This window comes from Thamnophis sirtalis, unplaced genomic scaffold, assembly GCF_051295495.1.
Source record: "Thamnophis sirtalis isolate CommonGarterSnake01/CBP01778 unplaced genomic scaffold, rThaSir2_p1.2 scaffold_1, whole genome shotgun sequence".
Taxonomy (NCBI): Eukaryota; Metazoa; Chordata; class Lepidosauria; order Squamata; family Natricidae; genus Thamnophis; species Thamnophis sirtalis.
The window spans coordinates 6262056-6334144 of NW_028261381.1; the positions used below are offsets into that span (position 1 = coordinate 6262056).

The 72089-nt window shown below is 41.1% G+C and overlaps 1 protein-coding gene across 16 annotated transcripts; it reads right to left on the reverse strand.

The window, feature by feature from the left end:
• Nucleotides 1-3196: 3196 nt before the first annotated feature.
• ABI2 (abl interactor 2) lies at nucleotides 3197-46744 on the reverse strand. 16 transcript variants are annotated; one of them, XM_087706923.1, is made up of 12 exons: nucleotides 46571-46744; nucleotides 24877-25044; nucleotides 23760-23936; nucleotides 20470-20487; nucleotides 16515-16612; nucleotides 15629-15775; nucleotides 14538-14659; nucleotides 11200-11388; nucleotides 8160-8318; nucleotides 6760-6846; nucleotides 5597-5770; nucleotides 3197-3523 (listed from the first exon to the last, which is right to left on the reverse strand). In XM_087706923.1, the coding sequence occupies exons 1-12, from the start codon at nucleotides 46685-46687 to the stop codon at nucleotides 3348-3350; spliced, it is 1632 nt and encodes a 543-aa protein (XP_087563049.1). In that variant the 5' UTR covers nucleotides 46688-46744; the 3' UTR covers nucleotides 3197-3347. The 16 variants fall into 16 exon arrangements, with proteins under 16 accessions (XP_087563049.1, XP_087563061.1, XP_087563041.1 ...); XM_087706935.1 differs by having other exon boundaries at nucleotides 5597-5740; nucleotides 14538-14662; XM_087706915.1 differs by having other exon boundaries at nucleotides 14538-14662.
• Nucleotides 46745-72089: the final 25345 nt, after the last annotated feature.

The following is a 72089-nucleotide window of genomic DNA, read 5'->3' on the forward strand; positions in this document are numbered from 1 at the left end:
CAGCTTCTGTTTCTACTAGGAATAAAATTTGATGGCCTTGGGTCTCGCAAAGGGACAAGAGTTAAGAATTCACATTACTGACTTTTCAACATCAGAGCCCCAGGCCATTTGACAGCAATCTTTTCTACAATCAAAAACAAGTGTCACATTTCCAAGAACAGCAGAGAAGACACCACGTGTGAAGGATTGTTAAGGCAACCCGTTTCTGAAAAAGGAAAATAAGATTGGGGGGGGGGGCTGGGGGGGGGGAGAACGACACACTCTTCAGAAGTTGATGAAATCATAAAAAGCACGGTACCAGACTGCATCAGTATTGATGCAGTGACTGCATCAATAATGGCAAAAAAAAAACCAGAATATGAAAAACTGGGAGGAAATTTCAATAAGTTGTGTTTTTATGCTTCTTTCCTAATCAGCAGTGGTTCAGGTTTTCCATTCTAAAGAAATTGTTTGCAACACAGCTCATAGCCTGCAGGCACAACACTCAATATGTTTAAACAGGCAAATGGGTTTTTCATAACTGAGCCCACGCCAAGTCCACAAAATTTGTCCGGAATAATTTGCTGTAACCCCTGATCTCTTTGGTTCATCCTCTTGGCAGGCTCTGCCAAACCTAGGAGAAAAGCAGGGTGCCACTGATGATCTTTGAAGCAGAATCCTACTCCAAAGCTCCAAACAAGCATTGCAAGTTGCATTTTCAACTTCTCAGAGCAGAGTCTTCTCTTAGCTGGGTCCCCATGGAGCAGTGACAGCCACTTGTAACAAGCATTATTGATGGAGGCTGCATTCCCATCTTCATATGGTAGGTTGTGTCTCAAGACAGTACACCATAATACCACACATAAGGTATTAGACAGTAAAACCTATATGCATACCCATCATGCTTGGTCCTTTGTAGAAATCTACCCTTTGTCCTAACAGACCAGGCTCTCATAACTCATTCTCAATTGGAGGTCCAGTGTTGATGCAAGAAGCTGTCTCCAGTATTCCAACTCTACAGATACATCCAGCTTTCAGAGATACCCATCCCTCTTGGATAAATCAAATCTGGATGTCTTCAAACAAGCCAGTCCTCGGTGATCTTCACACTATAAACACTGGCATCTATTTTTGGGGGGGGGGGGGGGGGGGCAGTAAAGGCAAACTGGTGGTCACAGAATGCAACTGAACTCCCACTCCTCTGTACTTCTGCAATATCGACACCATTAAAAAGGGGAGGCAGCTTTGATGATCATCTTGGGGTTTTGAAGGGGATGCCAGTGACAAAAATTAGCACAGTAGGTCTCATGCTTTGAAACAATAATCTTTGAAGGGATCTGATTAGCAGTCCTACTAATGGGAGCTACAATTATCGATGTTAAGTTAATGACTTTTGGTAGCACCTGAGGTTTATTAATGGCACAAACAAGCAACAGAGGAAGCCACAGAAGTTATACCAACATAATCTGCATAACTCAGAAAGTGGTTAGTAAATTTATGGCTAGCTTACGTGAGAAAGGAAGGCTGACCACTACAATCGGTGTTCAAGCACATGATTACTGGACATTATTTTGAGCAATGTACCCAGCAAATCAACTAAGAGTATGAAATGTTTACATTGCCTTAAAAAGAAATGTCTTATTCTGTGTATTTGGGAAAACTTTTTATTATGTTAATCAGCAGTGAAGAATTGGACTGGGATTGTGGCATATAGATAAACTTTAACTTCTCACAATACACCACAGAGCTAATACAAAACCATTCAGGTCTTTCTCCCCAATTCAGCTGCTGTCAGCATAAAACCAGCAGCTAAGCAAAAGCAAGTTTCATAAAGACTATGGTCTACAATATAGAAAAGAGTTCACACCTCCCCCCTCACTTCATGCCTGAATCTGATCGCTCCATGATTGCTGGATAACAAAAAAAAAAAAAACACATTCTGTATATCCTCCAGCTTGCTGCTAAAGTGTCTATGGACATTATAGATAATTTTCATTCCCGTGTTGGAAAATCACCCACATATTTTACTGGTGGGAGAAAAAGAAGTTAACACTTTTGCCAGTTTCTAAATTAGCGTTCAAAGAAAACCAACAGCCCTTAGAAATCTTTGGGCAATATTTGTCTGCTTTCACAGGTCCTTCATAGTACGTTATCGAAAATTTGAAATAGCACAAATGGCCAATCTCTTTAGTACCCACTTATTCTGAGTTGGACAGGCTATATCAGTGTTTCTCAACCTTGGCAACTTGAAGATGTCTGGACTTCAAGTCCCAGAATTCCCCAGCCAGCATTCGCTGGCTGGGGAATTCTGGGACTTGAAGTCCAGACATCTTCAAGTGGCCAAGGTTGAGAAACACTGGGCTATATAGTCAAACTGAAGCAGGCTAATCAATTCAGACAAAAGCCTTCCTCTATAAAATACTTATGTCCCCTTGCTAATTCCCAAATTGTGAAACATGAGGTAATTTTAGAAGACTGCTGTCAGCCTTTGTAACAACATTCACGGCTGAAGCCTGACTGAAAGCAGTTTTTGAACACTATCGGGAGGGCAGTTTTAAACCATTTTACAAATATTTTGCATACTGAGGGCTGAATAAGGCTGCTATATATATAATTATATGAAGGACAGAGGCCCTTAAAAACATCGAGCTTTTATCGTCCTTCAAGATCTTTAATCCAACTTCTTAAAAATAATTGAATGATACAAAAGAGGCCCAGTTTATGACTTGGAAGTCTCAAGATATATATTGGGAGATTATATCTGACATGATGTTCCTCCTGTAAGAAGAAATGAGAGAGCTCCTTACAAGCCTAGATCAAGCTATATGTGTGAAACAATTGCAGAATTGCTGTATTAGAGATGCAAGGAACCAAGCTGAGACCCAGTTGGTGTGTAATCTCACAATGTTTGCCAGTAGAATAACACATATCCAACAGTAATAGGTGCTGAATAAGGAGGGGGAAAGAGGTGGCAGATAGCCTAACAAAGCCTTTAGCGCTAACATCCAAGATGCCCCAATACCAGGCATGGTATTCCTGAGAAAGAAAAAGAAAAAATCCCATATTTTGATTGAATGGGTCTCAATTTGAGTAAATGGATCCCTTTACTGGCAAGTTGATTACATCTCCGTATCTACACGTTGATCGGTCAGCTCATTAATATTGGTCATTCAGCTTGGTCGCTGCTGGCAAATGGAAGAGCCATTCTTCAAAACAATTCAAATCACCACTTTATAAAAAGGAAGAAAGGGGAGTGGTTTTGTTACAATGATCCTTTCCTTCAGGCGCCCAGGTTCCCCCCACAAGCTGCCAATGGGACCTGGGGCAGCTCAACAATCTCTTGGTTCTGTCTCTCGCCGTAGTGGTCTTCACTCTGAGTAGTGCATGATGGACTCCACGTAGTTTCCGGGGAAGAGTCCAGTTACTCCATTCATCACACCTTCATACCACCCATCATCATTTTTCTTAATGACGTAGATGATGGCACCTTCCTGAAAGGAAAGTTCATCTTCCTTGTCTTTAGTGTAATCATAAATTGCCACAACTAGGAACAAGAAGAAAAACAGAATTAGCATTTCGAATAAGCAGCTGGACCTAAGAAAACCTTACAGGTTTTTTTTTATCAATTTCATATATACATTCACAATTATATGATCTCATAACTGTTATTAATAATATGTATTTATAACAATTTTTCCCTACTGTTAACAATATACTTGAAGATTGCTTTTTTAACATCCCATAGATCCATCTTATCTTACAACGGTCCTACTTCTACTTCCCTCCCTCCCTCTTTCCTTCCCTCGTTTCTTCTCTCCTACTCCCCTTCCTTCCCTCCCTCCTTCCCCTTCCCTCCTTCCTTTCCTCCTTCCTTCCTTCCCTCCTTTCTTTTCTCCTTCTCTCCTTCCTTTCCCCCTTCCTTTCCTCCTTCCTTTACAGTTTTCACTTAAGTGGTCTCTTGTATCAAAAAGTAAGCATTTTCTTTATTGGCTATTCATGCAAGAGTTCCTTCCCATTTACAGAAACAGTTGCTATCACAAAATTGTAAAACATGTAGACATCATTCTAAAATGATGGAATACGAAATTAGAAAAATAACACACTGTATTACAAAACGACTAATTCCTCAAAACTGTCCATTGATGGGGCAACAAGCTTTCTTTGATAATAGAAGTGGGAGTTCAATTCATACATCTTTCTTTTAACAGTGATTTTCCAGGATATGTGGTACAGGACTATTAACAATGCTTTGATGACTTAATGAAATTCTATTTATTTCTCATATGGCTGAAAATGCAATGAAAAGCACAAAAACGATTTAGTGGAGAACTTTTGAAAAAACCTCTTTGCCTTGTGCTCAAACACCAAACTTCTAGTCCCATCTTGGGCACAATTTGAGTTGGATAACCTTGGGCCAATCACTCACTCTCAGATCTAAGAATGAGGCAATGGCACATCACTCCTGAAATCTTGCCAAGAAAAATAAACGGGGTTGTCCAGTCAGTAACCAGGAGTCAACCCTGAGTCAAAGCAACACCCCCCCCCAAAAAAACCCAAGATACTATGGAGGTAGTCCTTGAACTATGACCATTCATTCAGCGACTGTTCAAAGTTATGACAGTGCTGAATGACGGTGGTTATGACCCGTCGTCAGTGTTCTGGCTAAACCAACACTCACACAATCAGTCAATCCCATAACCAGTTGCCAAGTACCCTGTGATCATATGATCGTCATCTGTGATCTCCCCTGCTAGCTTTCCCAGAAAGTCAGTGGGGAAGCCAGCAGGGAATGACACAAGTCACTGGGCTAAGTCCCCTTCCCCTATGCACCAGCCCCCTGCAGTCATGCTGTGCCAGCCACTTGCACCTCCCTGCACACCCTCTTGGATCTGCATGTCATGTTGCCCTTGTGCAACATTCTCACACCTCATTCCCAGGCAACCTCCTGCATCTGATTCACTCCAGCTCTCACTCCACCACATCCTCAATGATCTTCACAAAGCCTCTCATGCACTCTTCACACTTTCCCTGTCCAGCACCTCTTGCAGACCTCCTCCCTACATCCCCACACACCTCCTTGCTCTCTGCTCCCACCCTCTCCCAACAGTAGTAGCAACTTACCTGCCTAGCCCTTCCTGTCAACTTCTCCGCTAAGTTTAGCGTAAGAAACCAGCAAGAAGTTGCTTAACCTAACAACTGTGGATTTTAATTAACAAAGGCAACCAGGATTATACGGACTGCATCATTAAAAGAGCCAGCCATACTTTATCACTGCATTGCTTGATGATGGAAAGCCTGGTCCTAATTGCTGATGTAGGTCAAAGACTGCACATGGCACACAGATGAAATGGAATACAATCACAGTTATTAGTATCTGACATGGGGAAACATTTAAAAAAAAGCTGAATGCATATAATTAAATTTCTGAATTACATTCGTATCTGGATGTTCTTGGGGAAAGGAGCCGGTGACATTTTGTTTAAAAGGAGTTGGAGATGGCTAATAGCAACTTTATTTCACGATCGCATTGTTAAGACACAGTTTGGGAAATCACTGAATTCAGACCCAATGAGGGAGAGAAACTTCCAGCCCCTCCTACAACTCCAAAGCAACTAACCTTTCTCCAAATAGGTCCTTGGTGCCCATGGTGGATCCTCTTCAGCATAAGGATCGCTGTATTCCACCACAGCTGCTTCTTCTTCTTCATAATCCTCTGGAGGAGGGGGTGGCGGTGGAGATTCATCAAAAACAGCTTCGTCTACTGGGGGTGGAGGGGGAGGTGTGTCTGAAACTAAAAAAAAATAAAAATAAAAATTCAAGCTTCCTCACTTAGATGTTTATATAAATAGCAATGTAATAAATTTTACAGATGAAACCCAAAGTGGAAACATAGACAAGTCTTGTAAATAATGTTAGAGGTTATGCTTCAAATGTTCCTTCATTTGGAGTTAAAAGAGAGATGATTTAGGATCTCTACGTAGCTACAAGCGAACCAAGTCCAACCTCACCACCACCTCCAATTCGGTTGACTCTTATCCAACTCCAAGCATGTGCTAATTGTTGGATGAGAAGATTCCTGTGCACATACAGGCATCTTAGCAATAAATCAATTTAACTGGACCTTTGGGTGTGGACCTGGTCTTTCGCACCTGATAAGCAATATCTGAAAGGTAGAAGGTGGCTTTCTGTAACACAGGCTAGGGGAGAAAGACAATTACCCTATTTTCAGAGGTAAAAAAGACTATGTCTTAGCTGCTACCTGAAATTGGGACAGAATTTACCAGATAAATCTGATCAACATATCTAAACATGGAATCTCTAACAGATCATAAGTGAATAGTGATATGGCTGCACAAAATTGCCTATTACCCAGAGACAGGTAAATTAAGGTAAGAAACAAAACTGAAAGACAATACAATACAATACAATATAATACAATAGCAGAGTTGGAAGGGACCTTGGAGGTCTTCTAGTCCAACCCCCTGCCTAGGCAGGAAACCCTATACTGTTTCAGACAAATGGCTATCCAGCATCTTCTTAAGGACTTCCAATGTTGGGGCATCTACAACTTCTGGAGGCAACTTCTGTTCCACTGATTAATTGTTCTAACAGTCAGGAAATTTCTCCTCAGTTCTAAGTTGCTTCTCTCCTTGATTAGTTTCCGCCCATTGCTTCTTGTTCTACCCTCAGGTGCCTTGGAGAATAGTTTGACTCCCTCTTCTTTGTGGCAACCCCTGAGATCTTTTCTTAAGTCACAGATCAACAAAAAGGCAAACTTACTGTTTTCTTGAACTCTGGCCACAAATCCCATTAATGGTAACTGAGGAGTTACTTGTAGGATGGAGGGAGGAGGTGGTGCAAGAGACACTGCAGTGAAGAAGTACAAAGAAATAGAACTCCAATCAGAAATATAGTATAGAGACATGAAATAACTGGATAGACAATGTGGCATCCTACTAAATGCAATGGAGTGACTGGATAATTAAAAACTAGATAATATTAGTTATGCAGAACTTTGAAAATGGATAACCAGCTTTTTTAAGATTTTAAGGTTCTGGGAAACATTTACAATATCAAAAGAATAATATTCCTGAAACAGCCTCATTCAAATCATACTTATTTTATTATAGCTAATAAAAAATCATACAATATTATTGTGGCAAATAGAAATATTGCTACACTATTAATGCTGCTAAGAGAAAATTTATTCTTCCATATTTATCAATTTGATATAAATATCGATTGTTTCTGCTTAATCAAAATTAATTTAGGGCTGAGGATTTAACTGCATTTAAAGAGTGCGACTATGTGGCTAAGTCCTGAATTGCATTTATTAAAATACTTAGATTTGTGCATGTTTACAATCAATGGAAGCCAACAACTTTAAATAATTTTTTTAATCCAATTAGATAAATTGCATTGGGATTACATGACTATTATTATACATTATTGGGTACCTTCCATATCTCAACAAAGGAATAACAAATTTTATCTTCCAACAGTTTATTTTACAAAGTATTCTATCAAATATATTGAATAGTAAGAAAATAAAGAGTTTTTGCAGAAGAAAAAGTGTCCAAACCTAAGCAATTTACTTCACATTTTTAAAAAGTACATGCAAGTTTTGGGGAAGGGGGAAATATATGTATCTGAACATAACATGTAGGTACTTGTGCCTATATATCAATAGCACTTAAGACATATACTGCTTCACAGTGCTTTACAGCCCTCTCTAAGTGTCAGCATATTGCCCCCAACAATCTGGGTCCTCATTTTACTGACCTCAGAAGGATCAAAGGCAGAATCAACTGTGAGGATTAAACTGCTAGCAGTCAGCAGGATTAGCCTGCAATGCTGCATTCCAGCCACTAGTGGCATCACAGCTGTAATGTATGGTACCTTTCTATCCACAGGCGTTATAGAGGCATTATGAAAATGCCATTATGGACTGTGTCAAAAGACACTTAAAAGCGAGTAAACTGGGTGTTCTTGGATTTGATTTTTCCATTACCAATTCCTTAGTGTAAACAAACATACTAAAAAATTTAAAGTCAGGACTTAAGTTATGTGCTATGATATATAGAAGGTTCTTGCTAAACATATTCAGCTACTACTTCTGGTTAGTATTCTTCTCTTCTATAATGGATCAGAACTGGGGTTTATGCAGGGGCCTCTCTTACCTGGATTCTGGCTATAAAACGGTCCTCCGTTGACCTGGTTTTGAAGGCTGTTCTGTGACGTGATGGATGGAGGGCGCCTATATGGCAAAGAGCCTCCTATTGTTGGAGGTGTGTGCCGAGTAGCAGGTCGGTTCATGCTATAGAACTGAACAGGATGACCTATTTTGGACAGGTTAGGAAAAAAATACAAAACCTTGAGCAATGCGTTTTTAGATGAAGTAATTCAACGTAGGCATGGCAATTCAAATTAAGTGTTTAAAAACACGTATGTTTCCATCAAGTTCTCTAATGGAAAAAAAAATCCTATGTGGACGAGAGTATATTAAACAAATTTAAGAAGAAAACATTCTTAAGAGATGATTCTCTCCATCTGACAAAAAAACCTGGCCAAATATAGAAATAGATAACTTGATGGATAATCTGGAAGTCAGCATTTCAATATAATACATGGTTCCACCACAAAACCGCGTTCGACTAAAGCGCGCTCGACGAAACCGCGTAGCTGACGTCATCACAGCGCGACGAAAAAAGCATGCTGCGAGCGCTAAAGCTAAAATTAACCCCTAAACCTAAACCTAACCCCCCTAAACCTAATCCTAACCCTTAACCTAACCCTAAACCTAACCCTAAACCTAACCCTTAACCTAACCCTTAACCTAACGCTAAACCTAACGCTAACCCTTAACCTAACCCTAACCCTAACCCTTACCTTAACGTGAATCGGCTTGCTTTCAAAGCGCTATTTAAAGCGCCCTTTTTTCTCCGGGGTCGCTGTTGTCGCCCTGCTGATGACGTCAGTGACGCGGTTTAATCGGGCGTGCTTTAGTGGAGCGCGGTTTTGTCGTGCCACGATAATACATACATAACATGCAAGTTAGTCAATAACCAGCAGGTGTGAATGAGTTAATATGAACTGAATATCTACATCCTCAGCCACAGTGCTTCTCAGTGAAAATATAAAGAGTCAGAACGCAGAAGAATCTCAGGTCAGATATTGCACTGTCAATCAGTTGGGTACTGCTCAAGTACTATATGAATGGGTTTCGCTAATTACAGAACGTTGAATTTCTCATGCCTGGACTTTCCTCACTGTTTTTGCATGCATTTGCATGCACAGCTCTTTTGCAGAAGTACAGAACAGTCTGTTGCCAACATGCTTTGCCTAAATGTTCCATTGAATAGTTCCCACAATCTTATTATTGACCAGCTTGAGGTCACCAAGGCAGGACACCAAGGCGAAATCAAGGGCAACGGACTGGAACTGGAGGTCTCGGGATCACTGGTGGCTCCTGGGGATTGTAAATATTCTCCTGATTGATTGCCAAAAAAACATTTTTTAAAAAAAATGGCAAAATATCGCCAACTGAAACTACTGGTGTTCGTTCATTCAGCATTACCATCTTGTGAGATGTTTTATCTCAATTATTTTCGGCTTTTTAAATATAAATATAAAGGTGTTGCTATTTTAAACCGGTTTTTTTTTTCGTTATGTGTTCGTTATGTGTCTTTTTTTTTTCTCTTTTTTGTAAGCCGCCCGCAGTCCTTCGGGACTGGGCGGCATATAAATTTTATAAATAAATAAATAAATAAATAAATAAATAAATAAATAAATATGTGAGGGAAGGAAGGAGAGAAGGAGAGAAAAAAGGAGGGAAGGAAGGAGGGAATGTAGGAGAGAAGGAAGGGGGGAAGGAAGGAGGAAAGGAAGGGTGAAAGGAAGGAGAGAAGGAGAAAAGAAAGGAGGGAAGGAAGGAAGGAAGGAGGGTAGGAAGGAGGGAAGGGGAAGGAGGGAGGGAAGGAAGGAGGGAAGGAAGGGGAGTAGGAGAGAAGAAACGAGGGAAGGAAAGAGGGAGGGAGGGAAGAAGAAGTAGGACCGTTGTAAGATAAGATGGATCTATGGGATGTTAAGAAAGCAATCTTCAAGTATATTGTCAACTGTAGAGAAAAATTGTTATAAATACATATTATTAATAACAGTTATGAGATCATATAATTGTGAATGTATATATGAAATTGAAAAAAAAATTAAATTAAAAAAAAAATAAACTGTCCACAGTGGACCTCCAAAAAATAAATAAATAAATAAATAAATATGTGATCATAATTAATGAGCAATTGTTAGAACAGTCAACAGAACAAATATAAAAGTACTGTAATGCAGAATGAGAGCCAGTTTTGTGTAGTGCACTGGGCCAGAAACCCAGGAGACCCTGGATTCTAATCCCGCATTAGACAACGTCAGCTGGGTATCCCTGGGCTGATCAACCTAGGAAGGATGGAAATCACTTCTGAAATGTTGCCAAGAAAAAGTCAGTCCAGGCAGTCTCCGAGAATCAGACACAATTGGATGGAAGGAAAAAAAAAATCCAAAGTTCTATGTGCAAATATGATAAGAGTTTTTTCTAAGAGCTACAATTTAAAACATATTAATTTCACATAGCCTAATTGTGCTTTAGTACATAGAGAAGGCTTATTTTCACTCCAAACCTATGTAGTTCTTATATAGGAATAAAATAAGCCAAGCTGATTATCACAGGCTGTATTATATGAAGATTTATTTAAGAAATGAAACTGTAGATACATTTAATAGCATGAACTAGAGCATATCCCAGAGCAGTGTTTCTCAACCTTGGCAACTTGAAGATGTCCGGACTTCAACTCCCAGAATTCCCCAGCCAGCATTCGCTGGCTGGGGAATTCTGGGAGTTGAAGTCCGGACATCTTCAAGTTGCCATGCTTGAGAAACACTGTCCCAGAGTTCGCTATTCACAGAATTAATCTGGCAAAATGCATCTTGGATGATTGTAGCTTCCATATTTCTAATTTTGTCCCGAACATCAGAAAATAAAAGCCATTAGCTCCAAAGTGAATCATCCTCATTCTGATACGGTTCTAGGGGAAAGGGCATTTTTCCTCACTCAAGAAGGAAAAAGAGAAAGAATGGATATATCCATCTATCTTAAAAGCTCAAAACACATCTGATCAGATTTAGCCCGGAATTGCACTTTTCAGTTGTCAGCAATCAGCAGCAGAAACTCACCTGAAGAGGGATTGGAAGAGGCAGCAGGGGGAGTTGGAGAAGTGAAGCCATCAGCAAGGGGTTGACCCCCTGCAGCAGCTGCAGCAACATCTGGGGTAGCAGAGGATGGGGCAGTAGCAGGAGTGAGAGGGGCGGAAGCAGAGGCAGAAGTAGCAGGAAGAGGAGAGGTGCCAGCAGAACTGGCAGGGGCTATGTTGAAAGAGGAGGAAGAGGCAGCATTAAGGAACAGATCAGGTTAGCAAGGAGGAGAAAAAGCTTTTTGAATCATTGCTCTTAGATTTCGGTCAATTCTTTAAAAATTAGCAAAAAAGAAAAAAGAAAACAGACAGAGTAGGAATGTTTACACTGAGGGGTTTCCCATTAACATATACAACCAAACACCAAAGTTTAAAAAAAAGGAACAGGAATGCATTCTATAGCAATAGGAGTTAGACTTATATACCGCTTCATAGGGCTTTCAGCCTTCTCTAAGCGGTTTACAGAGTCAGCATATTGCCCCCAACAACAATCCGGGTCCTCATTTTACCCACCTCGGAAGGATGGAAGGCTGAGTCAACCTTGAGCCGGTGAGATTTGAACTGCAGAACTGCAGAACTGCAGTCAGCTGAAGTAGCCTGCAGTGCTGCATTTAACCACTGCGCCACCTCGGCTCCTATACATAAAAACCTCACAAACCTAAATTATGTCTTGTTTTAGCTGTTGATATAGAACAAGAGTGCCATGTGGTTCTTTGCCTCAGAGAAGGCAGGACCAAAATTTGTGTGTGTGTGTTTGGGGAAAGGGGTTGTTTGATGTGTTTTTATAGCAATAGCAGTTAGACTTATATACCGCTTCATAGGGATTTCAGGCCTCTCTAAGGGGTTTACAGAGTCAGCATATCGCCCCCACAGTCCGGGTCCTCATTTCACCCACCTCGGAAGGATGGAAGGCTGAGTCAACCTTGAGCCGGTGAGATTTGAACTGCTGAATTGCAGATAACAGTCAGCTGAAGTGGCCTGCAGTACTGCACCCTAACCACTGCGCCACCTCGGCTCTTTTGCATGTTGGGGGGGGGGTTGAGAGGGGGGGGCAACTGGAGCTCCTGCACCTTTTATGGTCCCCAGACCAATGTTTTAATTAACTATTTGACGCCTAATCAAATTCAACAAAAGCCCATCCCAAAACCCAAAATAAAAATTTTAAAGCAGGTAATTTGACCCCCAACGATTCTAATAACTTCCCTCTTCCGGTTGCAATTATTTTCCTGTTTGAAAAGGGAGGAGGAGGAGGAAAAAACAGGGAAACCATATTGTTTGGAATTCAACTTCCAGAGGTGGCATCTGATTTTTTTTTCTATGGAACAAAGTAACATGACAGATGGTATGTTTCTCCTCGTAAGTTCATATTGCATCTATTTGTGGGTCTCTCGGGTCCAATCAGAGTGGATGCATGTGCATTTCCAGAGTGTGCATGAAAAAGATCTGTTTATAATGACTACATATATGTTGCCTGGTTTTGTATATGTGTCGGGCAGCCTAATATATAGTATGTGGGTGGGTAGATAGGTGGACAGACAGACATATAGACAGATGCATCTCTATACATGTCTTTCTGCTCTCAATACATGTTGCATCTATGTTTACATGTACAAGGCTGACTCAGACTTCCATCCTTCCAAGGTGAGTAAAATGAGGACCCAAAATTGTTAGGGACAATATGCTGACTCTGTAAAACCACTTATAGAGGTCTGTAAAGCACTGTGAAGTGGTACATAAGACTAAATCAGTGTTTCTCAACCTTGGCAACTTGAAGATGTCCGGACTTCAACTCTCAGAATTCCCCAGCCAGCATTTGCTGGTACGAGTTCCCACAGACACTGGGCCAGATTCATGAGATTCCACTCACAGAAAGACCCCAGTAAGGAATTCTAGCAATGCTCTAAAATTTAGATAGAAATGCCTCCATAGATACCTTATGACAAATCTGTATAACAAATTGGTACCTTAGCCTTGAAAATTTTAACTGTAAGCATGTTTATTGTCATTGTGATTGGCAAAATACAAAAACTGCATTTGAAACTATATGGTTCCGGCGGTGATATAACAAGACTTTTTTTGCTAAGAAACCAAAGGACATTTTAGAAATGTATGACTAATGTGCTTTTGTAAGATTGTAACAGAAGCTCACAGGATTAGAAAAGTTGGGCATATTGTTGTTCATTGTTACATCTGGTTAGACACGAAGAAAATGCCGCCGCGATCCCAAAACGGTTGCTCAGGGACCCCAGTATGAATCTATTTTTGATCTTTGGTTCCTGATCTTGAGCCAGTTATCAATTCATAAGAGAATATCTCTTCTCTTCTCATGAATGTTACATCGGTCCAGGAGATTTCGGTCAGGAATTTTTGAAATTCAAAGTAAAAGGTAATCTTCAACGCATGACTGTTCACGTAACGATAGTTTCAATTAATGACAGCCTTTCAAAGTCAGTTAACACCTAAATTTGAACTTAGAACCATCGTCTCGTCCCTACAGGATCACAATTCAGGCACTTGGCAACCCATTCGCATTTACAACTGTTTGCAGTGTCCCGCAGTCACATGATTACTAGATATGACACCATTCGCTGTTTTCCACCAAAAAAAAAATATCATTGATTAAACTGGATTCACATTTACAAGCATGTGATTCGACTTATGGTAACTGTAAAAAAATGGTCATAAAATTGATTTTGTATGATGGTTGATTTATGATTGCAATTTACAAAAAAAAAAATCTCATCTCAATTGTGATAAGTCAAGGATTACTTATAAGCAGAATGTATTTTATAATACTAGCAAAATCTAGCTTTACTATAGATGCTATTTGTCACATAACATTGTTGTTGTTATTTAAATTTATTTGCTGCCCATCTCGCCACAAGGAGGGTCTAGGAGGCTTACAACATTGAGTCACATGGGATAGTGAAACAAAATAGCTGATATTTTAAATAAATCTTAACATTCCAAAGTAATGGGCCGAGGTGGCGCAGTGGTTAGGGTGCAGTACTGCAGGCCACTTCAGCTGACTGCTATCTGCAGTTCGGCGGTTCAAATCTCACCGGCTCAAGGTTGACTCAGCCTTCCATCCTTCCGAGGTGGGTGAAATAAGGACCCAGACTGTGGGGGCGATAGGCTGACTCTGTAAACCGCTTAGAGAGGGCTGAAAGCCCTATGAAGCGGTATATAAGTCTAACTGCTATTGCTATTGCTATAATGTAAAATTACTCAGTTCAATTGTTCACCCTTCATTGCAATTCCAAACCACTGGCTAATTGAGCAAGTAATCAAAAGAACAAAATAGAACAAAAGGGACATTACCTGGATACACACTGGGAGGGGATGGAGTAGGGACAGCAATAGGGACACCGACACTTCCACTCCCACTGTTCTCTCGACTGCTGCTCCTACTGCTGGGATGGCTCCCTCCGCTGCTTCCGCTGCTGCTAAAAGAAATCCAAACCGCCAAAGTAACTATATTCCATTCCCTAACAGGTAAACCACAGCTACACGACATTTATAGAAGCTTGCTAAATTTGCCCATTTCAGATATGTTTTTAAAATGCCTTGCCAATGCCTCAGCTAAAATTAGGAAACTTCGTTCAGGATTAATAGTACAGATGAAATGATCAGAAACAACTTCAGGAGCATTTTCTGAAAATCTTGGTAAAATGGACCTTTGGTGGAAAGAAATTGTTTTCATTTAAAGTGCATGACGCTCTTTGAAGTAAAAACATCCATGTATAAAATAGTTTTCTTTGTAAATTGCCGTAAGAGCCTTCTAGTATATGCTAACATATTTTTTCCCCCTTGTGTACTGCTGGCCTGCTCTGCAGGTTGATTCCACACTGCAAAAACTATTTTACCAAGGTTATTTTCCTACCCTTACAATATACTTTCTAAGGGTCAACAGAAATAAATAATATTAGCCACATTTCAAGTCAACTGAACTACACATTTGTTTAAAATTGGCAGCACTTTCACAAGCATCAAAATTCCACCATTTCAGAATGTTGTACGTTAACTTCACAGTTGCAGTATTCTTGTAAGCAGGTACCACATTTTAGAAGCTGTGTATCACACCGGTTATAAAGAGAAAGTATGCAGTAAAAATAAATACATCAGATACAATCGTATATCTGTTACACAATGCAGTAGTGTATTGTATATATTGCTTTTGAACAAAACAAAAACCTGTTCCAAGACAAACAACGTCACACTACACAACACGTAGTATAAGCAGCATGGTGTCTCTCTATCTCCCGATGGATTTCCCAGGAAATCACATGAATTTATGAAGCTCTAAGTGGAGGGGTGGGGGTGGAGTGGGGTGGGGTGGTTAAAAGCAGATTGCTATAAACCGAGTTTGTCTCAATTATTGTTAATATTTTGCGCAGGAGCAGAGTGAATACCTGTAAGTGCGATTCCTCTGATTCACAGAAGCTGTTCTAACAGGGCTCTGCTGCGAGGGAGCGATATTACGGGTAGGGCTAGGTACATAGTCATTTGGTACCACTGGAGGACGCACTGGCTCCAGTGTGCGATAGGGAGAGTGACGCCTACACAAGAAAAACATGTATGGAAGCAATTTCAGACAATGAAATACAAAAACCTTTTGGCCAAGGCAGTGCAGAATTCCTGCTAGATTGGTCTGTTCAAAAATGCACAGGGCTGGATCCAATGCACTGCAGGAGTAAGTAGCATATGTGTAGGATTTCCTTAGGCCCAGCTTGCCCAGCTGGCATCTATGTAGATAATTCACAAAGGCATCCATGCATGCCTGCCATAAACTATTTCTCCCTCCCTCTTTCCTCGAGATTATTTATGTACTGGGGCAGAAAGGACAGATGGGTTTAGGTTATAAGAGGCATGCACAGAGTTCCTATTCCCCTTGGTGGTCTGTCATGCTACGTGTAACAGGCATCCCTAGGCAGAAGAAAGGAAGGGAGAATAGGATTCTTTGGAGATAAAAAAAAATTTCCCCACATTATGGTACAGGGTCACGAAATTTTCTATTCATCTACTACAGGTTATTCAGGCTGTATTTCCCCCCAAATACAGCAGAAAATAGTGTACAGCTATTCAAACTGCAAGCACTAGCCCAAAGGCTTCCACAGAATGATTATGCAACACCTCTTGGTGATATTATGCTTGCAAGAAAGATGCCTTCAAACCCCAGATTGCAGCTTTTAAGTACCTTTATGCCAAGAGACAATTGCAAAAGTTGAGAGAAAGTTTTAAGATTTCCCCTTTACATTCTCTCCCTCCACCTTCTGATGTAAATGCAATTGTACTTACCCAATAGTTCCTTTCCCTGACATTGGTGGACTGGGTGGTTTCTGGGTGGGTGGTGTGGTACGAGGCAGACCACCCATTTTCATATTCTGCGTGCTAACCTGTGTAAGAGGTAATGGGGAAAAAAAATAACCTCACAAACTTTTCAGATTTAAACAACGGTCCTCAAAGACTTGATCTACTACATTAAAGAGACAAGGAAATGTGCAAATCAAAAGAAAAAGAAAAAAAAACCTAAACTAGTCATACATACGTGTGCTAACTCTACCCTTCTTAAAATTATTAGGTGCACTTAAAGTGTGGTCGTATGTGGTGTGGTTTTGAGACAGTTTGCCTAAGGCCATCACATTTACATTTAGAATAGATCAATGACTATCTATGTGAAAGTTGTTGAGCCTTTCTAGGGTTAGGGTTAGGTTAGGAGTTTTAGACAAATTATCATTCCAATAATGCAATACTGTAGTTGTCTACTCCAGTGAGATTGGAAGGTAACTGTGTCTGAAACATTTTACTGGCTTTGCTTTAATTATGCTATATGCATGTGAGTTTTTCAACTACATGTAATCCATTACATACTCAAAAGCTGGTTTGGAGCCTGATTCTCACTACACATACTCTTGGTAACAAATACAAATTTACAACTGCATATTATGTGAAAACCCAATATGATTTTACTGCCTCTGAGCAGTGTCTTTCAGGAATAGTTTTCTTTTCATTAATGCCTTACATATAATTTTATCAGATATTCCAAGGAAGTCCTGAAGTGTATGAGGCCTCATTAATAGGTTTTATAACAAAATTGGAATGAGAAACATGAATCCAATTATCTTTTCAATCCAATTAATCATATATCACCATTTGTTACAGGGATGCAAAGGTTTGCTGGAGACAACAGCAACAGGAAGTAGTGATAAATGCCAACCTAACGGCTTCCCTTGCCCTTCCCATATAAGGTCCTTTCATCATCATCATAAGAATTCTATTCAGTCCCTCTCCCTTTATATGGCTTGTGATGTAAATCTTCCTAAGCCATTTCCCCAAGAATATTGAGATGGGGGATTCATTCTTGACATGAAGAGCAGAAGAATATGACCCAAAGGACAGGTACTAAATTTAAATATAGTTGCAATTATATAAAATTGCTGAAGCCATACTTAATAAAACAGAAATAAACTGTTTACTAATATCATACATTCAAAGGGCAATTAAAATTTCAAGCATGTAGCTTTTGAAGGGACGGTTCATTCTGAGCTTATAGGATAAAAAATCCAATATTGCCCCAAAGGAAAAATAAAATAAAATAAACCTTGAAATGGTTTTCATAAGTGTTAAACATTAAATATACTTGTACATGTTAACATTAAATTCACACTGATATTACTACACTTCCAGAAGCTTCTATAAGTTGAATTCTAGAAAACATATCATGATGTGTTATATAACAAAGGATAAATACATTTGTATTTATTATGTTGCTGGGATATTATTAATTTTTGTTCTTATTTTTACCATGAACATTTTAATGTATAATTGTATTGCAGCAATTTGCAAATAAAGTAGCATACAAGACTGTAAAAAAATATTTTCCTTACTTAATAGTAAATACAAAAAAACCCAAGTTATAATTAGTGTACTAATTACCTCAATTTTTCAGTTAATAATTTTACTGATCATATCAGTAAATCAAACTATATAAATGATGCTATAAATTCAAAGTATAAACAGTAAATGTTTCATGTTCAACATAATGTTTTATGAAATAAGCAGGATTTTTATCAATCATAAATATGACAGAAATCGTGATTATTTCTCTGTTGATTAAAAAAAGCTCATTGTGAAGGAATCACTGGAGGCTCAGTCAATTTAGGTTTAAAAACTGGGATTTGACATGGCGTTTGGAAAGTTCTTCAACTGTATTTCCTTACCATAAAAGCATCACTAATAATGCATTCACAGTGTCTGTACGTTTATGGGACACCCTACAATTTAAAGCTTCTCAATTTATCTAAAAAAAATATAGAAGGTAAGGGATGCCTTTACAATAAATAAAGCCCATGAAGTGTGATATTCTGCAGCTACCATTATAATGGAATGTTATGAAACCTGGAGGCGATGGAAGCTATATCTAATATTTGGATGGCATCAAGTTTAAACAAGATTGTCAATGCTAATAATTAATTAGCAGTTAATATATGCAGAATACTTGGCAACTTTAGATTATCTATATACAATATCCAGGGAATTAGTGCCAAATATACGGAACTATTAATTCAAGATTAGTGAATATATTCTAAGATTTTTCTAAAAAAATCTTCCAGCAAGTATAAATGCACACAAGTTGCTTCGCTATTCCTCACAACATCAGCAATATAGGAGAGAAGTAATAGTGGTTGTGGTGACGTTAGTAAAGACCATGTGAGGCATGTAATGGCTGTGTCCAGGGTTTTATGGATTACCTCAGAAGGAAATATGTCCTCTGTTTTCTTATTTTTGGTAGACTGCCTTTCAGATATTTGTTAGACATGCTGTGATACATCGACATTTAAGACTGTCAATTGAGAATATGTATTCACTTTCAGAAAAAAAATGGCCAAATGCAATAGTCAATACCCTGCCATCAAAATATTTATCTGCTAAGGGATGAATAAAACAAAAGATTTAAGCACAGTTCTCAGCTCAACTAACGTTCTAAAACTAAGGTGTGTTAGGCATAAGTGCAATTTCTTGTCATCAGTTATATACTGTCTTTTTTTAAAAAAAAAAATCAATTCCACATTATTAAATCACCAACTCCTCCAGGGGTAAGGATACAGTAATTTCCCTAAGGACAATCCCACAAGAACTTTGTAAACTACATTAAAGTGAGTAGGTGAGTAACTGAAGATTATAGTTAGCACAATACAGAACTGAACTCCAAATGCATGTACTAGTTAATGACATGATAAAAGTCACTACGTAAATAAGCCAAAGTTGGCAGCACATGCTACTCGGTACCGAATCCCATTATGTCCAATTCAGCACAACGTTAGGAGCCCCATTGTCCTTTCATCTTTCATCTATATCTCTTACGTTAGCCACAAGGGACGAATTTCCAGCACTAGATTGAATTTCATGAGGTCTGTTCACATTCTTAAAGCAACGAAGGTTACTTATAAAGTATAATCAAAGGGCTCAGGATAATTAGGAGATTGATTTTGGTACTTAAAATATTGTTATGTCTACTCCTACTTTATATCCTCCCCCCAAAAAAGGGAAGAATTTACTCAGTGCATGACTCTGTCGAGCCAATTGTCTAATTTGTGGGCAATTAGTTCTGTGCACTCAAGGAGTTTGATTGTAAATGGACTTTAAGCACAATTCTGTTCTATATTACTTAACTGTAAACATATTGGGCATGAGCGTATTTTAATATAAAAATACTGAGAACATTAAAAGTAACCTTAAATCCTACTAAATATAATGAAGACAACAAACATAGCAGAAAATATATAAATATATATATATTTCCAAAGGAACTACAATATGTAGATCTGCAACACCAGCCCAACAGTAGGAGTGGTGTAGCAGTTCAAAAATTTGCTTAATAATTGATAATATAACTTCAAAACATATAAAATAAAACATGCCCCAAGTTATATTTGATTTTGCAAACTAAAATAAGTTTGCAAATTCAAACTTGGCTCATAAATGAGATCAAATCACATCATATAAATAATAATATATTATTACACAGGGGGAGAGAAAACCTGTCACAAACGTATGTTTATATTTTTTATATAAAATCTGATTGCTGAAGGCCTTGCTAGTTATCTAGTTCTTTCAGCATCTGGCATATTTTTAAGGCACAAGAAACATATTAAAGATTACTTTCTTCCCATGAGTTTGCAAGAAGCAAAAATTCTCCCCATATGTAATAGTCTCAAATATAAGAATGAAATCCAGCCCTGATGTTTCTTACCTTAAATCTAAGCAACCACTTAATGCATAAATGAAGCAAATAAAAGAGGTAAGGAAGAAAAGCATTGAAAGGTTAGTTGAAATTTCAGGATATGAAGAAAGAAGGGAGAAAGAAAAGTTAAGCACTTAGCATCAACTAAATAATGTACCAATAGGTCATAGAAAGAGTGATTAAAGCAGGTGTTTATGAATAAAGGTTTTCAAAATGAATAATGTTTTAAAATATTATTAACAGAATTTGTTAACAAATCTGTTAACAAATAACAATGATAAATTGAATTCTAAATTATTATTCTGCACATGTAGTATATTCATAAATCTCATACGTGCTAAAAAGAAAAAAAGTTCACCCAATAATGATTTTGGGGGCTATGGAAATCCTTCAGAAGAAGTGGTTCAATCCATACTAAAACAAAGTTCTCTTTAGATCATTAAAGCAGTGGTATCTTTTTCCAGGCTCCCACACCTGCTGTGTCAGCTATCTCTATATACCTGTACAAACCAAGCCGCTTCCAGTTGCTTTTTGGCTGGCTTGCATGCACACCCATGCAGAGACAACTGAGTAGAGCTTCTGAATGTACAAAAGGACACCGCTGTTTTAATAAATCAAAAAGAGATTCTTTATACATGATTTCTTATATTCTGAAACACCTTCGCACACCTTAGAAAGAATTTATTCAACTAAAAAGGATTTGCTATCTGTTTGTGGCCCAGCAGGAGCCGTTGGAGCTGCCACCAGACTCCGACAGCGAGGGGCCCTCTGAGTCAGCTCTGGAGGATGTGGAGGACCCTGGACAGGGTTCCGACTCCGAGCAGGGTGCAGAGAGGCTGGTTGGCCACCAGGAGGCACCTGAGCCTTGGACCAGTTGGGAGGAGACAAGGGAGAGTGAGCCGGAGGCCAGTAGTGAGTTGTTCTTGGATGCACGCCATCGAAGAGCTACTAGGCATCAGGAACAGATACAGGAGGTAATTGCACTCAGCTGGTAGTAATTAGGCTCCTCTCAAGACTATAAAAGGAATGCTTGTGCACACGCCCCTTTTGGAGGAGTCAACGCATTAACTAATGTTGGAGAACTGTAGTGTTAGCTTGGCAGGCTGGATTGCTGCCACGGTTTATCTGTGCTGGATTGCTTGCTGCCAAGGACCTGTCTGTTAATAAATTCCGTAAAATATCTTTGGCTCAGCGTGCTTTGGTGTGGGACGAGGGGGGTCAGAACAGCTATCTATCCATTCTTCTATTGCTAAATCTATTAAATATTCTGATGAAGTACATGCTCCTACCCACAATTATAAAGTTACTCGCAAATAATAATCTTTCACTTGGTTAAAAAAAGCCTAGCAGCTTGAAAACCGGGGACCCTTACCAGGGAGGCGTGTCAAACTCAGTCAACAGAACTAGCAGGCTAGAATTGCCCATCCTGGCCTCTCCCGTCGATCCAATGGAGAAATAGTTGCTTTGGAGCACACAGAATCAGGGTTCTCAAACAGGTATCACACGTAACTTATAAACTGGACACCCTTTCTGTTTAAGGCTTTCTGCTTTGTACAGATAAAGTAGGGCATTATAAAAATCTGTTCTATATAATTTTCCGTAAATATTTTTTTTTATTTCTAAGTACTTTTATTTTGGTTTTCTATCTATAGCATTCATGTTACATAATAATTAAATTAATTGCTTGTATACTCCCTTAAAATTAGGTTTGATTTGGTCATTACCTCCACTATTAATTAGCATTATCTTGTAGGTAGGGGCAGCGACTGAACTGCATTTAATCAATCTATCCGCCAGCACAAGAGAAACAGTTGGCAAAGCAGATTTCCCTTTTCTGTGTCAGCAATCCACATTCCTTAATCTGCTCCAGGACATTAATTAACATTCCAAAACAGATTTAGAAGATATAAGGAAGAACAGGAATTTTTGATATTAGACAGAACTCATAATGATTACCAAAGATGGTACAACATGGCTATATATTTTTGCTGTTGTTGCAAATTAAACTTGCATTTCAAATATTATTTCAGATAGTGCAAACTGACATACATATATTTGATTATTGTTTGCCTCCAGGATGGCATTATTGAAAGAAAGAACCAAACATGCCATCTCATAAATCAAAGATTTTATGTTATTTCTACAATCCAAATGGAGATATGTATAACAGCCACAGAAACTCTCTCTATTTGTTTTATAAAACCTGAAGACATGATAGCGATAAGAAAAATATCTGGTTTACTCTATATATCATCTTCACCATACGACTGTCCTACGCATGCAATTTTTAGAAAATTTATTAATGTTTAAAGTGAGAATTTCAGTCAAAGGTTATTGTGCACTTTCAGAATTGTTTTATATTATATCAACATAGTAAATATTTTCACTGAAGAAAGAAGCATTTAAATGAATTTCAAATTTAATAATCTTCACCGAAGAATCTGAATCATTACATTCTGGATTGTGAAGTAAACAGTAAGCACTTAATTCAGGAAGAACCGCACAAACAAATGCATTTCTTTGCAAAGTAAATTAATTCCCTAGAAAATAGTACTTCATATTATTTTGCCCTTTCTGCTAGTATGCTAAGCACTGTAAATTGTTCTTTACATTAACTTTTTCCTTCTCATTGGTGTTTTCACATCTTTTAATTACTTCGTATATTTTAAGGTTGTATTCCAGAGATGCATGCAAGAAAATGAACAAACTTTACACATGCAATTAAATTTGTAGCTACACAGTGCATGCATACAAATTCAGTATGTAATTCTATCTGTAATTTAGCAACACTTAAATCATAGGTGTTGTTAGAGCCACATACCCAGTAGATCCTAGATATCTTCTCTGGTTTATCTTACTTTTCTGTTTTAAAGGGATATTCAAAGATTAGCTCCTTAATTTTGTTTATTATCTGGAATTAACTGACTCCAGAATCAAGAGAGTAGGCAGCAGACAAATCCATATAATAAATATAAATAAATTGGTCTGACCAAAGGATTAATATCATGCTTGCAATGGTATTATAACAAGAGTTTAGTTCACAAGCAAACAGAAAAGAAGTATTACATTGTCAATCAGTTCTGCTTGATAACTAAATCAAAATCAAGGAGACAAATGAATTTAATTTTTTGCTCATTGAGACACAAAGAACAATACAGTATAGAATCAATAATATAACAGGTAACTAAACCATGCTATTAATTGAAGAATATAAGGCAGCCTCTCCCCACAACCATTTTTGCATTCTTAAAACATACAAGCAGATTAATACATTTGAATTATTTCATCTTTCCACTTACCTTTACCCCATGTCCAATATCATCAAGAATTGTATAATCAATAGGTTTCCTGATATAACGAACAGGTCGTTCCAAGTTGGCTGGTGCAATGATTTTGTGAGTTCTTGAAGTGTTTTTGTTTGTAGTCAAGATGCCAATTTCCCTTCTAGCCACTTTTTCTTTGTGTATATCAACTGTCTGCAGGCATAATGAATATATGTTCTTTAAAATCATCATTAAAGATCATTAAATAAAACAGCTATAATTGTTACACATTTTATTTCTTTTGGTATAATAACATTTAATTTCATACAAAAATTTCTGTGATCTACAGAATAGTCCTTATACTAATGCTGTATTAAGTAATTAAAGAAAAAAACAAATTCTTTTAAAATACAAATGACATTGTTAATTGAAAATAATGACATAAATTTTCATAACAGTTACATTTTCCCTAACATTAAGTGGAAAATATACTCCTTCTAGAAACATGATTCTATGTTCATGAATAATGTTATGTGATTAATAGTGTTACATCATGGATTCCTTCTATAGTCTTTTCTAAATACCTATGTCTGCTGCCCTCTAAGATCTCTACAGAAAGTTAACATTAGATACAACTGTGCAAAACATACTACTTCCATTCACTGTCCCAATATGACTTCCTGGAATGAAATTAATAATTTATGCCATGCTTGCTAATATTGTTTTTATCTAATGTGAGAGTGTCGTAGAAAACAATTATATTTTCAGTTCTTTGTAGAAATATTTTTTAATGCTATAGGTCCCAATGGGTAAGGCTCAATGAGTAAGCTCATTGCCATAATTGAACATTTTGGGAAATTGGCAATTCAGATTAAACTTGTTAGCAAATGATCCCAAGGAAATAATATAGTAATATTCAGCATTTGTTACAGTAATCATACATTTCAAGTATAAATTTTACACTGTAAAGCTGGGTAATGAAGTCTTTTTTTAATTATTCAAAAAGTGCCTATTTTATTTTCTTCAAGAAAAATAATTATATTTCAATAAGAACCAAAGACAGCAGATTGTATCTGCCTGTACGTGAAACAGTGCAAGATTCTCTGTGTTACATTAAGCCTTAAATATAAAGTGTGTAAACATGTTATCTTACTTGGGAAATGTGGTTGATTGACGATTCCATTCGCCTAAGCTGGGATGCCTGGATATCCAGCATTTGCAGAACATTATTTGCCAAAGTGTTGATCAGATAAGCTACACTAGCTAAGGATTGAGTTGTGTATGCTTTGGTTTCTTCTAGAGCCCGTTGTTTATCTGGTGACTAAAGAAAAAACAGTAATCAAAACTGTACATTTTTCATATACAATCTGCATCTACCAACTTTTAAGCCAATACACATATTATAATCACTTCTCACATCTTCTTTCTTAGGTCAAATTGTTCTTTCATGTTTTATTATATAAATTGCTGGCATCAGAGAAAAGATTAAAAAAAAACTGGCTTGAAGGAAAAACTGACATATAGAGATAGGAATTTCCTACCTCTAATTGATTTCAAACCATTTATGAACCATTTATCACACCTGGTAATTCTGAGCAATCAACAATTCATTAAAATGCAAAAAAAAATGATCTATTCATTGGCAATTTAGTTCCAGGTATTGTTCATATTCAGAAGAAAAAAAGCATTTCTGTTTTTTCAGTTTCCAAATTATTTGATAATTTAAAATGCATTACAGGTAGTCCTCGACTTATGACCACAACTGGGAGCAGAATTTATCTGGTGACTTGTTAAACCTGACAGTTATTAAATGAGTTTCACATGATTTTACAATCTTTTTTATTATTTTTTGCAACCACATGGTCATTGAGTGAAAATGGTTGGCCGGGAAAGTTGCCAATGGTGATCACATGGTTCTGGGGCACTGCAACTATTGTAAATACATGCCAGGTGTCAAATGCTGAAATTTTGATCAGGTGACTCTGGTGATGCTGCAATGATCATAAAGACAAGGATTGGTCTCTTCATAAGTCCCTTTTTTCAGCGCCACTGTAACTTCAAACAGTTGTTAAATGAATGGTTATAAGTCAAGGATTTTCTGCGCTGTACAACTAGTCCTTGACTTATAGTTGTAAAATGAATTTATTCATTTAGTGACTGTTCAAAGTTACAACAGCAATGAAAAAAGTGATTTATGACTGTTTTTCATATGACCGTTGCAGCATCCCATGGACACAGGATCAAAATTCAGACCCTTGGCAACTGGCATGTATTTGTAATGGCTTCAGTGTCCTGGATGTGATCATGTGATCACCTTTTGCAACCTTCTGACAAACAAAGTCAATGGGGAAGCAGATTCATTTAACAATCAGGTTACTAACTTAACAACTGCAGTGATTCACTTAACAAATGTAGCAAAAAGGCTGTAAATTTGGGAAACTCACTTAACAACTGTTTTGCTTAACAGAAATGTTGGACTTAACTGGCCCTAACAGTTGATGTCTACCTTCAACTGACTTGTTTATCAGCAAGAAAATATTGATACATAATTCTACTACTACTTTAACCAATCTCAAGTGTATTCTTTACTACTGTAAGTTGACTACCTGAAGTCAGCTAACACTGACTTCAATTATATAATTCAAAGCTTAACATTTTATTTTTTAAAGTAGTGCTGAGTGCAACCTATCAAAGCGGGCTCACTTGAAATACTAAAAGAGCATGTTATTGGCATTTTCACAAAATAGCTACCAAAGTACTATACTTCACAATATACTACGTTTCCCCAAAAATACGACCTGTCCTGAATCTAAAGCCTTGCCACATTTTTTGTGTGGGTAAAAATATAAGCCCACCCCCAAAAATAAGCCCCCTGGACAATCCCCTCTCCGGCCAGGCAGAGCACCACTCGCCAACCTAACGGTATCCCAAAGGCACCAAGCCGTGGGAACGAGGTGGGGGACAAAGGGGCTCACGTTGCTTGTGCTTTTGGGGTACCGCTAGGTCGGTCAGCGGCGCTGAGCCCAGCTGAAGGGGGGGTGCCAGGCAGCTCCTCTCTTGCGAGCGGGCTCCCGAAGAGCCGGGCACAGCCTCAGGGTCGAATGGCTGTGTTGCGCTGTCGCAGGAGCAACAGAGCAGCTATAAGGTGACCACACTCGTGAGCAGCCGCCTGGCAACCCCCCTTTCCAGCCGGGAAAAGTGCCGCTGACCGATCTAGCGATACCCGGAAGGCATCAAGCAACGCGAGTGTCTGTTTGCCGCCCTCCGCCTTCCACAGTTTGGCACCTTCGGAATGCCCCTAGGTGAGTGAATGGGGCTCTGCATTGCTGGAGAGGGAGGTTACGCGAGTGGCTTTTCCGCTCCCTGCTTGCACGACTCACAGGCTCGCAATGCCCTTGGCTAACTCTACAGTACCTGCAGAGCCAGGGCATCTCTGCTACTTGTGCCGCCCGCCGCTTGGGTATTTTTTTTCGGCTTTCAAAGCACAGAGGATGGATGCCGCTCTGGGAGTACGCTCTATGGTTGTACGCTACCATAGAGCATACTTCCAGAGCAGCATCCGTCCATGACGCTAGATCGGTCAGCAGCGCTGTGCCTGGCTGTAAAGGGGGTTGCCAGGCGGTTGCTCGCAAGTGTGGTCACCTCATGGCTGCTGTGTTGCTGCTGCGACAGCGCAACACAGCCATTCGACCCTGAGGCTGTGCTCGGCTCTTTGGGAGCCTGGTCGCAAGGGAGCAGCCGCCCAGCAACCCAAAAACAAGAAGCTCTACCCTTTAATAAGCCTAAGGCCATATTTCTTGGGTCAAAAAAATATAAGACACTGTCGTATTTTGGGGAAAACACGATAGATGAGCTGGTAATGTTGCGATACATGACACCCTCCAGCAGCTTTTTAAAAAAAGTACTAGGCTTGGATGCCAAAAGCATGAGTTTGCATGCTATTGCGTACGTTCGCATGCCCACCCCCATAATTTAATGCCACCACCACTGCAGCATGCACCATGCACATGCATATGTCACACACCCCGCTGCCCCACGTATACGCACACGGCTTTTTTGGAGCTTGGGGAGGGTGAAAACATCCTCCCCGCCCCCCTGGAGGTTTTCCGGGGGCCTCCAGAGGGCAAAAAACAGTGAGTATTTTCAAGTTTATATATATAGACAAGAAGCAATTGTAAATTGTGTATGAGTTAAACTGAGGTGGGGGCCCTTTAACTCCATATCATTTGAACCTTCCTGAAGCTGGGATTGGAGCTGCTGGATATAAAGGGTGAGTCAGAGAGACAAAGAGACTGAGGTGGGGGCCCGCGCGCCTAACAAATTACTAGTCTACATAGACAGATTACCTATCTAGAATCTCTAATCTGTGCTCTCCAAGCAGAAACTAGGTGTCTACTTCGGCCATTCCACGCTATGGAGATGCCACGCTACCAGCCCCCTCTACCACAAAGATCTTGCAGGAGAAGAGCAGTCTGGACAACCGTGGGATCTGGCAGGTTGAGAGCTGTGAACCATAAACACAAAGCTTTTGCTGTGACCCAACAAAACAGATATAGTGCCCTTGCTGACCTTACTGGGGACACTAAAGAGATAGGTCAAGGTAGCTGTGATAATGATGACTCAAATAAGCAGGGGATCATGGTCCAAAATGAAGAACTTTCTTCAGAAAGGCGAAATGGGGAACCAGGTATCACACATCAGTCGCAGAAGAAGAGCAAGGTATGCAAAAAGAGAAGTCACCTTCTGGTTGGTGATTCAATCGTAAGGGATGTAAACTTAGGAAAGGATATGGAGGTTTTAAAAGAGGTCTACCAGGTGCTACTGCCAGCAGAGACAAGAGGCGTATTCTTAAGCTAGTCAAGAATGCAAGTAAGGGCTGTGATGTTGGCGCTATTATACATCTTGGCACTAATGATCTGTCCCAGAAACATGTACTATCTGCGCAGAATGATTTCCACAATTTGGGGTATGAACTTAATAGTATAGGTTGTAGGCTTATCTTTTCAGAGGTTTTACCAGTATATAAGGAACAAAAAGGGAAGGGCCAGCGTGTAGCAGAATTTAATGTGTGGCTAAAAGAGTGTGTAAAAGGGAAGGCTTTGGTTTTATTAGTCATGATGCCTGTAGCTGGTCCGATGAAAAACTGTACAAAAGAGATGGTTTGCATCCATCCCAGAAAGGAACTGAGTTACTTGGCATTAAAGTCACAGATTTTCTGGATAAACATTTAAACTGAACAGCGGGGACAGAGAATTAATACAGAACATTTCTGTCCCCAGCAAACTAAAATTTATAGGGTTATAAGTACATGTAACATAGATGTTTGTGCGGGTAAGATTATCACTCCTGCTGTCAAGCAAAACTAAGCATTTAATAGTGATTGCCATACCATGTGCATGAATCATACAAGTGGCAAGAAAATAGGGGCAGTCAGGCATTACACAGGTTATGTAGACAGTAAACACAGGGTCAATCAAAATGGACTCAAATGTCTATACACCGATGCACAGAGTATGAGGAATAAACAGGGTGAATTAGAAATTCAAGTAAAAGAGGGCAGATACGATATTGTTGCCATTGCAGAAACTTGGTGGGATGAAACCCATAAATGGAACATACAGCTAGAAGGATTGAAATTATTTAAAAGAAATAGACCAAATAAAAGAGGAGGTGGAGTTATAAGAAATAACTACATCTCTACAGAAATAGAACACAACAATGATGAGAATTAACTTGAATGCATTTGGGTCAATATTAAAGGTTGGGGGGGGGGGAGACATTGCCATAGGTCTATACTACAGGCCACCCAACCAAGCAGAGGAAGTAGATGAACTTTTTGTTAGTCAGCCAACTAAGGTATATAGGAAGCACACTACAATAGTAATGGGGGATTTTAACTACTCTGACATCAACTGGGAAACCAACTCTGCACCAAGTGGAAGATCCAACAGGTTCCTAACAAACCTAGCAGACAACTTTGTTTCCCAAAAAGTGGAGAAGGGAACAAGGGGATCGGCCATATTGGACTTAATTCTCACTAACAGAGAGGAAATGATAGAAGGTGTTGAAGCCACAGGAACCCTGGGGGCAAGTAACCATGCAATATTGGAATTCAACATTATGAAACACAAGTAGTAGAACAAAGTCAAACTAGAGTCTTGGACTTTAAGAGAACTAATTTCAATACACTTAGAGAGAGCTTGGGGAAAAACTCCATGGATGAGAATCCTCAAAGGGAAAACAACACAAGAAGCTTAGATCCAGGAAACTGCAGACCTATCAGCCTGACCTCAATACCAGGAAAGATTCTGAAAAAAATAATCAAGCAATGGTTGAATGGGAAAGCACATCTCACTCTTGTGTACTTTAGGACCTGACAACCTCCAGAGAGTGTGCGTCCTTGTGTGTCACCGAAATTGTCACCTGTGACACGTGTCATATGTTCACCATCACTGAACTGCAGATTGCCTCAATTTAAAATCTATGATCCATACAGGATAGACATTGCTTTTGTAAACAGTATTAAAATCATAAGTTAATGCTAATTGCAATTTTGAGTAATTTTCTGTCAATGTGCAGAATGTTCGTATGCATTCAAAATAATCACATCTAATTTCATTTCAAGTTCAATGAGCAATTTGTTTCCTGCAAACTGCTGTCCAATAAAAAAAAAATATTTACACATTTGTCAAACATGGCAAACCACAGCATAAGTTACAGTTTTCTACATGGAAGGAACCATCTATGAAATTTCAGGTATTCTGCTCATCACTTCAGTAAGAGCATCTTTACTTTTGATTTTTCTACACTGTATAATCATTCACTTCAGAAATACATCTTCTGCTTGGGTGCAGAATTTACTGTTATTTATATGTAATAATAGCAAACACAATTGAAGAAAACATTGAATTTGCAGCGAATCAAAAAACCTGTTGTTTCACTGTTACTCTATTACTGTATTGATTGCTAAAATGCCCTTTCCAGTTGAGGACATCACTGGTATCACTGCCACAATGGTGCCATAGCTCCTACAGTTTTCCTCCCTGACCCAGTGGTATTTATTTGTTAGTTAATTATTTATGATGAGCAATTCATGCGAACAAAAATGCATGTTTAATATGGCTTGTGGACCAGAACATTTGTATTTGTAATTGCTGCCAATTACCTCCCAAAGACCCATTAGATCACACAGATTAGGCCTCCTCCGGGTTCCATCCACCAGCCAATGTCATCTGGCCACGACCCGGGGGAGGGCCTTCTCTGTGGCGGCTCCGGCCCTTTGGAACGAGCTCCCCGCAGAGATTCGGACCCTCACCTCTCTCCAGGCCTTCTGAAAAGCCGTTAAAACCTGGCTGTGTCGGCAGGCCTGGGGTCGATGAGTTCACTTCCCCTCTCGAATCGTGTGGCTGTTGGTTGTTTTTATATGCCCTGTACTTTTTGTGTAGTTTTTGTGTTTCCCTTCCCCTCCTTGGGTTTGTGCGCCGCCCTGAGTCCCGCTGGGAATAGGGCGGCATATAAATTTTTTAAAAAAATTGAGAAAGTGCTCTAATGCTTAATAAGTAGCATTCTCTTGTCCAGCAGCAAGAGAGTATAAATCAAAATTATTCCTTCAGTCTTCTTGTGGCACTTTGCCACTATTACTTCCTCTGGCCTGAAAACTAAGACTACAAAAGCATTTAATTTGAACAGTTCAAAAGACTGGATAGCACAATTTATCTTGAAGTGACAATCAACCCAAAAAAGAAACCTGTAAGTGTGTGTGACCTTTTTGATGGGTTCGCTAATTATTTCACTGATTCAAGCTAAAACTCATACCAGTAACCAGTAATAAAAAGCCAGTCCAGGTGCTAAAAATAGCAATTATCTATTGTGACATCTCCATGTGTTTTCCTCTTAATGTTATGTAATTATGAATATCTACTCAATGTTTATATATTAGTTTAACTAATTTTGTTATTCTCCCCATGTTATTTATGCCTTCAAAATTAAAGAGAGAAAAACCACAGTCCGTCCACTTACCCCATTATTTCTGTTTAGCCAGAGGTACAGATTAGGATTTCTATACCCTAATAATTCTGCAAAGCCAACAGTCTCCCTATCCAAACAGGCCGAGATAGTTTTAGCAATGTGCTATAGAAATACATGTGTGCATTTAGGATTGGCCTAGGGCACGGATGTCAAACTCGTGGCGTCATATTGCCATCATGTGATGTTTTGCAACATTTTTCCCAATTACCGAGCTGGGGTGAGCATGTATCAGCACCTCTCCATTAAATAATTAGGGAAGAAAGACCACGAGACTCCATGTGTGGAAATCAAGTGTACTTTTACTAATTAAAAATGATTAAAGGCATAGCGAAGCGAAATCTGAATATTTAGGCGCGAAAGCGATTGATATATAGAATAGCCCATTCCCCACCCCTTGGCATCACAGTTACAGTCCAATCATAATTCTCCCAAGTGTCAGGTGTGAGATAACTTTAAAAGGCATCACGAAGATGGAATGTCGGTGCCGTTAGTCCTGGCGGGAAACTCCCACGCATGCCTAGTCCGAACAGCCGGTGAACTCCAGAACCTTCCTCCAGCACAATGAGTAACCCCTCCCAAATACCATGCCCTCCCTCCCCGTTTCATGGCAGCCGAAGCAACAGCAAAGCAGAGGCTGACAGCATGGCCTGCGCATGACACATCCGGCACACTGGCTGCCATTTTGACATCCGTGGGCTAGGGGTTTTTACAACTACAATGGGATTGTAAATTGCTATTAACCAAGCACTCTTACGAGTGTAAAATAAACTCCTGACCTGGTGTTTTATGCAGAGTATGGAACTATGAGGTCTATAGCAAACAACATTCTAATTTAAATTGATTGCCACTGGTCTCCACAGGGATGTGGTAAAGTAATTAAATTAATCTTCCAACAGATACATATTCTTAAAAGAGTTATCTATTAAAATGTTATTCTCTTCAGAACGGTGGGATGTTAAAGTTAGCAAGAAACTGTATGAAACAAAACAAATTAAACTATGAAAACACACATTGTTCTAGTTACAATACAACACAAATGAAAACATCTTATGGGTTGGTTCCCTACTGTATTAAGTAATCATTCAGCACATCTTTCCTAAAAGATTAATTATTAAAATAAATTCTTACTGGAATAGTAATAAATACTCGGAGACTTTCTCTTCAGTTCTCTGAAAAAAATACTACCTTCAACTTGATCTATTCTACATTTTTGTGTATCTTGGCTTTTAACAATTGACTAAAGCTTCCAGGGAAAAAGACCGTTGTCTTACCTGAACGGTCGTTCTATGTGCGCTGCGGGAGAGTCCAAGCAGGGGTTATCTTGTCTATTTGGCCAGAGACTGGGAAGTGAAAAGCTTTGGCCACCCCTCTTCCTCTCAGCTGAGGCCTCAGTTTTTCGACGAAGGCAGGGGCCTAGAAGATGCATTGTCTCAGATTAATCCACCACCTCCAACGTTGGATCAGAAGTCTCAGGGGGGTCTCCCACAGCACACATAGAACAACTGTTCAGGTAAGACAACAGTCTTTCTCCTGTGCATTGCTTGGAGAGTCCAAGCATGGGACATGCCAAACAAAATGTCTCAAGTGAGGGAAACAGGCTGGTCCAGGGTCCCCACATCAGCATGAACCTTTGTAGCACTTTCTCCCAAAAGAAGCATCAGCCGAGGCAAACATATCCAGCCTATAGTTCTTGATGAAGGGTGTTGAAGAGACCCAGGTCACCGCTCTCTGCATCTCAACTGACATTTGTGTAGTCAAAGTGGCCGTAGTGACTGAGCTCCTGGTTGAATGAGCCATAATGTGACCTGACAAAGGCCTGGCCGGATGTTCATAGACCATTGCAATGCAGGTGTGTAACCAGTGACCTATGGTAGATAGTGTTACCTTCTTCCCCATGGATGTCGGCTGAAATGACACGAACAGAGATTCCATCCTTCGGAAGGAGGTGATTCTCCTGATGTATCTACTGAGAGCTCGTCGCACATCCAAGGTATGCCATCACCGTTCCCAAGGGTGAGTAGGTCTCAGGCAGAAGTCAGGCAGGATGACCTCCTGGGGCCTGTGGCACCAAGAGTTGACTTTGGGGATGAAGGCTTCCAACCGCAAGATGACTCTGTTTGGGTGGCAAATACAAAGGTCCTCCCTCACCGAAAGGGTCGCCAGTTCAGAAATCCTCCTGGCAGAGGAGTGCACCGTTATGCAATTCAGAACTGGCTTGGCCTGGCGCTCATAGGCCAAGGCGATACAAGCCTTCAACCAATAGCCGATGGGGTCACTTTGTGACCCATAGAGGGCAGCTGGAAGGAGATAAAGAATGACTCAGATCATCGGAACGAGGCAGTCCGTTTAATGTATCTCCGCAGGGCTCTCCGAACATTGAGTATGTGCCAACTTTGCCGCCTGGGATGTCTGGGTTTTGGACAAAAGTCCGGTAGAATGACCTCCTGGGCCCTATGGAACCAGGAGTTGATTTTTGGAATAAATGAAGGATCCAAGTGGAGAATGACTCTGTCAGGGTAGATAATGCATAAGTCCTCCCTGACCGACAGCGCTGCCAACTCCGAAATTCTCCTGGCCAATTTGATGGCTATGAGAAAGGCGGTTTTAAGAGTCAAGTGTCTGAAAGTAGAAAATCACAGTGGTTCAAATGGAGCACAAGTGAGAGCTCGTAAGATGACCGCCAGCTTCCAGGGTGAATAATGGTGAATGACCGGGGGCCTCAGATTCACGGCTCCTTTCAGGAAAGTGCAGACTCTGGTGTGCTGAATGATAGATTGATGGTTGTAAGAAGCCAAAATCATAGACAACGCTGCCACCTGGCGCCAGAGTATTGGGAGATAACCATCCTGCAGAAAGTCCACTATCTGAGGGATTGAGGCTGTGATGGAGTCAATGTGCTTCCTGGAGCACCACTTGGAGAAGGCGGCCCAGGTGGAGTAGTAAATTCGGATGGTTGAAGTTTGTCTGGAGGCCTGTCTGGTTTGGATGATCTTGCTGGAGAACCTATCCCTCTTCAGGAGGTCCCTCTCAAGTGCAAGAGGGTCAACTGGAGCCACTGAGGCTCTGGATGGAGGAAAACCCCCGGGCTGAGAAAGACCTTTTTCTTGAGGAATTCTCTAGGGCTTGGCAATGGAGGGCTGACAAGGTCAGCAAACCAGGTTCATCTGGGCCAGAAGGGAGCCACCAGGAGAATCTCCACCTCCTCTGTCAGGATCTTCCGGATTACTCTGGGAATGAGAGGCAGTGGCGGGAATGTGTCCAGGAGACCGGGAGGCACCCTCCACCAGAGGAGACTGGAACTGGGGGAAAAACCTGGGAAGGTGGGTATTTTCCAGGCGAGCAAAAAGATCGACTAGAGGTTGCCTGAACTTCAGGGACAGTTCGTGAAAAAGATCCAGATGCAGGCACCACTCTGACTGATCAGTGGTGGTCCTGCTCAGCCAGTCTATCCACATGTCGTTTACCCCAGAGATATGCTCCGCTCAAATGGAGCCAATATGTTTTTCTGCCCACCTTCCCAGAGTCTCCACTTCCACCATACACCGGGTGCCCCCCTGGCGGTTGATATGCCCCTTTGTCACCACACTGTCCGTTAAAATCAGGAGAGAGCCAGACACGCTGCTCTCAGCTCCAGTCAGTTGACGTTGCGTGACAGGTCTTCTGTGGACCACCTGCCTTGCGCTATCTGGTTGTGCAGGTGGGCGCCACAACCGAACAGGCTGGCGTCCGTCGTGATGGTCAGGCAAATGGATTCTCTGAGGAGACTTCCCTTTAACATGGCAGGGGATTGCCACCAGCGGAGGGATTGTAGAACCCTCGTCAGAACTCAAACCATGGCTGAGGAGTTTGCTTGTGTTGGCCTTTTGTAGTGGCAAGACAAACCATTGGAGTTCCCTGGAATGGAGTCTCACCCACGGCATGAAATTATCTTTCCGAGAACTGGGAAAGAAAGACAACAGACACCTGTCGCGATGCTCAAACTTGGCGTACCAGTGACTCGATGCTGGTAAGGTGGTCTTATGAGGGAAAACTTGGCAGGTCAGGGTGTCAATCATTGACCTAGGTGAAACAATCTGGTGGTGGGTGTCAGATGACTTTTCTCTAAATTAATGGAGAACCCATGATCTTTTAGGGTTCTCATTGTAATTTGGAGGTCGCACATTGCTTGTGGGAGGACAACTAGATGAGTATGTTGTCCAGGTAGCACTGGAGTCTCACTGGCCACGATCTGAGATAAACTGCTACCGCCAACAGTAATTTCCACTTGTACCTCATGTCTGTGTGCCAGTTGCGAAGCCACAGGAGGCAACACGAAGTAACATTGGAGGCCAGAGCTCTGGATGCAATTTGACAGCATTAAGAGTGGCGTTCGCTGTGTATTCAGCCACTGCTAACAGCTTATTAACATCCTGATGTAATCTAGTGTCCCTGGAAGGTAACCTAGTCAGTAAAATAAAAAAGAAGTTAAATCAAATTAAACAAAACTAAGGGAATAATGGAGAGTCCAAACTTACCTGTTCAGACTGCTGGAACCTCTTTTTCATTAATGTTTCAAAAGGTTAGAAATATGTTGGAATCTCTTTCACACACACACAGAGAGAGAGAGAATTCCAAGGACCATGGTGAAAAACACAACATTGAAAAATAGTTGCAATTTATCAAAACAAATTGGTTCAAGGTTCAAGGTCTAAAACATTCCGTATCTTAAACTTTTAAGAAAAAGATGAGCTACCGCTAGTGGCTCTGAGGGGAAAATGCTTACTGGGGTTCAATTTGGATTAGGGAGAATTTCTAAAAGCTGCTTAACCAAGTACAAAGTTTAAGCCTTATTGCACCCCAACTCCTATTTGGGGGATGTTTTGCTGGGAATATATCAGCAAAAAAATGATGATGTGCCCTCTACAATTATTTTAAAAACAAAGAAATCAATCACATTGGTAACATCAGGATAAGGCAAGAAATAAAGACCCTTTTCCTCCAAATTGCACTGTATTTATCACTGGATAATGAACTGAGGAAATTCAATGAAGAGATTTTCCTCTGCCAGCTCTTGCAACAAAGAGAATCAAGGTGGAATACTCTTGAGGGTCTTTCCCGGCACTGAATTGATGTTTAGTTAACTATTCCTGCCTTGTTTCTTCAAGGCTATCTCAATATTTCTCTACAGATGTTGTCACATAGTACATATAAGCAAGGATATATTCCCTGTTACTGTAAGTGACATTATTAAATAGTGCAATAATGCTGCCAGAGGAAATGCCCACATCTTTCTGGCTAACTAATAGCAACACTGAGAGATGAGGATTTATGGCAATGTCTCTTAACTGTCTTCTATGTTAGAAACATTGGCCAATCTCAATATAAAGGAGTAAAAGGATCTGGCAATATAATCTGGCAAATCTGCCAATAGAAGTGGGCACTGTTCAAAAAAAAAGTTAAGATTCTTTTAAACAAAAACATTTTGCAACTTTCGATACTATATTGCAGTGGTCCCCAACCTTTTTATTGCCGCGGACCAGTCAGCCTTTGATAATTTTACCGTGGCCCGCTGAGCGCGCGCAGGGGTGGGGGGGCGTTGTTCGCGACGACACATTGATTGTTTATATATCAGATTGTTTTGATTAAACAACTTTTATTTTATTGTATTTAAACATGCCTTACAAAATAAAATACAATTACATAAATATAAAGTGCTTTAATATGCCCCCCCCACCCGGACAGACTTATGTTCTTCAAAGACCATCCTGAACCCTCAACCCGGACCAACCTTTCTGCCTGCCCTCCCCCTCCCCACCACATTCGGCGGGCAAAGAACAGAGCGCGCGCGCGCGAATGCCGTGGAGAGAGAGAAAATAAATATATATATATAAATATATAACTGTTTGGGAGTAAAAGCGGGGAGGCGCACCCGGCCGGGGGGGGGGAGGAGGAGGAAGGAGGGTGGGAAGGAAGCTGGCAAGCGAAGAACAGAAAGTAATTAGCAAGGATTAAAACGACCTGCCGGAAAAAGGAGAGGGGAAAAAAAAAACACCAGATCTGACGGCTAGTGCAGCCTCCACCGGAGGGGCTGCAGAAACACACACCGCCAGTCCTGTCCTTCCTTTCCAACCAGTCTCTCCGCGCGCGCATACACACACACACACACCCCACACAAACACACACCCGCCGGCAGATATGCACGCACACACACTTTTTTTTTTGCAATTGGCAGAACTACGGTTTTCTTTCTTTTTAAAAAAAATAATTAAATGGAGGTGGGGGGGGTGTGGAGAGAAAGGGAGAGAAGCGGACACATAAAACCGAGCCGCACTCGCGAACCACAGCATGCATCTGGGTGACAAAATTGCAGGGAGAAAGCAGGAAAAGCCGAGGAGAGAGCAAAAAAAGAAAAGAGCCAGGCCAAGCGCGGCAGGGCGGGAAGGAAGGCGATGATGATTGGGGGAGGTTTGAAAAAGCAGATCCAAGCGCAAAAGTTACTGAGTCATTTCAGCGGCGGCCGGAACAGTTTTCTTGACTCCCTCCCTCTCTCCCTCTCTCTCTCCTCTCTCACTCTCTCACTCTCTCTTTCCCTGGCGATGGATCGGTGCGGGAGGGGAGAGAGAGAAGGGAGGAGACGGCGAGGGAGGGAGGGAGGGAGACAGAGCCGAGGGTGGGACCAAAGGGGGGGGAGAGAAATGCATTTAAGAGGAGCGGATTTAAAAGAATGATCATGGCCCCCGGCCGCTGCGCGGCCCGGTGCCAGGTACTCCACGGCCCGGCACCGGTCCGCGGACCGGGGGTTGGGGACCACTGCTATATTGTATGCATTAAAGAGAAACTAGCATTCTTATTGGATTATACAGATTAACCAGCTCCTTGACAAGAATATTCATATCCATGCTGTATTTTATGACTCATGATTACAAGAATAAGCTTATTCTTTAGGGCACCAGAGTACAGACGTAATCAGTGGAAGCTTATTAAAAACAGATCCGGCCTAGAAGTAAAGAGAAATTTTCCCACACAGAGAAATAAATTGGTGGACCAGTTTGCCTCCTGGGGTTGTGATTGCTCCATCACTGGTTGTGATTGCTCCATCACTGGAGATTTTCAAAAATAGACTGGATAACTATTTGAGTGGGATGGTATAAGACTCCTGCCTGGATCAGGGGGACGGGGGTTGGACCAGAAGACCCCTGAGGTCCCTTCCCGCCCCTACGTTGTTGCTATGAGTCCTCCCAAACAGTACAATCTAATGATTCTATAGTAATGCCCTGCATGGCATTAATAACAATGGGAGAATTTTTGCTACATTTTTGGGACTGGCATCATGACCACAGGGAAGATACCTTCTGACTATCCTAAAATTAAAAGTGCATTTTAAAATCATCTTTCTTTTATCTCCAAGGGGAAAAGGCAGCCTATTCTTCAGGCAGACAGTACAAATATTCAGGCACGTGGTAGAAATCTGTGTGAGATAGAGTGATGATTATTATTTTTTGTTTAAAAAGAGTAAACTTTCAGTGAGCTGCGTATGAACTGATCATCTAAATTATAACCCTTTTGTAAGAAATGAAAGATTAATTCTGTGTTATTAACCCATGCTTTTCTGCCAAATATTCTCTTCTTGGACACATTCACATGGCATAAGCATAAATCGTAACATCCCAGCTAGCTGTTCCTATTACTTTATATGCTTCTCAACAGCCACCAATGGCTAATTCAATCCTTTATCATGTCATATGCACTGCTGCTTTCACTAACTGAAAATCAAACCTAAAATATCCTACAGCTTCATTTAGCTTATTTCCTTTATTTGGTAGCACATGGGAGACATAAGAAAATGGCATGATAAGCTTTAAATAAACCAGTGGCAGACACAGGAGAAGCTTTCCAGAAAGCTGAAAGTACCATATTTTTCGGAGTATAAGACACACCTTTTTTCCTCAAAAAAGAGGCTGAAAATCTGGGTGCATCTTATACATCGAATAAAGCATTTTTTGCCTCCCGAAGCCCCGCCCCTTCACCAAAATGGCTGTACATACCCTTATGGAGGCTTTCAGAGAGTTCCTGGGGGCTGGGGAGGGCAGAAATGAGCAAAAAATGGGGCATTTTTTTCCTTTCGGAAAGCTCTTTAGTTAAAGTGATTGATGAGAATTAGATTGATCAAGAATTAGATTGATCAAGTGCTGTGCCAGCAGAAACAAAGTCTTAGGTACTGCAGGTTGTCAGCGATTTCCTTCTTCAGCACATGGATAAATACACCTGGAAACATCTACCTACCTACCTACCTACTCTCTCTCTCCCTACATACTGTATTTCTCTCTATATATCCCTCTTTCTACCTAATTACCTACCTACCTTCTCTCTCTCTTTCTCCCTTTATCTACCTACCTATCTAACTACTCTCTCTCTCTACCTACTTACTGTATTTCTCTCTGTTTCTCTCCCTCTCTATCCCTCTATCTACCTACCTACTATTTTTAAATTTGCCTCTTCAAAACCTTGGTGCGTCTTATACTCCGGTGCGTCTTATACTCCGAAAAATACGTTAATCAAGTATAATCAGAAATTTCTCCAACTAACCTTAGCTTATGCTTGTTGTGTCTCCTTCAACAGAGCAGAAGCTTAAGAAAGATAATTAATAGTCCAGAATTGATGAAGATAGTTAACTTCTTCAACTTGAATCCTGATGATTGCATAATATAGACAAAAAAACCTCAACCAGGACATCAACCAGAATGTCCGTATTTGCACTTTTTAAAAAATGGCCATTAATTGGTTGTTTCTAATCTTATCATAATGTAGAAAATTGTTTTTATAAACCTCAATTAGCAATTTTCAGGTAAAACGTTTTTTTAAATTTGGAGACCACTCCCTATTTATATTGAATATGTGTTAAATCAAAGGTTTGTCCACCAAATAGCTGGTTTAGCAGACATTAGATACAATAGAAAACTTTTCTGATCAAACTCTACTCCGTTTAATGTCTATTCCCTGTTAAATTAGCGGTTTAGCCATGAAAATGAGCGTTTTACTATAAATGAGGCCATTTGTGTTAATTATATAATTACAAAATGATGCAAATGGATGCAAATGGTGTAAATTGGTATTTAAAAGATATTCTGATTTAACACCTTGCATTCGTCCAACCAGTATATTGAATTAATGATGTACTCCAGGGGTGTCAAACTGGATTTCAAGGGCCGGATCAGCACTGTAGTTCTCCTCTGTGGACCCGGGGGGGGGGGTGTGGAGGGAGCGGAGACAAGACAGACACCTTCTGCAACACCCTGCCGGCCAAAACAGGGGACAACAGGCAGGGGCCATGTGCCTCATTTTCACCCTCACGGCCACCTGCAGCACTCTGCTGGCCAAAAATGGACCACCCTGAGGCTTCCAGGAGGCCCTGCTCAGCCCATTTTCAGCCTCCTCTGCCTCCAGCAGCACTCTGCTGGACGAAAACAAGGCACAACAGGGGCCTTGGAAAGCCTCCGCATGGCCTGTTTTGGCAGCAGAATCATCGCAGGCCAGTCCTTTGATATTTGCAGGCCGGCCCCATAGGCTGGATTTAAGTACCCTGCAGGCCATATTCTGCCCCCCCGCGGGCCTTGAGTTTGACACCCCTGATGTAAAGATTTTTAGTATACCTACAACCATTCAACAAGGTTGCTTTCAGTAAAACAGCTTAGCCCTAAGGCCTATAATTAAAAAAAAACTGAATACAAATACAAATGGTTTGAATAATAAACATGCATTGTTTTGTGACACTCATGAAAACATCACATTGCTTTAGTAATTTATGGGCTCAAAGAATAATAATGATGTCCGTCTTTTAAGTAGGATCACGATATTAAGAAAGTATTCTGACTTATTTGCAAATTTGATTTAAAGACCAGCTTAGGAATAGATCTCATTTGTAACTGAAAGTCTGCTTATATTAACCATAATTTTGATTAATATGTAATATATCCCTCATTCACCTAATAAAGCAAGGGTAAAACAATACCAGTAATACTATCCATGTTTTCACCCATGATATTGCAATCTCATTCCACAACATGCCACTTTATTTACTTGTTTGTAAACAGATCAATTATCAAAGCTTTCTGGATTATTCACAATAAAACACCACCCTAAAAAAAAATCAAATTAAGTAAAATTCAAAAGTCATTCATCAAATTAATAAGGAGCCAATTGCATGTCATAATTTTTCAAATTTCTAATTTATATATAGAATGAATATAAATATATAAATATATATCCTTCCCAAATTTGGGGCATACCAGGTACCTTGTCAAAACATCTTATATATGTATATGTATATGTATATAGACTTTGAAAGAAATAAAAATACATTTTAAAGTTTTTCTGTGCACTTAGACTATATATATCAATAACTGCCTTTACTTCTACAGTTATGAGATGAAAACAAGAGGATATTGTATTACAAGGAAATCTATAGGTTAAATATGCAAGATTGTACATTCAGTACGAGCATGTTTGGGTAAAACTAGCTCTGATTGCCCAATGACAAACACACCAAAATGTGCAAAATTGACTAGTTTTTCCTCAGCTGGAAATACTGCATGTGACAGGTATAAAAGGCTGATAACCCAATTTAGAATCTCTTTATATTTTAAAGCAATGAGTTGGAGCAGTTAGTATCTATGTATCCCACAGGTGACAACAATGGCCTATAGAAATGGTAAATGAGCCTAGGAAGGAGGGAGGGAGTGGCGCAGTGGTTAAATGCAGCACTGCAGGCTACTGCTAGATCAGCAGGTCAGCGGTTCAAATCTCACCGGCTCAGGGTTGACTCAGCCTTCCATCCTTCCGAGGTGGGTAAAATGAGGACCCAGATTGTTGGGGGCAATATGCTGACTCTCTGTAAACCGCTTAGAGAGGCCTGAAAGGCCTATGAAGCGGTATATAAGTCTACTGCTATTGCTATTGCTATTGAGTGAAGGAAGGAAGGAAGGAAATGAAGCAAAGAGATACAGGAAAGTTGCAGTACTTCTTAGTGAACATGGCCTGATCCTGTGGAGTAGATTGATGAATTCATACAGCGACAAGCTCATTTTTTGTAAAACTGTGAATATTCTGAACAAACGTGGGGAAAATGTTATTATAGGTTACTTGAAAGCATATTTGAGAGTGAATGGGAAAGACTAAGTACTATATTTTTCAGAATATAAGATGCACCTTTTTTCCTCTAAAAAGAGGCTGAAAATCTGGGTGCGTCTTATATACTGAATAAAACATTTTTCCCTCCCGAAGCCCCGCCCCTTCACCAAAATGGCTGTGCATACCCTTATGGAGGCTTTCAGAGAGCTCCTAGGGGCTGGGGAGGGTAGAAATGAGCAAAAAACAGGCTGCCCCCCCCCGCCCCCAGCAGCACTCTATAAGCCTCCATAAGGCTATGCATGCAATTTTTTTTGACAAAAAACGGGCCCGGTTTTGGGGGGGGCTGGAGCACTCTGCAAGCTCCCCCACCCAAGACTATTCATGCTTTTTTTTAAAAAAGGGGGCCCCTTTTGGGAGGTTTGCAGAGTGCAAAAACTTTTTTTTTCCTTTCGGAAAGCTCTTTAGTTAGAGTGATTGATGAGAACTATATTGATCAAGTGCTCTGCCAGCAGAAACAAAGTCTTAGGTGCTGCAAATTGTCAGTGATTTCCTTCTCCAGCACATGGATAAATACACCTGGAAACATCTACTTGCCTACCTACTCTCTCTTCCTACCTACATACTCTCTCTCTCTCTCTCTCTCTCTCTCTCTCTCTCTCTCTCTCTCTCTCTCCCTCCCTCCCTCCCTCCCTCCCTCCCTCCATGAGGACCCAGATTGTTGGGGGCAATATGCTGACTCTCTGTAAACCGCTTAGAGAGGCCTGAAAGGCCTATGAAGCGGTATATAAGTCTACTGCTATCTATCTACCTATCCTCACTCTCTTTCCCTACCTATCTACTGTATTTCTCTCTCTCTATTTCATTCTCTCTATCTACTACCTTTTTTTAAAAAATTGCCTCTTCAAAACCTTGGTGCGTCTTATACACCGAAAAATATGGTATATGGACAGCCCCTCTTTTTTTTCTTTGTAGGGCCAAGAGTGTAACTTGGGGGAAATGACCATGGAAAAAAAAGGAACTGAGTAAGAGAAACTAGACTGAAAATAGAATAACTTCACAGAAAGTCAGCATAAGCTCTATATACAAAAAAAATAAGAAAATAATCTCCACCAGATTAATGAAGAGTGAATAAAAATAAGAAGCTGCTTGAAACAGATTGAAAATGTGCTACAAAATGTGCAGACTGCATGTTTGCTTTTCAGCAGGAAATTTAGAAATAATCTAAAGAAATCTACTGAGCCCTTGTACAAATATTTGCCCCAAAACAATTGGGAGGCTTTATTTTAACATTATAGCTGGCTAATACATAAAGTGCTATCCCAAACTGTTCTTCCTTGACTATTGTTCCTTAAATTCTACATTTTTCATTGGAATACTTCAGATTTATAACATACCCTAACATACTGATAAAGATTCCCTTGGCATATATTATTTCAGCAAAATCTTTCAAAAATCCAATCATCCCCAGGTGAAGCTAACAGAATTCCCCTTTAAGTATTATGATTAAAATCAAAACCAATAAACAATACCTTTTTTGCAACATCAATGCATGCAGTAATTTAAAGCAAGATAGCAAAAATATTTTATTCATTTTATGTTACAGTATCAGAAAGAAAAATCTTAGGTTCACTTCGGACTATAAACTCATTGTATGTAAAGAATAACATGGGGAAGCCATACATGCCTCATGACACACTACAGTAAGTACAAAAGCTTTCCAATTATAGAATTCAATATTCCATTCAGGAAAAACAAGCAAGTCACGCTGCATGTTTTCTTAGAGCTTTTTAAACCTCTCAGTTCTTTTGATCTTCAAATATGTACATTCATATGCAAAATAGAAACTTATGAATATGCTTTGCTGCCAAAAACATTTTACTTATTTACACTGTACACAGAAAAAGAAAAGTTCTAAAACTTCAGAATTTTTATCAATGCCACATACATTTTAGTCTTCAAATCAGAAACATGTTGATAATATATTGATACAGAAATTGATATAATGAAAAGGGAAATATTACATAAGAGAATTACCCATCTTTTCTTTGCCTATTCCTTAAGACCCAGATGTGTTTAAGTGGTTGACAATTTAAGCTTCACATTCAAGATTAGATAGTTAACTAAACCAATTTCATAAGTAATAAACCTATCTGATAATCAAAAAGGAGCTGCAATTTCGTAACTCGCCCATGAAGCAAATTCATTGCATTCAATTGTTAAGACACATCTTCTTTGTCAATAGAAAGCCATAATTAAATCTTAATTTACAACATCTCCCCAGCAAAATGGGACTGTTTTTTTTATATCTTAGAATGTAATAATGATGTTTCAAATGGTCATACTAACTTCTCTGAAAAAATATTTGAAATACAAAATTCTAATCACCAAGCAGAAAGCTATTAAATTATATTATCATGCAATATTAATAAGGATGCACACTAAGTAATAGATGCTAAGAACATCACTCCATTTATAAATGAGACAGAGAGGTTGCAATTAGACTAGCGACTATCATCTATCTATCATCTATGTATCAATCTATCAATCTGTCTGTCTGTCTGTCTGTCTATCATCTATCTATCTATCTATCTATCTATCTATCTATCTATCATCTATGTATCTATCTATCTATCTATCCACCTTATATTCCTCCCCATTTCACTAAAAGCAACACTAAAATGCATTAACGTTCTAAGCTAAAACATATTTCCTTATGATTTCAATTTAAATATTGAAGCATCATGTCAGTCTCTAGCTTTGTTTATGGAGGAGAAAATCGGGGTGTTTTTTTTTTCCTTTGAAGAATCAGCAGAAATCAGAAGAGTAATCAACTAGCCAGCCACATATTCAGCTCATTACCACGTCTGAGTAGGAGCCTTGAAGCCTTATACAGTTTGACATCACATTCAGAACTGGTGCCAAATCACAATTTTAGCAAATGAGGCAGTCTGATAACCCATAGCTTTGAATTATGTTATTAATCAATGCCTTCTTAGAAGGAACACATGAACATTTACAGGGCAGTAGTTATTTAAAAAAAAGGAGCGCGTCGTTAAGGGAGAGAAAAGGGATCCTTAATAAAGGTGCATGTAACATCTTTTGAGGAGTAGCATTTTACACGTGGAGTCAGGGGTTTTATTCTTGTCGCCAGTGAAAAATGTCCTCACCTATTAGTCCAAAATCACCTTTTGCCCTTATTTCCAAGGTGCAGCAAGCAGAAATGTAGCACGCTATTCCAGTTAACAGAACAGGGGAACATTTTATATATCAATGATTCCCAGATAGCTAGGAGTTCCATGGCTGTACAAATGCTTTAAATAAATAAATAAAAATAAAACCTGTAGAATGTAACAGCCTGGGACACATCTTTCTGGAAGGAAATCTCGGGATTAGGGGCAGCTCTCAAATCTGAGACCCAGCGGCTTTTCGCGTGGGCGTTCAACGGGCACCGACCTCTCCTTCCACTTCCCCCCCCCCCATTCCTCGTTCTCATACCAGTCCAAGCTCCTTCTAGGCCTCCGAGGCCAGTTGAGGGGGGCCTGGGGTGGAGAGGAGGGGGGGGGACACCGGCATTCCGTATGGCATGCATGCATGCATGCATGGCAAGCGTGCATCTATGCATGCATATGCGAGCGCGCACTCCGAGCGTTTCACCCCCCCCTTCCCTCTTCCGCTGCAGCGATGATAAAAAGACGGCGGCGAGGGCGCCGTACCTGGATGTAGTTGGTCTCGCAGTACTCGGCCACCCGCTCGAGGTTGGTGTAGCTGTCGAAGAGGGCCCGGCGCCCTCCCGGGATCTCCTCCTCCAGCAGCATCTGCAGCTCCGCCATCTTCACATCCTCGCGCGCCTGCGCGCTCAGCCCCGCCCCTCTCTGCCCCCCGCTCTGCCCCCCTCCTTTCCACCTCCGCCCCCCCCCCCACCACCACCACCAAACCCCCTCAAAAAAAAAACACCCAGGCGGGTGGCCGCCTTTTGTTAGATCCGCGTCCTCTGCCGTTCGCTCGGCGCTCACCGGACCCCCACACACACAACTCCCCCGCTGGCCGCGGGGTTCAAGCTCTCCCTCCCACCCGCCGTCCGCTCCTCAGCTGAGGCGCGGGCGCAAGCCACTAACAGCAGCGGCGGCGGCCACTGCGCCTGCGTCAAAGCGTTCCATTAAGATTCTTTTTCGCGCGCGCCCCCTTTTCCCGGCTATTCCCTCCTCCCCCGCCCACCCGCTTTCTCTTCCCACTTCCGGTACCTGCATCCCGACGCGGGGAGGGGGGAGTAAAGGGGCGGGGGAACTTCCTGGAGAGGAGAAAGAGCGCGGCGTCCCACTTGCCTTTCTGGCTCCCTGGAGGAGAAGGATGGGTGGGGGAAAGATTTGCAAGGGATTGTATTCAGACGAGTGACTAGGGTCCCGGAATAGTGACTGGAGAGAAGGCTGGAGAAAAAAAGAATGTCTCTCCCACTCTCTCTGTCTATACATTTGCCCATTCAGATTCAAGGCTTTTTTTTTATTCTGTAGGAAGTTTATCACCCAGCCCTCTCGCCGAAAAAGGAAATATCCTAGGAAATATTGAAAAGGCAGAACATTTCTCTGGATGTGAAAAGAAAGAAACATGTTTTAAAAGACAGAATAGCTTCCTGACCATCCCCGCTTTGTCAATGGGCCATTAAGAAGGCCGAGCTAGTCCCTTTACATAGTAAAGACTTCTCCACTTCATCTCCAGGGATGGGATTAAAGCATGATAATATTGGCCCCAACTGACCACATGGCATCTGAGAACTCAACCAAACCTGGATTCAAAACGCAGCCTAGAGAGTTGTCCCTGCATGACCCCATGGGAGTCTGACAACCAATCAGAATACATTTCTTACACAGGAACAGGAAACGGAGAGGTGGGACTGAACGGGTTATAAAAAGCCTAGCAAGCCCCTCCCTCAGCCCTTCTCTTCTTCTCCACCAACATTGAAGCATGTGATCACCTTTTCTGTTCAGGACTCAAGCCACGTGGTCCTGTCCACCATTAAAACCATCTTTCCATGCAGCCTCCATGTCTCCAGTGTCTTTTTCCCCACTTGGAGCCGAACCCAGAAGGACATTTCTTTCATCAATTCTCAGCACAGTTCTGCATATTACCTGGGCTCCCTGTTTGTCCTTAATCATTTCTTTACTGTATTACTTTTTTTAACATGAGCCATCTGCACATAAGAGCCTTGAGGTATTTTAAACAGAATGTTATTTGATGCAGTCAGAAAATTATCATTGACTGAGACCTAAATCTTGGTGACTGTATCACATACCAACTTTAGATCTGCTTTGTCCGAGTATGTCATTCACAGTTTCAGCCATTTGATTAAGAGGGTTGGATTCCACAATCATGAAACGTAAAGTTTATTATTTCCCAAGTCCAGCATAGAACAATATAGAATAAAAAGTTAATAATAATCATATCAGGGTACAGTGAAAAATGCCTTAATAAATAATAATGCACAGAGGTTTACATCAAAGGCTTCAAAGGGTGACATCCTTGCAAAGAGTCAACGTACTGTATCAGAAGTAGTCTAATTTGAGGAATTGCTTGAATTATTCTACCAACTGCAATGTTGGGTGAATTCAACTGAAAACATTAAAACTCTCCATATCTCAAGGATAATTCAAATGAGAGATATAAACGAGACTGGGAAAAATGGATTGACTAAATATGGGTCTAGGAAATTTCAGATAGCTTATGATTAAGATCAGAAACGATACAAATTGTTTATAGTTAGCCTAGCAAGGAGGAGTTAAGCTCAATTCAAAGATGTTATTAACTTTCTACGTTTTCTTTAAGTATATCTTAAACTGTTTTTGTTAAAGAGTTATACCTTGTATTGGTTCTGGGAAGTCGGGGGGGGGGGAAGGTTGGGGGGGTTGGGGGAGGGGGGGAGGGAGCGGAGTTTACTAAGTTGGAGGAGGGGTGTTGGATTTTAAGGTATTATGATTGTACATGTATACTGCTATTTTTTCTTTTTTATGTATATTGAAATAGAATTATAAATACCATCAACACAAAAGGGAGTTTGCTCAGAAGCTGAAATACACCAAGTGAATGAGAGGAAGAGGGGGAAGCAGAGGAGAGAAGAAAGATAGGAAGAGAGGGACAGGAGAGAGGGTGAGGGGGGAAGATGAGGAGGAGAAGGAGAGTGGAATGAAGAGAGAGGAGAAGGAGAAAGGAAGGGGAAGTAGAGTAGAAAATGATGGAGGGAAGACAGGATGTAGAAGAGGGGGAAGCAGAGGAGAGAAGAAAGATAGGAAGAGAGGGACGGGAGAGAGGGGGAAGGGGGAAGATGAGGTGTACAAGGAGGAGTGGTAAGGGGAGAGAGTAGGAGGAGAAAGGAAGGGGAAATGGAGTAGAGAATGATGGAGGGAAGACAGAATGTAGAAAGCGGGAGGAGAGAAGGGGAAGAAAGTGTCGGATAAGGTATAAATATGGTGTATGGAGAGCAGAAGAGCCAATAACTGTTTTTTTTTTCCTTTGGTAGTTGATGGTAAGATGAATTGATGTAATTACTTAATAATATAACTTGATATTGACTATGTAATAGTATACATGTGATTATATGCTATGAAAATGGAAAATAAAAACTTTTTATGATGAAAACATTAAAACGCTTGTCAAATTGAACTGCAACCCTTTTTCAAAAGCTAGATTATGAATCAATCTGAATCTGAAAACCATTTCTATTGTTCTTAAACAAAAGTATATTTTTGGAGATGCAGCTCAGCCTCTTCCATTTTCCTCACGTCAACAACTTTATAGTTGAGAGGGATTGACTTACCCAAAGTAATCCAGTGACCTTCCATTGGTTGAGACCCCCCCCCTACTTGGGGCTGCCCCTGAAAAGTGTTCGGAGACTACAATTAGTCCAGAATGTAGCCGCCCGAGCGATATTGGGTGTACCAAGGTACACCCATACTACACCTATCCTCCGCGAGCTGCACTAGCTTCCCATTGGTCTCCGAGCACGATTCAAGGTGCTGGTTATCACCTTTCAAGCCCTACATGGCCTAGGACCCGGATACCTGCGAGACCGTCTCCTGCCGCATACCAATAAGACCAATAAGATCGCACAGGATGGGCCTTCTCCAGGTGCCATCAGCTGGACAATGCTGGCTGGCGACACCTTGGAGTAGGGCCTTCTCTGTTGCCCCTCCGGCCCTATGGAATGAGCTACCCCCAGAGATCCGGACCCTACCCACTCTCATGGCCTCCCGTAAAGCTATCAAAACCTGGCTTTTCCGGCAGGCCTGGGGCTGTTGACCTCTTGATTGAGGTCCAGCCCCCCTTTGATTGGGTGCATGTTGTGTTTTCTTCTTAATCTTGTTGTATCTTATTGTTTTAATCCTTTTTTAATATTTTTCATTTCTGTAAGCCGCCCGGAGTCCTCCAGGATTGGGCGGCCTATAAATTCAATAAATGATATGAAATGAAATGAAATGAAATGTTGAATGTTTGTTTAATGTTTGTTTGAATGTTTATTTCATTTGTATGCTGCCCTTTTCCCCCGAAGGGGGACTCAGGGCGGCTCACAACTCAAACCAGGGAAGGGGGATACAGACAAATTAACAACAACACAAAACAATACATAATTTAAAAACACGCAACAATCATACCATTCGAGATAGGGGCAACGGTTCTTTAGCCCCAGGCCTGTTGGAACAGCCAGGTTTTAAGGGCTTTGCGGAAGGCCTGGAGGGTGGTGAGGGTGCGAATCTCCACGGGGAGTTCATTCCAGAGGGTCGGAGCAGCCACAGAGAAGGCTCTCCTCCGGGTAGTCGCCAGTCGACACTGGCCGGCGGATGGAATTCGAAATGAAATGAAATGAAATGAGAGTGGACTAGAATCTGGTTCTCCCTGGTGCCTTAATAGTTTTCCAAACTGTCAATTTGGTTTCAGTTTTCGGAGACTATAGGAACATTTCTAGAGGTAAACAGAGCTGGACCTTTGTAAACTTTGTACAAAATTAAAACTAACCCACCTGTGGGGCAAAATATAATCAGTGGTTTTGGAAATAGAACCACATTGTAAGCCACACTGAAGATATTTAAGCAAACCGGGCACTAAAAACATTGCATTCTTTTGTGAAATTCAATTAGATCAATGTCTGCCTTCTGGGGTATATACCAAGAATGAACAATCATGCTGCCTAGAATCGAGAACAGGCAATCCAAAGGAAAGTGCAATCTATCCAATTTTCAGTAGCCTGCTGTGTAGGAGGGGAAACAGAAAAGAAAGACAATGTTTAAAAATAGTAAAAAGAGAAGCATCCTACACCAGTGATTTCAGGGAGAATATTCCTGCTTATGTAGCTAAAGTTGCAGCACACTCACAGCCGACCACATGACATGAGAAAAAGCGGAACGATTTCTAAAAAGATTTGCAAACGTAGAAAAATGCTTCATAAAAAAAAGGATACAGAGAGGCCAGTGACACATATAATCAGTGGTTAAGGAATGATGGCTCTCTAACAAGTCTCTTGGTGCCTACGAGGAGATGTGATTGTGTTGATGCTACATACTACCATATATGGTGGACTTGTAAAAAGGTTAAAGCATTTTGGATAAAAATATGATGGATTATGCAAAATGTTCTTTAAAAAAAGGATAAAAGTTTACCTCTCAGTTATTCCTGTTAGATATAACTACTGATTAGCAATAGCAGTAGACTTATATACCGCTTCATAGGGCTTCAGTTATTCCTGTTAGGTATAACTACTGATTAGCAATAGCAGTTAGACTTATATACCGCTTCATAGGGCTTTCAGCCCTCTCTAAGCGGTTTACAGAGAGTCAGCATATTGCCCCCAACAATCTGGGTCCTCATTTTACCCACCTCGGAAGGATGGAAGGCTGAGTCAACCCTGAGCCGGTGAGATTTGAACCGCTGAACTGCTGATCTAGCAGTAGCCTGCAGTGCTGCATTTAACCACTGTGCCACCTTGATTGTACTGTTATAGAGACTAACTTGATTTTGTATTTAATAACGGCAGCAAGACAATTCCAGATAGTTTATGATTGAAGAAACAAGGAATGATATAATCTGTTTAGAGTTAGCCTAACAAAAGAGGAGTTAAAGCTCAAATGAAAGATGATACTAACTTTTTTTAAATTTTATTTTAGAACATCTTTGTTAAAGATTTATACCCTGTATTTGTTCTGGGAAGTCGGTGGGGGGAAGGTTTGGGGGGGGGGTTGGGTCTGAGGGGGGAGGCGAGGGGGGGAGGTAAATATTTGTAAAAGGCTTTTTGTTTTCAAAAAATTTCAATAAAAAAATAAGGAATGATGACTCGAGCAAAGTAGGGATAAAAAATATTCACAAAGGGCTTCTGCTTTCTGGCTTACAACTCTGACAGCACTTCACTGTGGGCTGAGTTGCCGTAGTGGTGCCACATATATTGCAGGAAAAAGGGAAGGCTTCATCTTGTCCATCTACCAGCAAATGAACCTCATCCAAGAACATGCTCAACAGAAGAGAGCATCTTGGATTGACACTTGTTTTCCTTTGGTGTGATGGTGGTTACATTGACATTCATATTAAGGGAACTGTTCTGACTCCCCTCGTCCTACACCAAAGCATGCCGAGACAAAGATACTGCAAGGATTTATTGACACACAGACAGAACCTTGGCAGCAATCCAGCACAGAAAAGACATTGGCAGCAATCCAGCACAGACTAACCTTGGCAGCAATCCAGCACAGACAAGACATTGGCAGCAATCCAGCACAGACTAACCTTGGCAGCAATCCAGCCTGCCAAACTAGCCACGAGAGTTCTCCAGTTCAAGTGAATTACGTTGACTCCTGCAAAGGGGTGTGTGCACAAGCATTCCTTTTATACTCTTGAGAGGAGCCTAATTACCACCAGCTGAGTGCAATTACCTCCTGTAATTGCGTAATTGTTCCTTACGCCTATTAGCTCTTCGTTGCCGGGCATCCAGGAACAACTCCCTTGGCTCCTCCCCACTGCTCCAATGCATGACGTCGGGATCACACTCCCTTGTCTCTTCCCCACTGGTCCAAGGCTCAGGCGCCTCCTGGTGGCCAACCAGCCTCTCTGCACCCTGCTCGGAGTCGGCACCCTGTCCAGGGTCCTCCACATCCTCCAGAGCCGACTCATAGGGCCCCTCGCTGTCGGAGTCTGGTGGCAGCTCCAACAGCTCCTGCTGGGCCACAACAGTAAACTATTTAGAGTCAGATGTGAAATGGGACAAAAATTAATTAATTCATCTATGTGCATGCATCTATTACCTACAGTATGTTGGTAGACAGAGAAGCTGTGTGTATACAATTAATTTATAAGATAAGTTATTTTACAGTCAGATAAATGGCATTTTCGATATATATCCTCCACTCCTCATAAATTTTGCAAAGAAAAATAGAACTCTGTTAAAAAGTTAATTTCTGATCGCAGGTTAAACTTCCTGGACTTACTGAAAATGGCAACATTATGTACGCATATTCAAGTGTTCAGAAAATGTTCTCCAAATTCTACGATAAATGCTTTTCTATATTAAAAAAATAAATTAGCTTTATTTGCCTTATGCAATATGAATGGACACATACAGTGCAGCAGAAAAATGTTCCTCACTCTTCAAATCCAATATGAGTTTCTTTTTTTAAAAAGCTATTAAATATCTAAGAATGCATATTTTTGAAAAAGGTAAAAAGTTAACTGATTAAAAAATATGAGACGCTTCCATTCAGGTTTTTTTAACGTTTCAATGTAACATAGCCAATTACCAAAAAAACATTAGTTACCATGAAAGTGAAGTTCACTGTATTTCATACGCCTAAGAACCAAAATGTGTATGATAATTAAAAAAGACAAAATTGCATAGTGCTCAGCTACATTTTCAGCTATAAAATATGGCATCAGACCGCAATATTTTTTTTATTAAAAATTTTGGGGAAAAAAAACTTTTACAAATGTTGACTTCCCTCCCCCTACCCTTCCCATCCAAACCCCACCCCTCCCAACTTCCCTCCCCCGACTTCCCAGGACCAATAGAGGGTATAAATCTTTAACAAAAATATTCTAAAATAAACCTAAAAGTAAAAAGTTAATATCCTCTATCATTTGAGCTTTAATTCCTCTTTGCTAGGCTAACTCTAAACAGATTATGTCATTCCTTGTTGCCTCAGTCATAAGCTATCTGGAATTTCTTAGTCCCGTATTTATTTTGAGTATAGTCAATCCATCTTCTCCACTCCAGTTTATATCTCTCATTTGGAATGGTCCTTGAGATATGCTGATATTTTAGCCATCTCTGCTAAGTTTGTTACTTTTAATGTCCATTCTTGAATAGTAGGCAAATCTTCCTTCTTCCAGTATTGCGCCACCAACAGTCTCATCAGACCGCAATATTCTGAACATTTCAGGAAGTTAAGAACACATTCAATTCCCAGGTCAGCAACAGAGGTAGGATACGGATCAGCAACAGAAGAAAATAGATTTCAAACCATACTCAGTGATGGATGGAGGTAGGAGTATGAAACATCATCACTTTCTAGAGGTTCGTTTGGTTTAACTCAGCAGGTCAACCAAAGTCACAAAAGCAAAACCTGGAACATTTTAGTTACTCCTATATTTTAGATGAAACAAAATTGAGTAGGGCAAAGCTGTTGCTTGTCATTCCGACCTTCTACATCTCCCAGCTGGCCTCCCCACATATTCCAGGACCTTCTGTTCTTTTTAACCTCTCTGCTGCCACTGCTAATAGCCTGACACAGCATATCCTAGCAGCCTGTCCACTGATGTGCATTTCGGTTCATGCACTGGCCATCTAAAACTGCCTGTTCTGTGGATTGCAGGAACACTGCAGGAATATAAGCATGGAATACTGTTCACATTCCTACATTTCAAGGCAGTCGTGAGAACAGACTCAGGTGAGACACCCATATAGTAATGATCCTACTAGTCTTGAATCTGTCAAGAGTATCGGGAAGTTGCCAGAGTATTTAAATAGCTTGCAAATAAACTACACATCTACAACTAAAATAATACTTATACATTCAAATATGTATTAGTTTTAAAGATAGCAGATTTTCCCCAGCAGAACTTAGATATTTAAAAATTTTATTTGCTAACATTCAGAAAAGGATTATCTTATATTATTTTCTTAGTCTGAAATATTAACTTCCCACAAGAATCTGGTGAAAATTCTAGCTGCCTTTCTCACATATTGCACAATCAATCAATTTGTCAATTTAATGGGTTTATATGCCGCCCAATCCCGGGGGGGGCACTCAGGGTGGCTTACAAGTACAAATAAAATAAAATAACATACAGGAGAAGAACATAAAACAATACAAACATTTTAAAAACACAACATACATCCAGATTAATTGGGAGTTGACCTGATTTGAGTCAGCAACCCCAGGCCTGCCGGAACAGCCAGGTTTTGGTGGCTTTTAGGAAGGCTGCAAGGGTGGGGAGGGTCCGGATCTCTGTTGGTAACTCGTTCCACAGAGCCGGAGCAGCAACAGAAAAGGCTCTCCCTCGAGTGGTCGCCAGCCGGCATTGTCCGGCAGACAGCACCCGGAGGAGGCCTAACCTGTGAGTTCTTATCGGACGTAGGGAGGTGTGCAGCAGGAGACGGTCTCTCAGATTTCCAGGTCCAGTGCTATGTAGGGCTTTAAAGCTAATCACCAGCACTTTGTAGTGCGTCCGAAGACTAATAGGGAGCCAGTGCAGCTCACGGAGGATAGGTGTGACGCGGGTGTACCGAGGTACCCCTGATATCGCTCGCGCGGCTGCATTCTAGACCAGCTGCAGTCTCCGAACACTCTTCAAGGGCAGCCCCATGTAGAGTGCGTTGCAGTAGTCGAGCCTTGAGGTGATGAGGGCATGAGTGACCATTTGAAGTGCCTCCCGGTCCAGATAGGGTCGTGACTGGTGCACCAGGAGAACCTGGGCAAAGGCCACCCTGGTCACAGCCGACAGATGATGTTCTAAAGTCAGCTGCGGATCCAGGAGGACAACCAAGTTGCGTGCCCTCTCTGAGGGGTGTATACTTTCACCCCCCAGGCTAATAGATGGAAAATCCGGGTTATCCTTGGGTGGAAACATCAAAAGCCACTCGATCTTGTCTGGATTGAGTGCCAACTTGTTCACTCCCATCCAGACCCTAACAGCCTCCAGACACTGGCACATCACTTCCACGGCTTCGTTGAGTTGGCACAGGGCGGACAGATACAGTTGGGTATCGTCCACGTATTGGTGGTACTTGATCCCGTGCCGGCGAATGATCTCACCCAGTGGCTTCATGTAGATGTTAAATAGGAGGGGGGGACAGGACCGAACCCTGCGGCACCCCATCAGTGACAGAAACTTGTTTCGAAAGTCTTCCCCACCATTCTGCAGACAACTGGACGCTTGTGAAGGTTGAACCAGTTTCCTACATGGAGGAAGGCAGTCTCTGAAAGCACCCAAATGGACTTTTCCCCTGTGTGGGAACTTGATCCTCTAGCGTGCATAGAAATTCCATACAGGGGGCATTTCAACTCAGCTGCGCAACTCTGGAATATTGAAAAGAAAATTGGAAACACAATACCTAATCAGTCTTCTCTGGCTAGGCAACAGAGGGGGTTAAAAATCATCAGTCATTATGCAGCCTTTTGAAATACAGCAGCTCCATGAATAACATAAATCCCCATGCACTCCATGCAGCTCAGCAGAAACATAAACTCTTTTACTGCCTCGCTCTTGTCTATAGTACATACCCTATGCACCAGAGGTGGGTTCCTACCAGTTCGCACCAGTTCGGTAGAACCGGTTCGTCAAATCTACTGAACCGGTTAGAAGAGGTTCCACCAGTGGACCCGGAAAGCAGGCCACACCTACCGAAGAGCTTCCAAAAGTTTTTGAAACCCACCACTGGTCCTTGGATATGATTATTCTACACTATCATGCTCCTATTTATAAAACTCAGGGCCTCTGTGAAAGGTAAGGATGACTCCTGCGTTTGTGGTGCAATCAGGATATGGCGTGTGTTGAAGTTGTTTTAACGCAAACCAAAGATGCCTTTTAAAAAACAAGTTTACATCCTATTCTTATGCATGTGCTGTGTGAGAGGTAATTTCAGGTGGTTCTGACAAGTGTCGTCGGCATCTTCATATCCGGTCACACGGAAAGCAGGCCACACCTACAGAGGAGGTTCCAAAAAATTTTGAAACCCACCACTGACACGCACACACACACAGACTCACAAAGAGAGAGAAAGAGAAAGAGAAAGAAAGGAAGAAAGAAAGAAAGAAAAAAGAAAAAAGAAAGAAAAAGTGAGAGAGAGGTAAAAGAAAAAAAGGAAAAAGGGACAGAGAGACAAAAGGAAGGAAAGAGAGAGAGAGGGGGAGGGAGAGAGAGAACACATGGCCGGCAAGCCACTCCCACCAGGTCACATGGCCAGCAAGCCACTCCCACAAAGGAGGCCACACCCACAGAGTAGGTTCGAAAATTTTTTGAAACCCACCACTGCTATGCACATGAATGTTCTGCAGCCAAGCAGTGAGTCTTAATAAGCAGGTTGTCAAGACATTTTTCCATATATAGATTTCTATTGAAAGCAGTGGTCATATCATAACAGGCTGGTTTTTCATCCAGCTGTTTTTCTCCAAGAGCTGCAGCCATAGTTATAGGTTGCAGCCACTGAAAGTGCTCTCTTAAGTGATGGGTCTCTTGAACAAAAAAAATGAGGGAGCAGGGTCAGACAAGATGTATATAACTCTGTACAACCTGTGGAACACCTCACACACACACACCCAACTTCATCAGCCCTCCATCCTTTTAGCCTTCTGTAAAGCTTTAAAGACCTGATCTTCTCCCCAAGCATTGGGAGAATGCTTGGGGAGAATACTTGAGAGACCGCCTGCTGCCAATTACCTCCAATAGACCGATTAGATCCCACAGATTAGGCCTCCTCCGAATTCCATCCGCCGGCTAATGCCGACTGGCGACTACCCGGAGGAGGGCCTTCTCTGTGGCCGCTCCGACCCTCTGGAACGGAACGAGCTCCCCGTGGAGATTCGAACCCTCACCACCCTCCAGGCCTTCCGCAAAGCCCTTAAAACCTGGCTGTTCCGACAGGCCTGGGGCTAAAGAGCTGTTGCCCCCCTCCTCGAACGGTATGGCTGTTGTGTGCTTTTAAATTGTGTATTGTTATGTTCGTCTTTTTTATCCCCTGTCTGTACCCACTTTCCCTGACTTGAATTGTGAGCCGCCCTGAGTCCCCTTCGGGGAAAAGGGCGGCATATAAATGAAATAAATCCAATCCAATCCAAGTGATGGCACATTAGCACAGACTGGCACCTGGTTTTTATTGTTCCGGATGCTTTATGCTTTAACGGGTTGAGTTTTATATTTTGTAAAATGATTTTTTTTATGTACCTTTTAATTTTGGAGAGGGAGCCAGAGTTGGTTGGAAGATGGGTGGCTGTACAAATGTTTTAAATAAATAAAAATAAAACCTGCGGAATGTAACATTTTATTAATCAGATATCCACAGACGAAAGGCATGTTGAATAAAACATTGCCATTGTGTTCAAGAACAAAAGGGGTTAAGTTTCTTTACTTGCGTTTTCCTGACATTTATTATTTCTCAATTAAATTTAAAACCTGTTTTTCCTGGGTCTTCTGGATCTTAGTCCAACACATTAATCATTCAATCATACTGTTATCTCAATTTTTCAGTGATTTAACTGAAAGGTATTTCTCGGTTATTTTCTTAGATTTCTTTAATGAAGCTTTTTTTAATTTTTGGTGACAATGGCAGGCCAGTTTCAAGATGTTGAAAAAGTAACCATGGAGATAGTACAAAATAGAAGAACAGACGTTTTGATTTTTGGCAGCATCCAGATATCCCTGATTTATCCAAAAAAATAAATAAAGAGATGTTAGCTCATATTTCCCACCGGGGACAATTTTGAATTTATTTCAGACCCAAGGGAACAAATTGGGGGGAAAAAGCGGGGAAGCCTAGAAAAGCCTATTTGTTTCTGCTTTGTGCTTTGTTATGCAAAAACAATTAAATAATTCAAATATTATTAAGAGGTTTACATGTAAAAGTGATAAGTTATTTTCCAAGATGTTACATACAAGTGTAACCTTGGGAATTAGAATAAAAGATAATTCATACAGAGTAAATATTTCAAACAATAAATGCTTCTACTATTACTTAAAAGGGGCTGTGTTGTACATAATTTTTGTCTTTTTCTTCTTAACAAATTTAACAAATTTTATCTGGGGAAAAAATGATACAATAAGTACTGGGAAAAGATAGGAGGTTGAGACAATGATGGCCAAACTAGAACTTAGATTCTGTGAGTAAGGTGAGATAATTGCAGAGTAATAGTTTCATCTGGGAGCATAATGTGTCTTGATATTTCACCCATTTCGACAGTTCTAAATATGATTGTCCTATATAAGCCTTGCCAAACTGAAGCTTGGATACAGTCAGTGGTGGGTTTCAAAAATTGTTCGAACCTACTCTGTGGGTGTGGCCTCCTTTGTGGGAGTGGCTTGCTGCCCATGTGACCGAATGGGAGTGGCTTGCCGCCCATGTGACCGGATATGAAGATGCCGACAACACTTGTCAGAACCACCTTAAATTACTTCACACACAGCACTGGCATGCATAAGAATATGATGTAAACTTGTTTTTTAAAAGGCATCTTTGGTTTGCGTTAAAACAACTTCAACACACGCAATGTTCTGATTGCACCACAAACGCAGTAGTCATCCTTACCTTTCACAGAGGCACTGAGTTTTATAAATAGGAGCATGATAGTGTAGAATAATCATATCCAAGGACCAGTGGTAGGTTTCAAAATTTTTTGGCACCTCTTCTGTAGGTGTGGCCTGCTTTCCGGGTCCACTGGTGGAACCTCTTCTAACCGGTTCGGTAGATTTGACGAACCGGTTCTACCGAATAGGTGCGAAGTGGTAGGAACCCACCTCTGGATACAGTCCTCTAAATCTGTTGCACAACCATTCTCAGCATCCCCCAGCCAACATGGTCAGTATCACGGGATCCTTGAAGACACTATTCAACAACATCTGGGGGATCTTATACAATCTTTGGGGCATCAGTTTTCAGGGACCTTTGGAGGGATAAGCGCTTCATATTCTTCTCATTAAATAAATGTTAAATTTGGGCGAAGAATGGAGTTGAAGCTGATAAAAGCAGCAGTATCTTTATTTTCTAGTATAGTCAGTTACATTCTAGCACTCTTTATAGGGAGCTGTCCGCTGGTAGCCAATAGGTTTGAGGTATGTTCCCGCATCTACAGGAGCCAATAAAGTATTTTCCCGTGCGTATGCGCGGACCTGAGTGAAGATAATAAAGATAATAAAGGCAAGATTAAAAAGTAAAAATGAACCGACACCTGTCCAGTGGATTGTTGCAGTATTTTTGTCATTTCTGTTGCAGTAATAATATGTTTCTGAAAACATGCTAGAATTTCTCAGAACCTTTGCCTTTGTAGAAATGAAAATCAATTCCAAGATACCAACGTGCTTCAAATTTCTCCCTTGGCATTGTCCAGGTTCCTTCCCTCCCCCCTCCAAAATGTGTACATTTAAGAAATTGCTGTTCATTTTCCACCTGAAAAGCTAGTATTTTAAATTTCCAGCTGCCAACTTTCAGCTTCACTTTTATTTCCAAGAATGCACCTGAGCCCCAAAGGTGTTTTGTCAGTTTTCTGGAAAGTTAAAAAAAAACACCCCATGGTTAACTGAAGCACAGAACATAGTTTGCAAATGTATCAGAAAAAAGACAAAGTGAGAATCCCTGGGTGAAGAGATTAAAATTTAGATCTCCATGACAGCCATTTTGCAAGGAAATGGTTTTTTTTTTCCAGCATACTGATACATTTGCAAATTTCAAGAAAAGACCACCAGTCTGAAAGATTCTGCAGTAATATATAATCATTTCTCTTCACTTATAGAATTTGCAAAATTTTGAATAAAATGGCTACTGCTTAACAAGGTAATTAAAACACACACAGCAAAAGATTTCTAAATTCTTCCTTCCCTCAAACACATAGGAAAGATTGTGCTGGCAGGAAGGAAGGATTTTTCTGCATCCAGTAATGTGTTGAATATAGTTTCTGCACTGCAGAGCTACCAATAAAGCAAGTCCGAAAGGGAAGGAGGAAATAGATAAATCTCTTGTCAGTTTTATTTTAAGCTTCGCTGCTAGAATTGTTTTATTGGTGGCAGGAATGAGCAGAATGTTCGCCATGCTTTTCATTCTCCCTTGTGAACTGAGACACATAGGGCTGTCCCTACAATTATTTGTAAGCCTTTAACAAAAGACTACAGCATACTTCATTTAAATACGAAAAATTCTACTTGTCATTGTCAGTGGTTTCTCATAGCCAACTCCTCTGACTAGGCGTTGGGGTGATGAAAATGAAATACAGTGTTCAAATTCAGAAGGCTGTAATTGAATCCCGTCTAATTTAACTATTTCCATTAAATTAGTTTCCATATGTAAAATTACATGTTGTGCTAAAGTGGTTAAAATTTTTACTCTGACAGTCTTTATAATCATAATAAACATTGTTGGAGAATGTCTAATATTGAAATGGTTTTTGCATAACAGAGGTGCATGTTCAGGAAAATAAACACGTCATCTAAAAATAATCTTGGAAAGATCAATCTAAGATGTATATACAAACAGCTGATAAGTTATTGCTCACATATATGTGTGTGTGTGAGGATGTAAGAATGGGCCTGTGCACATATAAATGTTTTCTGATTTCTGTTTTTTCTTTATTATATTACACTAGCTCAATTTTTAATTTTGGCACAGCAATAGCAATAGCAGTTAGACTTATATACCACTTCATAGGGCTTTCAGCCCTCTCTAAGCCGTTTACAGAGTCAGCGTATTGCCTCCAACAATCTGGGTCCTCACTTTACCCACCTCGGAAGGATGGAAGGCTGAGTCAACCTTGAGCCGGTGAGATTTCACCCAGACTGTGGGGGCAATAGGCTGACTCTGTAAACCGCTTAGAGAGGGCTGAAAGCCCTATGAAGCGGTATATAAGTCCAACTGCTATTGCTATTGCTAATTATTGGGAATATCTTTTGCAGTTTCAGTTTGGATCATGAGTGAGAATAATTCTTCGCTCGTTGCCACCAACCTCCTGAGCTAAGCAAAGAATTATGGCTATTATGATTTAGCTGCATGAGATTTTTAGGAAGACCAGAATTTCTGCTCTTTAGATTTCACTTCAAATTGTGCTGACTTCTTAGTCCTTGTTCGGTGACTGGATAAATAAGTTATATGTTCCAGGTACATAAATTGCAATATGTATTCAAAGCACTGGATATCAGAGAGGATTCATATAGAATATGAATATATTAGATAGAAAAAGAATCAGATTAAAACAGAGGTGGGTTTCTGCCGGCGTTACTGCCAATTCGGTGTGTGCGTGCCTGATGCGTGCTCCGCGTGCATGTGCAGTTGTCTGTAAATAGGTCTGCGCATGCGCAGAGCATTAAAAATGTCAAAAAAACATATAGCAGCGACCGGGGAATCAGTTTGGGGGCATGGCAATACCAATAGCAGTTAGACTTATATACTGCTTCATAGGGCTTTCAGCCCTCTCTAAGCGGTTTACAGAGTCAGCATATCGCCCCCACAGTCTGGGTCCTCATTTCACCCACCTCGGAAGGATGGAAGGCTGAGTCAACCTTTGAGCCGGTGAGATTAGAACCGCTGAACTGCAGATAACAGTCAGCTGAAGTGGCCTGCAGTACTGCACCCTAACCACTGCGCCACCTCGGCAAGCCTGCCGTCCCTACCAGTTCAGCGACCCAGTCGCAATTTCCACTACCGGTTCACCCAAACCGGTGCGAACCAGTAGCAACCCACTTCTGCAATAAAACCAATGAAAGCACAGGTACCGAGTTCACACTGATTTAAGTCAATCTTACACTTCCGAGAAACTGAGTATCTCCATGCTGTCTTCACTGAGGCCCTTTTGGAAGTTTTGGGGAATGCCAATGTTCTTTGTGGTTATTGGGAGCGATCAATATGTTCTGCCATCTCTCCCTAGGTCAAGAGTCTACTTTATGATGGATGGAAGAAAGAAATAGATGCCCCTTGGAGATTAAGAAAGTGGGGACCACCCTACAACAATAAAGATCTGGAATAGCAATAGCAATAGCAGTTAGACTTATATACCGCTTCATAGGGCTTTCAGCCCTCTCTAAGCGGTTTACAGAGTCAGCATATCGCCCCCAACAACAATCCGGGTCCTCATTTTACCCACCTCGGAAGGATGGAAGGCTGAGTCAACCTTGAGCTGGTGAGATTTGAACAGCCGAACTGCAGAACTGCAGTCAGCTGAAGTAGCCTGCAATGCTGCATTTTGCTGCATGGAAGTTCATGGGACGGGTGGATCTAATTGAGATAAATTAATAAAAAGTTTTAATTCCCCGAAAATTGAACTGTAAGGGACAGACACTTATTGATCATTAGTACTGGCATCAAGATGTGGATTTGAATGTGATACAGGAATAGAGTTCCATAAGGATTAAATGTGGCTTGGCGGACAGATTTATCTACACAGAAGATCCGGCTCCTTGCAATAGGAGCTCTTCTCATCAGCTGACTTTAAAGAAAAAAAGCTTGTTTCTAACAAATATCTCTTTGGCAACAATATGTTCATGGATATTGCACTAGTCTTGAGAGTACTTGAGAAACCACCTGCTGCCAATTACCTCCACTAGACCGATTAGATACCACAGATTAGGCCTCCTCCGAATTCCATCTGCCGGCCAGTGTCGACTGGCGACTACCCGGAGGAGAGCCTTCTCTGTGGCTGCTCCGACCCTCTGGAACGAACTCCCCGTGGAGATTCGAACCCTCACCACCCTCCAGGCCTTCCGCAAAGCCCTTAAAACCTGGCTGTTCCGACAGGCCTGGGGCTAAAGAACTGTTGCCCCCGTCTCGAATGGGTATGACTGCTTTGTGTTTTTAATTATGCATTGTTTTGTGTTGTTTCTTAATTTTTTGTTTGTATCCCCCTTCCCTGGTTGAGTTGTGAGCCGCCCTGAGTCCCCTTCGGGGGGAAAGGGCGGCATATAAATAAAATCAACATTCAACATTCAACTAGTCTGAATAAAAATGTGTTTTATGTACAACAATCATAGCAATGTCTAGTCAGGATACCTTTCCCCTTGACAAAGCAGAACCAGCAGATCTCTCTCGGTCAAAAAGCATAAGGATAATTGCCATTTTCCACTCATTCTCATCTGATGTAGACATCAGGAGCATGAAACTCTTGGGATGAATCATCAGAGAGCAGAACTCCCTCCTCCACACGCATGTAGTAGGTTTCCTGTTTCCAGAAGACAAGCTCAGCTTCGCATCAGTCAACTTTGCCAAACTCTCACTCAAGCCAAACATAAATATCCAAAGAGGAGCTGGGGGGGGAAAAAAATCTGGATTTAAAGTAGAGATTGTAAATGCTTCTGGCAGTTGGCAGCATATGAGCAGCAGGCCTTGAGGACCAATCTACACCACGAAATGTAACATTGATTTTGGCTGCCTGTCTAACAGCTCCTATGGTCATTATTGCTATGTGGGTAGCCAAGCAATTTTCGTATTAATCTTTTCATAAGCACTCACCATTTATTGTGTTAGTGGAGGCTTAACTGAAACCTCATTTGGCCAAGAGGACAGGATGTTATAACCTTTCCCACTTGTTTCACACTTCTACTTTCCGGTCCTTGTGGCCTATCCGGGGAGGGCAGAGAGGGCCCAGACAGCGTTACTAATGGAGTGAGTTTGAGGGGCTTTCACACTACTACTGTTTCCACTCCTCAGTCCCTCAAATATGCATCCCCAAATCTTCACCTCTACCTTTCTCACAATGCTAATGGAGAGTCCAAAAGGAACCGCTCCAACCCCTCAAACTGCAACTGATTTAGAAGAACAAAACTTCATCGCCTCATGTCTTAATACTAAGGTGACCAGACGTCCCACTTTCGGCGGGACAGTCACGATTTTTCAAAATTTGTCTCCCGTGTCCCGCGGCGTGTTCCAAAAGTCCCGGTTTTCCAAAAGAAAGAAAAGACGACGAATCATCAATTTTAAAAAGGACGCCGTTAAAAAAAAAGTTTTTATTTCTCTGAAGTGTCGTTCCCGATGTGGCCTTTAGAGGGCAGTGATTTCCCTCCCTCTGCTCGGCTCGCTCGAAGCGCCCGAAGAGGGGTGAGGCTCCCTCCCCTCCTGCACGTGCGCGCACCGACGCGCAACGTTTTTGTGACAGCCATCCGGCGGCCTCGGGTGGGGGAGGCTTTCCGGCAGCGGCAGCGCAGCAAGGAGGAGACTCGGTCCCGGGCCAAGCGGCTCAGCCGTCGGAAGTTTTTTTTTTTTTTTTGCCCGCTTCTCTCAGGCGCTGCTCTCCCTGCACCCATGCCGTGCAAGCCGCCGTCAGCAACCTGGTCTGGGTGAGCCGAGGGGAGGCAGGTGGGGATCTGGTTGGGAGAGGCTGGCGATGGGGGTGGCTTTTGAAAGGGTTGGGAGGCGTTGGGGGGAAGCAATCGGGAGAAGGCTTTTTCTTTTTTACAGCTCAGGTGCTCTGAGCCCCCCCCCCCCCCCCCGGTCAATGGTGTCCCGCTTTACCCATCTTAAAATCTGGTCACTTTACTTAATACTGTACTATATGGAACTTGAATGAATTCTGGCACACAATTATCCCGGCCTCTCAACTTCTGCAGGTTGTGATTATCATCTATGGCTAATAACTGGATACTACATTTTCTTAAGATTCATTTCACACTTTTGTCTTTAAGAAAGCCTACCAGTCCTATACAGAATTTCAAAATATTCAGTGTACTCTGTGTTTTGAAATGCTTACATATAATAGAGATCCTTTTGCGGAGAAGTGGAGCTGTGCAACATTGTTTAAACCTGAGTAATTTGGAGTTTGGATTTTAATTAGAGTGGTTGACTTGCAGCATGTGCAGATTTTCAAAGGACTATTTATTTTCCGCCAATCTGTTTCATGTCTGTACTCCTTGAAATTTTTAACAAACGCTAATTAGGACACTTGCTTGCTGCTCACATTATAGAACAGCAACTAATGGAGAGTAGTTTTTCAGATTTGCTTGAGTTCTGTGTGATCATTTAGGCAACCTGTCCAAAAAAGGGTGGCTCGCACCTCCAACATAGCACCTTCACTGACTAGAAGCGTGACCCGACAAATGCGCGCACAACAAAAGCACGCCGATGAAACCGCAGTGAGAAAATCGCGACATCACAAACACGCCCACAACAACGTGCCCACAAAACCGCGCCCACAAAAGCACGATTTAAGTTAAGGTTAGGGTTAGGGTTAGGGTTAGGGTTAGGGTTAGAGTTAGGGTTAGGGTTAGGGTTAGGGTTAGGGTTAGGGTTAGGGTTAGGGTTAGGGTTAGGGTTAGGGTTAGGGTTAGGTTCAGGGTTAGGTTGAGGTTTAGGGTTAGGGTTAGGGTTAGGGTTAGGGTTAGGGTTAGGGTTAGGGTTAGGGTTTGGTTTAGGCTTAGGCTTAGGCTTAGGGTTATTAGGTTATTAGTTGTTTGTTGAAGGCGCGCTCCTGCGCTCATTCGTCAGCCCGATTTCGACCTTGCGGTTTTCTCGCCGCGGTTTCGTCGGCGCACTTTTGTCGAGCGCACATTTGTCGGTGAAACCGACTAGAAGAAGATGTATTAGAAGTGTATAACACATGCTCTTATTTGCCAGCTTTATCCCTGAGCAATAACAGTGTTTTTTTATTTTTTTTAAAAGGGAAATGGTATAAATTGTATATTTTAAAGCATTGACACACTTTCCTGAATAAAGCGGTATTTTTGACAACATGCAAGCAATCCTACTTTTCTTCCAGACAAATCAGCACATATCTTGTCAATTGCCATTAACTGCTTATTTTATCTAAATTCTGTGCCGAAGTGAGAAAGCCCACCTGAATTAGCCACAAAAGACTTATCTCTGACAGAATGCAATGCTTTAGCTACAGGGAAGATGAGTAATGGAGGAGAATATACTGTGTCTGGTTTCCTCCCATCCATGCCCACAGCAGAGCTTGTTTTAAAGAAAAAAAACAGCTGTAGAATTCAAAAGTTTAGCTTTACCTAATTAAAAATTCTATGTCTAACTAGCATAAAAATGCACTGTTATGAGCTTACTTTACAGGAATGTTTCTTCTCTTGTATTTAAAAATAGCATTTCTGTGCCTTAACGGAGGGCATGTTGACTGTGAATTTAAGAACTGAAGCTCTCAGATTTTGAGAGAAAATTTTTACAAGATGTTCTATAGATGGCATTTAGATCCTAAAAAGTTGGCTTCTATGTATCCGAATGTACAGCCTAAATGTTGGAGGTGTGGCTCTCTCGATGCTACATATTTTCATATATGGTGGACCTGCCAAAAGGTTAAGGCATTCTGGATAAAAATATGGTGGGTCATGCAAAATATTTTTAAAAGAAGGATAAAGTTTATTCCTCAGTTATTTTTACTAGGTATATGTACTGACTTTACAATGGTAGAGACTAACTTGATTCTGCACCTAATAACTGCAGCAAGACTGTTGGTGGCGCAATACTGGAAGAAGGAAGATTTGCCTACAACTCAAGAATGGACATTGAAAGTTACAAACTTAGCCGAGATGGCTAAAATATTGGCATATCTTAAAGATCACTCAAATGAGAGATATAAACGAGACTGGAAAAAATGGATTGACTATATACAAAATAAATACGGGGCCAAGAAATTCCAGTTAGCCTATGCTTAAGATCAGAAATGATTTAAATTGTTTAAAGTTAGTTCAGCAAGAAGAAGCTAAGGTCAATGTAGAATGTTATTAATTTCTTTATTTCTTTTTTCTCAATAGATTTTAGACTGTGTTAGTTAAAAATCCATACCGTGTACGGGTTCTGGGAAGTTGGGGGGGGGGAAGAGGAGGGGGGTTGGGGGATGGAGGGAGGGAGGGGCATACAAAAAAATTGTACTTCAATGTTTTAATGATTGACGAATGATGAAATATTTGTTTTTTTTTAATAAATACCTTGATGCAAGAAAAAAAAATAAAGAAAAAAAAAAGAACTGAAGCTCTCTTGTGCCTGTCAATGCAGTTAAATTCGTGCCTGTCACTTCACTATTCCAATTCCAGAGTCTTACCTGAAAAAAAAGTAATGCCAAAGTTGAAGTTCCGTAAGATAATATCAGTATTTTTAATGTACAAAAATTATATAAAGTGCACTGTCAGGAAGATCGAACATTTATTTTTCTCTTGGTTTATTTCCCAAGCTGGGAATTGAGTGAAAATCACCAGGCGATCAGTGGAGGTCAAAGAACATATATTAATTCACACAAAGCTGTCAAGTAGCTTTGGAAAGATGGCTGCAAAGAACTGCTCCCCATCTCCTTTTTTTTTGTAAAGTTTTGTAGTTTAGAGATTTAGCCAGTCATGATCAATGCAGTAGAATGCTTGAGTTATTATCAAAAAAATGATAATATATAGCAGTGGAGCAGTGGTGGGTTTCAGAAATTGTTCGAACCTACTCTGTGGGTGTGGCCTCCTTTGTGGGAGTGGCTTGCTGCCCATGTGACCGGATGGGAGTGGCTTGCCACCCATGTGACGGGATATGAAGATGCCGACGACACTTGTCAGAACCACCTTAAATTACCTCACACACAGCACTGGCATGCATAAGAATAGGATGTAAACTTGTTTTTTAAAAGGCATCTTTGGTTTGCGTTAAAACAACTTCAACACACGCAATGTTCTGATTGCGCCACAAACGCAGTAGTCATCCTTACCTTTCACAGAGGCACTGAGTTTTATAAATATGAGCATGATAGTGTAGAATAATCATATCCAAGGACCAGTGGTGGGTTTCAAAAAATTTTGGAGTCTCTTCTGTAGGTGTGGCCTGCTTTCCGGGTCCACTGCGCTCTACATGGGGCAGCCCTTGAAGAGTGTTCAGAGACTTCAGCTGGTCCAGAATGCAGCCACACGAGCGATTGTGGGTGCGCCTCGGTACACCCACATTACACCTATCCTCCACGAGCTGCACTGGCTACCTATTGGTCTCCAGATACGCTTCAAGGTGCTAGAAGTCACTTATAAAGCCCTACATAGTATTGGACCTGGGTACTTGAGAGACTGTCTCCTGCCAATTACCTCCCATAGACCCATTAGATCCCACAGATTAGGCCTCCTCCGAATTCCATCTGCCGGCCAATGCCGGCTGTCGACCACCCGGAGGAGGGCCTTCTCTGTGGCTGCTCCGGCCCTTTGGAGCCGTGGAGCTCCCCGTGGAGATTCGGACCCTCACCACCCTTCAGGCCTTCTGGACAGCCATTAAGACCTGGCTGTCGCAGCAAGCCTGGGGTTGAGTTCCACCCCTATTCAAATTTGCTGTGCTTGCTGTGTTTTTTAAATCGTTTGTATCGTTGTCCTGTTTTTGTCTTACTTTTCTGTATTTGTTCCCCTTCCCTTGGCTTTTGTTCAGCCGCCCTGAGTCCCTTCGGGGAATGGGGCGGCTTACAAATCGAATAAATCCAAATCCAAATCCATTGGTGGAACCTCTTCTAACCAGTTCGGTAGATTTGACGAACCGGTTCTACCGAATAGGTGCTAACTGGTAGGAACCCACCTCTGCAGTGGTGTTTCCTTACCTTAAAGTGAAAATAGATGCCTCCTTGTTTATAGTTAGACAAATGTCTCTTTATCCAGAGTTAGAAAAGAGATGTTTCTCTATCCATAAAATATATATCTTCCTTTACATGGTTTTTGCTGCCTGCTATCTCTATTGTTTCTAATGGAGAAACTTTTATAAAACAGCATTGCTACTGCATATTTAATATTGCTATACAACTTTTCTTAAATTAACAAAGTACTGAGATCACTAGTGCATAAATGAATTCTTTGTTTCTAAATGATTATGTTCATAATAAAGACATGCCATGCTTGAAACAAGAGCAGGGTGAAGACATTTTGCTGCCAGTGAAGATAATACCTTCTTTTCCATCCAGTGGTGGGATTCAGCCGGTTCGCACCTATTTGGGAGAACCGGTTGGTAACTTTCTAAGCAGTTCAGAGAACCGATTTGTTGGAAGAAATCTTTTGTTTTTTCCCCACTTTACAGAGCTAATCCTGTAAGGAAGGCAGGAAGGAAACATTCTGGTGTTGTTTTTAGCCTAATCTTTATTGCCCTGATTACAGAAACTGCCTCTCTGGTTAAACCTTATTACCATTGTAATAACTAAGGCGAAGTGCCCATCAACCTGAGTGACATTGACTTGGCCACGCCCGCATGATCACATAACCACCGAGCCCCGCCTACCCAGCTGGTCATTAGGGCAGAGAACTGGTTGGTAAATTATTTGAATCCCACCACTGCGCCGAGGTGGCGCAGTGGTTAAATGCAGCACTGCAGGCTACTTCAGCTGACTGCAGTTCTGCAGTTCGGCTGTTCAAATCTCACCGGCTCAGAGTTGACTCAGCCTTCCATCCTTCCGAGGTGGGTAAAATGAGGACCCGGGTTGTTGTTGGGGGCAATATGCTGACTCTGTAAACCGCTTAGAGAGGGCTGAAAGCCCTATGAAGCGGTATATAAGTCTAACTGCTATTGCTATTGCTATTGATTCCATCATAAAAAGGCTAACTTAACAAGGAAACTTTTCAATATCTTCCTTACTTTGGCTAGTGGAAAGGTAGGCCTGCTCAGTTAGAATTCCAAAACTGAGGAATAGCAGTTATAGCAATAGCAATAGCAGTTAGACTTATATACCGCTTCATAGCGCTTTCAGCCCTCTCTAAGCGGTTTACAGAGTCAGCATATTGCCCCCAACAATCCGGGTCCTCATTTTACCCACCTCGGAAGGATGGAAGGCTGAGTCAACCCTGAGCCGGTGAGATTTGAACAGCCGAACTGCAGAACTGCAGTCAGCTGAAGTAGCCTGCAGTGCTGCATTTAACCACTGCGCCACCACAGCTCTCCTCAGAATAGCTACTCAGATTGATGAAATTCATTTCAAATTCAGTGTATAAAGTCAACTTTGACAGGTCGGCCTTTGGCTGAGTTCTTTGTGTCTCAAACCCAAAGGGGTTTGCTTAAAGAGATCAGGGGTGTCGTACTCTTTGTCCGTGTCTTGCGCTGGCCATGCGCATGCCCAGTTTAACAAAAGGAAAGAAAGTCATGATATGTCACATGGCGCCGCTGTGACATTGCGAGTTTGACACCGCTGATCTAGAGGGTATACTTGTGGCCCCTTGAATAAGAGAGCAAAGCATTTGCTTTAAAGCCCTAATAACTTTATGCAAAGGCTTAGGCTTATTTTAGTGAAATCTTGTTTGGTTTTGTTTGATAACATTTTGAAACAACAATGGAAGAAAGGAAGGAAAATCCCCCTTTTAATGAGGTGGGAAACCTGTCATTCCCCAGATGTTGTTGATTTATAACTTCCTTTTTGTTGCAGTTCATCAGTGGGCTTTGTGCTGGGAAATATACTTGCCAATTCCTGCCATACAACATTAGGTGTATATATAAGAAGGGTGGGATAAAAGTCTAATAATAACAACAATGGTCCCAGGTTGAAAAAAATCCCCTACTTTCTTGACTTCCCACAGTGAGCAACAAGAGTGATTTTGGGAGAGCCCTTCAACCACTTAATCTCTAAGAAACAGCAAAGGGCTCTTTCCCGCAGGAAATACGGTGGTTTTAGATAGTTTATGATACACAGAGAACTGAATATCTCTTTTTTGCTGTGGCTAACCTCAAACAGAATAGTTATGTTAATCATTTGTTTTCCTCCTTCTTCAGCTATAATTATGAAGGCAAAGGAAGTTGTTCAGAAAGATTTCTCCCATATTTGCTCACCTGATACAGAAAGGAAATTAAAAGCCTCAAAACCAAAATAATGGCGTTGAAATAGACGTACACAATAGATAGATGGTTCCCATATAATTGGGTGCCTGGTTTTCAGAAGCAGGCAAATAGCCCTGGGGGGGATTCAATTGTAGATCAGGGATTGGAAATGACAGGTGGTTGTTACAAAACAAGGCAATACAATTGGGAACTCCCCCAGATTCAGACAAGGTGAGAGAACATTTACTGAAAATGCCATGCGTGTCAATTTTATTCAGCAGTATATTCCAGTTAAGAATATATTCCCTCTGGAATGAGCTGCCCCCAGAGCTTCGTATAAT

What these genes read in the sequence shown, in the direction of transcription:
- ABI2 (XM_087706915.1), bottom strand. Translation starts at nt 46,687, where the DNA reads ATGGCGGAGCTGCAGATGCTGCTGGAGGAGGAGATCCCGGGAGGGCGC. An exon ending in GCGAGACCAACTACATCCAG is followed by an intron (nt 25,045 to 46,570) that starts GTACGGCGCCCT and finishes TTTTTTCTTTAG; the next exon opens with TCACCAGATAAACAACGGGC. An exon ending in TCAGGGAAAGGAACTATTGG is followed by an intron (nt 15,776 to 16,514) that starts GTAAGTACAATT and finishes TTTCTTGTGTAG; the next exon opens with GCGTCACTCTCCCTATCGCA.